The 60948-nt window shown below is 33.8% G+C and overlaps 3 protein-coding genes across 10 annotated transcripts; 1 reads left to right on the top strand and 2 right to left on the bottom strand.

The window, feature by feature from the left end:
* Nucleotides 1-1588: 1588 nt before the first annotated feature.
* LOC120071212 (alpha/beta-Hydrolases superfamily protein) lies at nt 1589-4779 on the top strand. The gene is made up of 2 exons (XM_039023339.2): nt 1589-2117; nt 4143-4779. Exons 1-2 carry the CDS (start codon nt 1717-1719, stop codon nt 4570-4572), a joined length of 831 nt encoding a protein of 276 aa, XP_038879267.1. The 5' UTR covers nt 1589-1716; the 3' UTR covers nt 4573-4779.
* On the bottom strand, nt 3935-15824 carry LOC120071211 (nudix hydrolase 20, chloroplastic-like). 7 transcript variants are annotated; one of them, XR_016527745.1, is made up of 11 exons: nt 15403-15818; nt 15156-15220; nt 14797-14977; nt 14536-14616; nt 13318-13443; nt 12278-12665; nt 6221-6300; nt 5999-6114; nt 5677-5797; nt 4916-5024; nt 3935-4404 (listed from the first exon to the last, which is right to left on the bottom strand). XR_016527745.1 is itself a non-coding variant. In XM_039023337.2 (10 exons), the coding sequence occupies exons 1-9, from the start codon at nt 15682-15684 to the stop codon at nt 4955-4957; spliced, it is 1122 nt and encodes a 373-aa protein (XP_038879265.1). In that variant the 5' UTR covers nt 15685-15804; the 3' UTR covers nt 3935-4404; nt 4916-4954. The 7 variants fall into 7 exon arrangements, 4 of the variants coding, with proteins under 4 accessions (XP_038879265.1, XP_038879266.1, XP_038879264.1 ...); XM_039023337.2 differs by lacking the exon at nt 12278-12665 and having other exon boundaries at nt 15403-15804; XM_039023338.2 differs by lacking the exons at nt 12278-12665; nt 13318-13443 and having other exon boundaries at nt 15403-15804.
* Nucleotides 15825-17313: 1489 nt separating this feature from the next.
* LOC120070809 (nudix hydrolase 20, chloroplastic-like) lies at nt 17314-22323 on the bottom strand. Of its 2 annotated transcripts, none has more exons than XM_039022692.2 (9): nt 21972-22323; nt 21741-21805; nt 21212-21392; nt 20926-21006; nt 20501-20626; nt 19581-19660; nt 19356-19471; nt 19078-19198; nt 17314-17594 (listed from the first exon to the last, which is right to left on the bottom strand). In XM_039022692.2, exons 1-9 carry the CDS (start codon nt 22269-22271, stop codon nt 17525-17527), a joined length of 1140 nt encoding a protein of 379 aa, XP_038878620.1. In that variant the 5' UTR covers nt 22272-22323; the 3' UTR covers nt 17314-17524. The 2 variants fall into 2 exon arrangements, with proteins under 2 accessions (XP_038878620.1, XP_090166967.1); XM_090310841.1 differs by having other exon boundaries at nt 21968-22316.
* Between the last annotated feature and the right edge of the window lie 38625 nt (nt 22324-60948).

Below are 60948 nucleotides of genomic sequence, written 5' to 3'. Positions count from 1 at the left end.
AATAAAAAATCAAGTTTCCCTTTTCTGTTAGATAATTAATAAATCGTTACAATTTGAGTTTTAAACTTGTTCATATCTTTGAATTTTTAAAAGTGTCTAATAGATTCTAGAACTTTTTTTAATATTTTATCTATCAAGTTTATGGATTTTTAATTTTGTGTCATTTTGTAAAAAATAATACATATTAGATATAATAATTTGATTTTTGGGTCTAATGAAACTTTAAAACTTTTAATTTTTGTGTCTAAAAAAATCGAAAATTTAGAGACTTATTTAATATTTTAAATGTTAGGCATAAATAGACATACTCGTAATCGGAGTTTAAGGACTACATTTATAAGTAAATCTAATTAGATAAAGTGACTTCTCAAACTAAAATTGTAGTTAAATTTCAATCGTCGACATTTTCATTATTTCCTATAAAAGTTTATGAACATACAAAATAAGCGATAAAATATCATTAATGTAATATAAATTATAAGTATTTTTATTGGTTCAAAATACGGAATGTTTATTTACTAATTTAACATTTTTTTTAAAAAAAAAATTATTAACTTTAACTTTTTAAAAAATAATATCGACTCATATTACCATGACTTAAAACTTCCTCCATGGGCTGTGGTCAAACATATGTTAAATGACTCAGCGGCCAAAGCAATTTTCTTTTTTTCTGAAATTACTTTTATTATTTTTGTGGTTCTAAGCATTTGTCTACGGTCTGCCAGATGATAAAATGAGAAATTTCTCGATGTATTAATCAAAAGATTTGAATCACAAACTCTTAATTACTAACATAATATTATATATTAATTGAGTTATACTCATTTTGACATTTTAATATAGAAATATGGTTTTCATACGACTAATATCACTTAAACATTTTAGTTATGCAATTTATTAGTAGAAATCGAACTACTCACTTTTAAAATAGTAATTAGTATCTTATTGCATTCGAGATCGCTTATTAATCTAATTGTTTCACTGACTCTTTCCTATTAACTTTCACAAATAAGGATTATTAAATGACTGTGGACTAAAGAAGCACATGGACCATATATACTAAAGATGATAAACTAAGTATTAATTAAGAACAATGATTAGGTGTAACCTAGGTTGTTATATCCTCATATAGTATCCTCACCTATTACCTAACAAAAGAAAAATCATTTTTTTTTTTTATGTTGTGATAAGTTTTAATTTAGTAACAAGTGGAGTGCATAAAAATAAGTATAATTCAAAAAAAAAATTATATATAAAAATTTTGGGGCTTTTCAAAAATAGAAAAATATGGAAAATTATATAAGAAATAGCAAAATTTAATCTTATTTTATAGAAGTTGATAGAAGTCTATCATTGATATTATGCGATAGACGCTAATAGAAGTCTATCGATATCTATGAGTGTAGTGTCTATCCGTGATAGAAATTGATAGAAATTTATTATTGATACTATGTGATAGATGTTAATAGAAGTGTCTATCAATATTTTTTTTTATTATTTCCGTAAATAATTTGACAATTTTTATATAGGTGAAAATTTCTTAAAAAAGTATAGCATAAAAAAGAAGAAATATTTAAAGGGGTATAGTTGAAGTTGTTAAGTTTCCAACAACCGCCCTTTCCTATAAAAGAAAGACACAAACACACAACCCATTTTGTTAGTTGTTGTTGGGTTTTAGAGATCAATAATAAAAGGAATAGTAGTAGTAGTGAAAAAATGGTTGTTGTTATGGCCGGGGAAAATGGAAATGGGTCGTTGTCAAGGGCTATGAACGCCAAGATTATGGGTTCGGGAAATGAAGCCATGGTTCTGGCTCATGGGTTCGGAGCCAACCAGTCATTATGGGACAAAATAGTTCCCAAGCTGAGCCAGGTGTATCGAGTTGTTGTGTTTGATTGGACCTTTTCTGGTTCCATTAAGGATCCAAATTTGTTTGATCCTAAAAAATACTCTTCTTATTCTGCTTTTGCTGAAGATTTGATAGCTTTGCTTGATGAACTTGGCCTCACTTCCACTATCTTCCTTGGCCACTCCATGTCTGGCCTTATTGGCTGCCTTGCTTACACTAAAAGACCTGACCTTTTTCGATCTCTCATTCTTCTTTCTTCTTCTCCCAGGTACTTTCTTTTTTCAGTTCAATTTTGGATTCGTTATTTCCTATAATTTTCGTACTTGCATGTTCGTGGCCCATATATGCACATGGATATGAAGATTTGAACTATGTATTTTGTGATCAATGACGTTTTCATATGTCAGTTAAGTTATGCTTGTTTTGACTATTCACACGATGAATTTTATTGTATCAAAGAATTAGTGAATTTATTTGTTTTTTTTCTAACCTTAATTAATTTCAAATTTAGATCTTACCAGTCAATGCTTTTAATTTCAAGCCAAATTCTGGAATTTAACTGCCTAAACTTTTTTTCTCTCTTTTTTTTTTTTCCTTTGCTTTTTTACGTCAACTATGTGTTGAGTTGAAGATTCAAATTCAAGGCCTTTTTGAAGAAAATTTGTAACTAGTTGAGTCTTTAATGAAATTTCAACAATAGCTCTTAGTCTTACTTTGATCCTTTTGTTTTGTTTTTAGAGAAAAAGAAAATCCCTGAAAAAAACAAAAAAAGAAAGTTACACAGGAAAATGAATTTTTTTTAGACCAAAAAGGAAATTATTGTTGGATAACCTAGCTATGTAACAGTTTATTGATGAGATTATTTGGTTGCTTATTTATTTATTTTTGTACGATAAATGTGGGGTGACTCTAATTAAAAAAACTCTTTGATTATTCATACATTTACATGTCAATTGAGCTGCACTCGTTTTGAGTATTTGATTGTTTATTATTTTAGTATTGTTTTGATTATTTTATTTATACCCCCATTAAACATGGCTTCTCATAGCTATGGAAAATATATTCTTATATTAAAGTCCTTGTGGAGTGGTTTTTCCTCTGGGGATAAATATTTGTCATCGCATCTCTTATTATATCATATTATATATTCAAAAGGAGGTTAAGATTTGCATTCGTTTTAATAATTATATATCAATTAGCCTTTTTATTTTATTGTCTCTCTCATTTTCTCTTTCTTCCGTAATAATGGAGGGATGAAAAGACTTGTCATCAATTTTCTTTTCGGTTTATTATAGTATGAGAGAGGAAATTTTTAATGCATATTTTATATGTGCGTTCATTTTGGCTTCATCATTTTAAATTCTTTATTTTATTATAATATAAAGGTGATAGATTTGAATTTTTAATATGGCAGAGTTCTTTTCATTTATTAATAAATTTTGTAATAATTTGTATAGTTGTTTATTATATAGAACTTTTGCCAAACAAATTCGAACATAAAAATAGATAAAATACATAAATGCCTTATTTAAATTTATTTAAGATCGAAAGTTCACCTTTGGCTTCAAGGAAAACTTTTTTTAACTAAATAACAATTAAAAATTGTGTTTGATCATTGTCACTTTTATAATTTTATGGAAATATCAAATTGAATGGTTTTTTTTTTTTTTTTTTTTTTTTTTTTTTTTTTTTTTAATATGACAGGTTCAATAACAATTATTTCTTTTAGTTTTTGAAAATTAAGCTTATTAACACTATTTTCACCTAGAAATTTCAATATTATGTTATTAAACTTTTCCAATATTTCTTAAAAAAAAGTAGGTTTTAAAAGCTAAAAAAAAACTGACATTAGGGTTAATTTCAAATTCTCTGGCTATTATTTTTTGTACATTTAAAAATATAAGATATAAAAATAATATAAAATTTTTATTTTATTATTTTTGTGATCCCCTTATAATTCGAGTGCGAATCAATTTGGTATTTATTACTTATACTAATTAGTTCATCTAATGAAAAATGCGTTAAAAGATTTCACGAAAGTTTGAATTGTTGTTAAAAGTAATATCATAACTCATCAACATAAGCTTTTAATATGGTATTAGAGTGTTTGGAATCATATAATATCCCTTCCACCCTAATTAATATTAATTTTCATTGAATCTTCAACAAATTTTCAAATCACAAGTGAACCGAGTACAAAATATTCGTTAATGGGTGATTTGACACAGAAAAAGGAAGCACTGGAAATTTGGAATATACTATTTCTAACAACATATTAACCATTGTGTTGAAGGTATATGAATACAGAAGACTATGAAGGTGGTTTCAACAAATCGGACATCGATCAAATCATAGCAAATATTGAATCCAACTATGAAAATTGGGCCACAAATTTCGCTTCTCTGGTTGTCGACAAAGCTGATCCTCAATCACTGAGCAGGTTTCAGAAATGCTTGAAAGAGATGAGGCCTGAGGTTGCAGTGCCCTTGGCCAGGACTGTGTTCGGCGTAGATGAAAGAGATATTCTTGAAAAGGTCGACATTCCATGCATCATCCTGCAAACAAAAAACGACATTGTTGTCCCTGCCTCGGTTCCCATCTATATGCAGAAGAAAATCAAAGGAAGTTGCACAGTGCGAGTTATTAACACTAATGGACACTTCCCTCACTTAACTGCACACATCGAGTTGCTTCAAGTTCTTGGTGAAGTCTTGGGCTTTTGACACTCAATAGATCTTTAGTGAAATCTTGGGTTAGAAAAGAAAGTGAATAATGTTGATGAAATTAAGTGAATAATGTCAGTGTGAAGTGTAGTGTGCTTATATTACTGGGGGAGTTGATGAAATTAAGATTGTTTTGCATGTAATGGGCTTTTACGTGTAATTTTGTTGAGGTGTTTTCATTCAATAGATGTACCAAAACTTAGTCTACTTATTTTATTCTCTACAGCCAAGTAAGAAAAGGCAGTTTGTTTGACTTCACAAATATATCTAATGAACAAGAAAGTTCTGCGAAAACAATAAACAACTTATAAGCCATCCAAATTCATTGTTTTATAAGATTAACCTGATTCCTCTCATCAATGCATAGGGCAAATTGTTTTATTCAGAAGCATGTCCCACTTCTCAAACTCTGCAGTAGCTCCAAGTACCCCGAACTTTCAGGCTTAATGTACCTGCAAGTTTTTAAATGAATTAATACAAATAACTGTAGACTTCTTAAGGATACCCTGAAGGAGTGGTAATTAGCCTATACTGGAATTGGTTACACATGGGTAAAAAGATTTAGGACTAAACTGATCAGAATCTGGAGGAAAAAATGGACTCCAATCCACCTGTCTTGACAGTGTTTTTATAATCGGTTTTTTTTTTTGAAAAAAAAAAAATTATTTGGTATCTTATCTAAATTCAATTTCTTTTCTTCAAATTTACTGAATCAATGAATTCAGTAATTAATTTCTATTTGGTGCTTGTTTATGAAAACTATCTTGGAATTGTGTTTAAATTCTATGACATAGAAAGTGAATATTTTAAAAACATTTATTTTTTCTTTTTTATTATTTCCAGAATCAGAATCTGCTCATCTAAAAACAAAGTGAACAACCACGTATTAAAAAATTATGAAGGCATGGAATACAACTATTTTCCATCGTGTCTCCTTGTTAGACCACCAATCAAATACATCCTATGTGGTCTAGAAAAAATTGTACTCATGAGAATTTGGTTGAACCAACGAATATTTACGACCAAAACCTACATTAGAGCTTTAATTAAATCAAATAATGGTCGAGGAACAAAGGTATATTCAGAGAAGATAGTAAAATGTACCCATGTCGAAATAGGAAATCCATAATGACAAGAGAACAATTAGGTTTGAATAACTGTGTCCTCCGTATCACATTTGCAACATTTGCCACAGGCAACAACATGAATCCTTCAACCTCCCCATCTATGAAAAGTACAGTCAGCAAGTTAGTGAAATAAGATTTCATACTATAGAAAAATTTGTAATGAAAAAATAAACAAACAATATGCATGCAGAATATATACACAGGGTCCGACCAAAAAGTGAGTAGTTAGGAGCCAGTCAAATACCTTGTAAGCTTCATATTGAATTGTAATGTAAACGAACATTTATCAGACTACTAACCTTGATTCTCCGGTATAAAGTCCTCAGGAAGCTTTAAATCGTAACAGAATTGAACATCTCTCTTGTAACCATAACCTTTGATGTCCGTGTATGAAATGGCACCAACTGGTATGGCCCTAAAACAAAAGCATCATGTGAAGCCACTAGGTTCACCACAACCATGTAATACATGGAGGTTATATTCGTGTGAAATTATAATTAAATTTCTTGTTAGAAAATTACTCTTTTGATATTGATCTCGGGATGCCTGCTTCCTCCTCACATTCTTTCATCAGGTTCTCCCCACAAGGGATGCCCTGAGGCTGTCACAATCAAAATGTCAGGGTCTAGCTATGAAGATAATAAGAATGGTATTCAGCATTCAAAAGCACATTTCAAACTTTACATCTCCCTTGTCTCTTTTTCCTCTGATTAGTATCCAGGTTTGCATATACAACTACGTTTCAAATCCATAGGCATAAACTTTCTAACTGCTCCGATGAAAATCATCATATTTCACACCCAGTCTCAACTCCATATAACACACTGCTGTTTAACCAATTAATTTATTAATGAGTTGTAAATTGACCACAAAAAAAAAATGGTAGTATAAAAAACTTTCCTGCTCTTTTTTATTAACTTTTACACTTTATTATCCAAATGGATGGTCATACAAAGTAAAGATCGACAATTGTTGTATGCATGAACTAACTTTATCAAACTAGACATGCAGACTAAAAGACAAACAGATTCTGATACCTTATAGCAGGAGTCTGGATGCAATATTACTTACCACTAAGGTCAAAAATATAATTCAGCCTCTAAAGTTTACATGTCTCTAGGCATCAGAATGTTCTGATGGACCCCAAGTTAAGAATGTTTATACTCAAAGAAATAAGAGAAATAAGGGGGGAAGGCAGAAGGGGTAAAGTGATGTAAATAATAGAGAATAAAAGGTTGTTACATATGAGTGGAAATTGAGTGATTGTGTGGGGCTCTTTGAGATTATTCTGTTAGTTGAGTTTTTTCCTTTTAAGAGAGGTTGGGAGGTATAGCTTGTTTTTTTCTCTTTTGTTTTGTAGCTCGTTGAGCATAGAGAGGAAGGGAAGATCTCAAGCTTCCTTGGCTTTGGCCAATATAGTGAACATATAAACTTGAGTACTATCATGTTCAATTAAGCCCTTATTCAATAAAGTCAATGGAATTAAATAAAACAAGGGTAAATATATATTCTTGAAAAGTTAGGGGAAAAAGAAAAAACATTAGAGTTACGTGGAAAACCCTAGATCAGGGAGAAAAAACCACGATAAGAGTTTTTATTTTTAATTCAGATACACAATACACAATACAGGAACAAGTATAAATAACTAAACAATGAGAAACCCTAGACTGATAAAAGACAAAAACGCCCTTAGGGCTAAAATATAATTTCAACACTCCCCCTCAAGTTGGGGCGTAGATGTCAATGAGACCCAACTTACCAACACAGGTGTCAAAAGTCTGTCTGGGTAACCCTTTGGTGAGAACATCCGCAACTTGTTGGCTGGACGAAACATAAGGAATGCAAATGCTACCGTTATCTAGTTTTTCTTTGATGAAGTGTCGGTCAATCTCAACGTGTTTGGTTCTGTCATGTTGAACCGGATTGTGTGCAATATTAATGGCAGCCTTGTTATCGCAGTAAAGTCTCATCGGGTCATGACTTTCTTGATGTAGATCTACCAAAACCTTCTTCAACCAAATCTCTTCGCATATACCCAAGCTTATAGCCCTATATTCGGCTTCGGCACTGCTTCTAGCCATGACGTCTTGCTTCTTACTTCTCCAGGTAACTAAGTTTCCCCACACAAAGGTACAATATCCTGAGGTAGATTTCCTATATGTAACAGAACCGGTCCAGTCAGAATCTGTGTAGGCCTTGATACACCTTTTATCATGCTTTCTGAAAACCAAACCCTTTCCAGGAGAAGACTTCAAATACCTCAGGATCCGTGTGACTGCCTCCATGTGTCTTTCACATGGAGCCTGCATGAACTGATTGACCAAGCTAACTGCATATGATATATCAGGTCTAGTATGTTACAGATATATCAGTTTTCCCACAAGCCGTTGATATCTTTCTTTGTTTATAGGAACATCATCTGCTGACTCTATCAGATTGAGGTTGGCTTCTACAGGTGTATCTGTAGGTTTACACCCTGTCATTCCAGTTTCTTTTAACAAATCGAGTGTGTATTTCCACTGAGACACTGAGATCCCTTCTACTGATCTTGCTACCTCCATTCCTAGAAAATATCGCAAGGTACCGAGATTTTTTATCTCAAACTCATCTACCATTTGTCGTTTCAACCTGTCAATTTCTGCTGAATCATCTCCTGATCGTATAATATCATCAACATAGACAATCAATACTGTTATTTTTCTTGGTGCTGACTTCTTAGTGAACAAGGTGTGATCTAAATGCCCTTGAACAAACCCCTGAGATTTAACAATGGTGGTGAATCGATCGAACCAAGCTCTAGGGAACTGCTTCAATCCATACAAGGATTTTTTTTAATTTGCACACCTGATTACCAAACTGGGCTTCAAAACCTGGAGGTGGGTTCATATAAACCTCTTCTTCCAGTTCATCATTCAGGAACGCATTTTTCACATCCAACTGATGGACAGGCCAGTCTTGATTAACAGCCACATAAAGGAGGACACGAATAGTGTTAAGTTTTGTCACAGGTGAGAAGGTTTCTGAGAAATCCACTCCATACGTCTGAGTGAATCCTTTTGCAACCAATATGGCCTTATATCTGTCGAGAGTTCCATCTGACTTGTATTTGACAGTAAACACCCACTTGCACCCTACGGTTTTGTGCCCTCTCGAAAGACTAACCAGATTCCATGTTCTGTTAGTGTCAAGGGCCCGCATCTCCTCCATAATTGCACCTCGCCATTCAGGAATTTCCAGAGCCTTGTGCACATTGCCCGGAATTATCACATTATCCAGACTGGTGGTGAAAGCTCTAAATCTCGTAGACAGTTTACTATAAGACAAGAAGCTTGTCATAGAGTGTTTGGTGCACGACCTAGTACGTTTTCGCAGAGCTATCGGCAAATCCAAGGTAGCATCAACCTCAATCTCATTGGTCTTGTCAACCTGTTGATCTGTACCCAACTGTTGTTCATTTTCAATCCCCTAAGCACCACTGGGCGCTTCATTATTGCCATCATCCCTGACCTCACTATCATCATCTCTTACTTCACTTGAGTCCCCTATATCACCATCAACATACTCATTGTCATTATGACTAGGGGTACCTTGAACCTGAGCCCGTTCCCCTTCTGACTCTTGAACACCTTCCGGCGGAGCAACAGGGGAAACAATTTCGGGAACCATTTCCTTTCGGAGATGCTTCCTATAGTAGGTTATCCAAGGCACTTGTTTTGTAGGAAGGATAGGTTCATTTGTTTCTGTTTTAGGGATAGGTTCAGGAAACAAGTCTAAGGGAACAAAGTAGGTGGAAGTGTTAGCCTCTTCACTCGAAGTCTCCCTCTGAAGAGGACTAACGGGAAAGAATGGCTTGTCCTCCAGAAATGTGACATCCATGGTGACAAAATACTTTCGAGAGGAAGGCTGAAAGCACTTGTAGCCCCATTGATGGAGCGGATAACCAACAAAGACGCATTTTTGGGCCCTAGGAGCAAATTTACTTTAATGAGGACCATGATTATGGACGAACACGGTGCACCCAAAAACTCTAAGAGGAACCTCAGGGAAAAGGCGAGTGGACGAGATGGATTCTTTAAAATGTTCTAAGGGGGTTTGGAATTTGAACACATAGGAGGGCATCCGATTTATGAGATGAGCTGCAATAAGAACAGCATCCCCCCATAGATACGAAGGTAAGGATGCAGGTATCATGAGGGATCGGGCTACTTCAATGAGGTGGCGATTTTTCCGTTCGACCACCCCATTCTGCTGAGGTGTATAGGCACAGGAATTTTGGTGGACAATTCCTTTCGCGTTTAAGAACTCACAAAGGGTCATTAACAAATTCACGCCCATTGTCACTTCGAAGAATGGCGATTTTGGTATTGAACTGGGTTTCGACGGAGGTGTAAAACTGTTGAAAGACCGTCGTCACTTCAGACTTGTCTGTAAGAAGAAACACCCATGTAAAACGAGTGTGATCATCGATGAAGGTAACGAACCACCGTTTACCTGATACCGTTGTGACATTTGAAGGGCCCCAAACATCACTATGTATTAGGTGGAAGGGCCGGGAAGGTTTGTAGGGTTGTGAGGTAAAAGACGCCCTAGGCTGCTTAGCACGGATACAAACATCACACGACAAAGATGACACATTCATATTACGAAATAAATGGGGAAATAGATATTTCATATAATGAAAATTTGGATGTCCAAGACGAAAATGCCATAATAAGAAATCAGTTTCAGAAATAGTAAGAGAAGACAGTAAACAAGTGCTAGATAAACTCCTAAATGAAGCATCGTCGGAAAGAAAATAGAGCCCCCTATTGTGCCGGGCAGTGTCAATCATCTTCCCCGAGCTCAGGTCCTAAAACAAAACATTATCTGGTGAGAACACAACTTTGCAGTTCAAATCTCTGGTTAACTTACTGATTGATAGCAAATTATATGATATTTTTGGCACATGTAAGACATTATGCAAAATCAGTCCTTGAAGTGGAGATAAATGGTCCTTTCCTGCAACGGGGGCAAATGACCCATCTGCAATTCTTATTCTCTCATTTCCAGCACTTGGATAATAGGAGAGGAATTGGTCAGATGATCCAGTTAGATGGTCCGTTGCTCCGGAATCAAGGATCCAGGATTCATCTCCCTCAGCAAAGAAACTAAAGGAATGGGGAGTACCTGACTATGCAATATTGCCGATTCCAACTGTACCTGGATCCACCTGGCTCGTCCCTGGAGGGGCACCATCAACAGCTTCACTAACGAAGGCGCGACTGGACTTAGATTTGTTGTTCAAAGGACGCCACTTGCTATTTGGAGGTCGGCCATGTAATTTCCAACATTGATCTTTCGTATGCCATGGTTTCTTGCAATGCTCACAAATTGGAGGGTTCTTTCCATTCTGTTTGTCATTTTCTGAACCCGATGACTTGACTCCAAACGCAGTAGAGTCCAGGGTATTAGGCGTTGTACCATTCATAGCGCTGGTTCGATCTTCCAATCTGACCTCTGAGCAAACTTCCATCAGGGACGGCATTGGTCTTTGTCCCAAAATTCGGCTCCGAACACCATCAAACTTCGAGTTTAAGCCAACCAGAAAATCATAAACACAGTCAGCCTCCTTAATCTTCGAATACTGAACCCCATCAACTGGGCAATTCCAAACTATTTCCCGACATAGATCCATCTCCTGCCACAACAGTGATAATTTATTGAAATAGGATGTTACGTCGAGTGTCCCTTGCTTGCACTCATGCACCTGTTTTCTCAAGGCATAAAGACGTGAAGCATTCTGCCTCTTCGAGTAAAGTTTCTGGACAACTTCCCAGATATCCCGAGCAGAAGCTGAGTAAAGAAGAGGCTTACCGATCTGAGGCTCCACACTATTTATTAAAATTGAGCAAAGGAAAGAATCCTCCCCCTTCCATATCCGTTCCTGAGGATTCCCGGGGTTTGGTCTGGGTATTTCTCCTGTTAAATACCCGAACTTGTGCCGCCCCTCGAGAACCATCCTCATAGATTGTGACCAAGAAAAATAATTTTGTCCATTAAGTTTTTCGCTAATGGAAATTCCTGCAGAATTGCCTACAGACCTAGACATAATGTTTGTGAAAGGTAAAGTAGGGTAAGTAGTTACCGGAATTTCTGAACATAACGGAACCCCCGGGTATGTATCTGGTAGAAAATCTATTGAAGGATTGACCGAAGATCTAACAGCTGCTCCAAGTGCAGAAATTTGGTGTTGAAGGTTTGCCAGTTGCTGTTGAACACTAACAGTCCCACCATGAATCTTGTAGGTTATTTTTGCCCATAAACCCCTGAAGATATCGTTTCTATCAGTGTGGGAAAACCAACGGGAGGAGCTGGCTGACCAGAGGAAAAATAGTGGGAGACAAGAAGTTGCTGTAAAGGGTTCGGCTGGATCGGGTTTGGTTGGACTGGGTGGTTCAAATGATGTTGTGGGTTCTGGTAGACTGATATATCGGGCATATTCAGAGGGCATGGAAAACTCGATGATGAAGGAAGACTCGAAGATGGAAGATTTGATGGGTAGATAGAACTAGGTAACGCCAGAAGGGAGAAAGACTAACCTGAAACACTTCCGCCAGTGGGATCTGGAGCGGAATCAGCAGCTGTAAAACCCCGCGGCTGGAAAACATAGGAAGTCGACGGTGGACACTCGTATCTGGGCTGGGCTAATGGCGGATGGTCGAGTCTCGACGGCAGTGGCGGCAGTGTGGTTGAAGTCGTCGTTGGCAGTGGTGGGGGTCCTCCGACGGCAACGACGACAATAACGGCTGGATCAATTAGGGCTGGTTGAATCTGAATCGGTCCAAGTAATGATCGTAGGTATTGATCGACGGTAGCCCTAATTTCAGCACTGTTAGAGTTTTCTCTTGGAGTTCCATCCCTTACTAGAGTCGATGACTGAATCTCTTCTATTCCAGCGACGTTTTCATCACCATGCTCTGATACCATCTTGAAAAGTTAGGGGAAAAAGAAAAAACACTAGAGTTACATGGAAAACCCTAGACCAGGGAGAAAAAACCACGATAAGAGTTTTTATTTTTAATTCAGATACACAGTACACAATACAGGAACAGGTATAAATAACCAAACAATGAGAAACCCTAGACTGATAAAAGACAAAAACGGCCTTAGGGCTAAAATATAATTTCAACATATAATATATATATATATATATTATCTTACTATATAAGGAGTTCGGATTTTTTTGACTAAATAGGATGAGATGGATGTAAAACATTCAAAAGACTTTGGCTCATAGAAAATAATATTTTTAAATTTCATGTCACCATTCTTTTTCAATTTCAACGAATAACATGAATTTCATTGAAGTATTTTGATATTTCAAGGCTAAAATTAACCCTTGCAACTTTGAAAACACTATGAACCAAATTGAAAAAGGGTTTGAAGGCTAGATATACTAACCTACTGGAAAGTATCTATAAGACTAAAAACATCTAGCAGAAGAAATGAAAAAGGTTAAGGGAACTAACACACATACCATCCAATCATGAAGAAAAGCAGAATAGTCGTTACTTTTCACATTTTAACGGGACAGAAGCACATGAAAAGAGACTTGCAACAGCTATTACTTATTACATACCAGCCCTCCAGCTACTAAATGATCCAACATTCCAGGAAAAGTTGGCTTCGTTTGACTTCTTTTTGCAACCCACAAAAACTTTTTCCCTTCCTTCTCAACATAACCATTCATATGAACTCCATAAACCTGTGCTAAGAAAAGCGCCAAGAGAAGGCAGGTAAAAGTTAGAGAAACCAAGCCTTGGAATAATATAACTTTCCGTTATCTTCAACCAAGCAGCCAGTTTCCATCTCCGACATGCACATTCAACAATAAATTTCACTTCAATGTCTAGGCTCTTCTTTTGTAAGTATATCAGAAGTGTATGAACAACTCGAGAGAGCAGCTATAGTAATGTATGCTTTACCCTACTCAAAAAGAATTTTCCATTTACACCATTGCATTGAGAGAGATTCTATATAACCCTTCAAAAATTTTCACTTATCCTGCAAAAGTAATATTAAGAAAAATGCCCTCTTAAGCTACTTTGAGGCATGCCCCAATCATTTTCTAGTGAACCATAACATTGAGGAGATAAGGCTAAGAGATTTTTCTTTTAGGTACGGTTGGTAAAATGAACTTTGGCATGAGCTAAGAAGCATAAGAAAACTCTGATCCTTTTGGAAACTTAGATTTCCATAGTAGTTTATTGTTGGCAAACACTGCAGGACAGGTATCCACCATGGTGGTAAGATGATCCATCATAGAATCTCAAGAAAGGTTCTTGATTTATCCAGGTACCAATGGCAAACCCTGCAATACTCTCACCATCCAACGAGTCAATTCATCAATTTAAGTAAACAAATCCATTCCCCGATACTCCCAGTACTAAAATTCCCTCTTATACCACTTCCCATACATCTTTTATACATTTGTGTGTGTGCGCACGTGCGTCACATTTCTATGATTAAATCTCTGATCGAGACAGAAAATTAGCATGTGTGAAAGAAAAGCAGTTGCCAAGTAAAATTCTTTTAGCACCAGAAAGTTTGCAAAATCATCCGCTACTTCAAATCTTAGTATTCAGAATGAGTCCATGACTATAAATATAACTGGTTCCAATTTTTTTGGGACCTCACAACGAAACTTGTGCAAACAGATTCAACAAATCAAATGGCCTGCTATTCTCAAGGGCCTAACAAAAAGCAGGATCAAAATATAGCTACTGAAGTGCGTTTCACAAAATTAGAACAAAGTTTTGAAAATTTCCACAAAGCAGTAAAAAGGGAACATTCGTACCTTTATTCCAAAATAAGGGGCTGCGGCACGTTCGAGTGAGAAAAAGTTCGGGGCACCAAAGGACGAAGTAACAGGGTATAGCTGATAGAATTCATGGTTATCCACAGTTAGCCACAAGAAGTACTGTCTTCTTCTAAATTTACCATTCTAAAAAGGACCAATTTATTTCAACCGTTAAACAGAAGAAGGCAATTCTTTTTTCTTTTTTTAATTTCCAATGCAACAGTTGCAAGCGGATATTGAAAAGTAGTGTAATTGTACCTCGTTCCGTGTACCTGGAATGACTTTTTCACCTAAGCATTTAACTACATCTCCAACTGCAAGCGTCCTATCCTTGGGTGTCTTCAACGATTCATGCAAGGTCAAGTAAGCGCCAAATTTAACAGAATCGTCTCGGGGGAAGGTAAACACATTCGGATATTGTTTCAGGTGTTTAGCGAAACTGCATAAGTTACATTTAAACAAACCACAAACCGGTTGAACCTATCGATTGTATATAGCAACTGTACACAAGCTAAATTTGATAAAATGAGTGCAAACAAATGGCATTGGCCACACAGATGGATCATATTTTAAAGGTAAGAAGTGTTATGCAGAAAGATATAACGCAGAAGCCTCACCCGTGGTGGACGTAGCCAACAATTTGGTCATCGATGACAAAGGGAAGAATTTCAGATTGCGTATCCTGTAAGAAAATTTTAGTCGATTCCAAACCGACATGGAACAACATTTCGTTAGTCTATAGCTTTTACTCCGCTGAATTTAAAATGTAAAAGGAAGTAACGCGTACAATTGCTACCGGAATGAATGATTTTACGTCTTTCGTTTGTACAGCGAAACAAAAAAGAAAAGGAGAAAGAGACCTACTGATCCGCGATTGCAGAGCTTGACCTTCTCGAAATAGCCCGTCAGATCTGAAGGATCGTCCTGAAAGCTTTCTGGTAAAGAAACATGGACAACGTCGTCCCAAGTGAAACTGCCGGCGGCGACCGATACGGAACGAGAGGCGACGGATATCGAGTGGAGTAGTGTTGGCCGAAATGTAGACGTCATTGGATACGTCGTCCGGGAAATTGTTGAAGCATTGCAAAAGGAAGAGACAGTGGAGAAGTTACGAAAGCTGTGTGTAGCCATAGATTTGTACGCCATGGAGTTGGATTTGAACAAACGTCGCCGGAATTACCAGAGCAGATAGCCAAAAATTGAACGCTAGTGTTATCTTGACAGTAGGACTTCTCAGGGCATAGTATATTTGGTTACCTTATAAATTAAGTTATACAATAAATTTAAGGATATCTTTGGCTTCATTTTGAAAAAAAAAAATTCATGAAATAAGTTTAAGTTTAGGAGACACGCTTCCAATCAAGTTTTAGAAAATTGATTGGGTAGTTTGTTTAATTTTTAAAATTACTGAAATATGTTCCATACTTCTCTACCTCACTTTCACTATTTGTTGTTGGTAGCATCGTCCTTCTATTCTTTAATATTTGATTAAAATATGTTCCATAGTCCTTCTACTATCACCTCCAACCATCTTTGATCACTGTTATTGGCCGACCTCCGATGACCACTATTCGCTTTTGTAGTCGTCATTTATAGTAGTTTGACATTAATAAAAAGAATCTAATAATAAATCAAACAAATTTATATATTAAAATCACTTTTGAGAAACCATTGTCAAATACAAGTGTTTTCTTTATTAAAAAAAAAAAAAAAAAACCGTTTTTATCCAAAATTGTTTAAATGAAAATGAACCTTTAAAAAACACTTTTTTCCAAGTTAAAGCCAACTAAGCCCCAAGTCATAAATTATAGTGAGTGTGAGTATACTCAACAAGCAAAGATATATATATATATATATATATTCTTGATAAAAAAAAAAAAAAAATCAATCCTTCACCTTCAATTATTTTTCTTCTTTCTATATCACTGATCAAATTTGGTTCGTTCCTAGTTTTAAAAGAAAAAGTTTGATTTATTGACCAAAGTATTCTTAAAATTTTAAAATACAAATTATCGTGAATAACTCATCCACATAAATTTTTAATATAGTATCAAAGCATAAGATCATGTATTTTAGCTCATGTAATATCATTTCTTCTTTTTAAAGGAATGTGAATAATGTAAAAGTAGATGCAAAATTGACAATTGATATATGAAATCTTAGGTTAGAAAAGAAAGTTGAATAATGTAAAAGTCAGTGTGTGTTTATAGTTGATTTGTTTCAATTTGTAACGGGATTTCAGGTGTAATTTTGTTAAGGACTTAAAAGGTGGGTTTTCATTCAATAGATGTACCAAAAACTTAGGTCTTCTTATTTTATTCTCCATAGCCAAAGTAACGCAGTTTGTTTGCCTTTATAAATACATCTAATAAGCAAGAAAGCTGTTGAAAAATAATAAACAATTAAACCATCAAATACATCCACTATTATATCAGATAGCCAACGATCATACTTGTAGTGCTACCAAAGAAAAGGTGACAAGGTAAGACGTCATTCTATTTATCAAGTTATTTTCATTTAGAAGATCTATCAAACTTGGCCCTCAGGTGCCTCCATGCTTGTTTCAAGTTCAATCAGATGAGATATACTAAAAAGATGATGCTATTTTATTCTTTATCCCACTAATCCGAACATAGTTTATAGATAAAACTATCAAATACTTCTTTAATGTCGATTGTTCAATCTCTACCTTGTAATTGTTGAATAACAAAAATAACTTTTTTTAAAAAAAATGAAAACCTTATTCTATGCCCAAATACATTGATAGAGCCTGAATGAGCAAATTCCGACAAACTAATAAACAATATAAACCATCCTCGATTTTTCAATAAGACTGACCACAGGTTTTTTTTAGTACAACAATTGAAGTAGGGAGATTCGAACCATGAAACTCGTGGTTTCTAATACACTCGAATGTCAATTGAACTATACTCGTCTTGGAGAATGACCATAGTTTTCACATTTATAATAAGGCGGATGATTTTATTTAGAAGCAGGTTCCACTCTTCAAACTTTGCAAGAGCTCCAAGTACCCTAAACTTTCGGGTATGATGTACCTATAATTTTTCAAAGGAAAAATACATTAATTGTAAGCAACTATACACTCCCTTAAGAATGCCCTCAGCAATAGGAGTGTTCAAATGACCCGACAATCTGAACAACACAGACTATCAATCCAAATTAGAAGAGTTGGTTGGGTTAGTTTTAATTTTTTGTTGAGTTAGATTGAATTTTTTATGTTTTTTTTCGAGTTGGGTTGGGTTCTGGTTTACTTTTAAAAATTCGGGTTGACCCAACCCAACCCGAATTTCTAATATATATATATATATATATATATAATTTATATATATTTTTATGATTTTTGTATGAAGTTTGTAATAAATATCTTGGATTTTGATATTTAACCTTTCAGTTTTATGAAATTTTAATTATCAGTATGTGTTGTACACAAATTTAAATATTGTAAGTTAATAAAAAAATGTAATAAAAAAGAAAAGAAAAAGAATAAATAACCCGACAACCCAACCTAATCCAAATTTTAAGGATTAGGTTGGAGACCTTATTAGGGTCATTCGGCTTGTCAATCCGACCAACCCGAATTTTAGGTTGGTCCATAAAATCTCTCCAATCCAACCCAACTCATGTACACTCCATTGGAAATTATTGTTGATTTAAGAAATTTTGTACCTATTACAAATCGTTTAAATCCATGATTTTTTATGGAAAATTTTCAGAAATGGCTCTTAAAATATTTCAAACTTTCAAAACTAGCATCTATTTAGAAAATTTGTTGAAATAATTTTTCTCACTTCATCTTGACCAAGATTGACCACCGAGATTTGCATAAAAAAATTATTTTTTCATCTCATGGATTTTAGACTCGACAAAGTCTCAAATTAACACCAGGATTCTATTAATTTTTCCAAATATATTATATAATCTTTCCAAATCTTATACCAAATCTTATATCTTTTCAAAATTTCTCCAAATTCAATTATCTTTACCAAACATAATATCAAATTTTGAGTAATTTTTCAAAATTAATTTTCTATTTCCACAATTATCTGGATTTCCAAATTTTCAAATGAATTTACAAATTATGCAAATGAATTTTCATCTCAAGCAATTGCACTGTCGTTTTTAAATTTTGGAAAAGATCAAATTTTGCACAAAAATTGTAAAATTTCAAGAAATATATAAAATCCCGGAGTTAATCCTGCACAAAATTTTATTAAGAAAGCCCAAATATATAGAATCTCGAGGTTGTTCGAGATTTAACTGGAAAAGCCCAAAACATTTGGTACGATGAAAAAGTTAATTTTTTTCGTCTAAATCCTGATGGTCAATCTCAGATGAGATAGATCGAGAAAAACTATTTCAACAAATTTAAAACGGTGTTATTTATGAAAGATAGAAAGTTTAGGAGGCTAATTCCGACCCTTTCTCAATTTTTACCACTAAGATCAACAAAACTCGTAATTTAAGCAGGTAATGGTCGAGAAACAAATTTAAAGCCATGGACAAAATAGTATATAATACCCATGTCGAAATAGGAAATCAATGATGACAAGAGCACAATTATGCTTGAATAACTGTGTCCTCCGAATCACATTTGCAACATTTGTCACAGGCAACAACCTGAATCCTTCAACCTCCCCATCTGCCATAAGTTTAGTCAGCAAAATTTAGTGGTTTCGAATTTCTAACTAAGATTTGTATTTAGAGGTATTTGGAGCGGTCTAGATTAAATTCAATGTAAGAGACCTCATCTAAATTTTGAATGATCATGTAAATGAAAATTGATCATGTTAACTAACCTTGATTCTTCGGTATAAAATTTTCAGGAAGCTTTAGATCGTAACAAAATAGAACATCTCTCTTGTAACTATAATCCTTGATGTCTGAATATGAAACGGCACCAACTGGCATGGCCCTGAAAAAAAAAAGCTTTATAAAGTCACCAGGTTTACGTCTACCATAGCCATGTAATACAAGGTTAGACTAATAATGTGACATTATAATTATTTTTGTTATGAATTTACTTATTTGATATTGATCTTGGTATGCCTGCTTCCTCCTCACATTCCTTCATCAGATTCTCTCCGCAGGGGATGCCCTGAGGCTGTCACTAACATATCGTCAGGGGCTGGTTATAAAGGTACGATAATAATCATGATGTTCAGCATTCAAGTGCACATTTCTAACTTCTAATCTCCCCTGTTTTTTCCCCATTTCATCAGTATCCAACTTTTCTTATGCATTTCTCAAACCCTGTTTGGGCAGATTCTCTACTGCTCGTAGGAAATTATAAAAATTCACCCGTCTCAGCCAGAAATATAAATGTGTCAGTATCAGAACCTAGCTAATTTTGTAATTAACTATCCAACCTTATCATTCAAACAGAAAGTCAAATACAACTAAAAATCATCAGTGTAGCCTGCCTTAACTACATTTAACAAAACAGAGCAAATACGAGTCGACTGAAACTTAAACAGGCTCAATTTCACATAAAGGAATGCAATTCTAGAAAGCGTCTTTCATATAATTACATGCATAAGAAACAAAAGGGAATAAGAAAACAGAAATTTTATCCTCAGTCAATCGGAAAACTTTGCAAGCCTGTGTTTGAAAAATGGAAGGAGAAAGCAATTGTCAAATTATTAATATAATTAAATTTACCATAACTTATTAATAAATTCTTTTGTTGATAGATGATTCAACATAGTATCGAAATCGAAGATCTTGTGTTCAAACTTCAAACCTATGTAATGTCATTTTCTCGTCAATTACTATTGATTTTCACTTTTTAGATCTTTTACAAATATTCAAGTCCACAAGTTTGAGAAAATGTTAAAGTATTTATATAATTAAAACCATGGGAGGAAACCGCTTTTTTTTTTTTTAACATGAGATGTGACATGCAAGAAAACTAAACAACAGTTAAATATTGTCAATTACACACCAGCCCTCCAGCTACTAATTCATCCAGCATTCCAGGAAATGTTTGCTTCATTTGACTTCTTTTTGCTATCCACAAAAATTTCTTCCCATCCTTTTCAACATAACCATTCATCTGAACTCCATAAACCTGTGCTAAGAGAAGCACCAAGAGAAGGCAGGTAGAAGTTAGTTAGAGAAATCAATTAGTGGAATAGTTACTTCCAGCAATGTAGGCAGAATTGAATAGTACTGCAAAAATTACTTGAGATTTTGTATTTATATTGAAAAGGACGATCATATATTAGTAGGTTTCAACTTTATCTAGACCTAACAACCAAACTTGTATAAACATATGACATATTGCCTAATTCTTTGAGAGTTTATTACGGAAAAATAGAACAAGAAAATAGAAGTTCCCATAGTGCTGTAGAAGGGGAAAATTCACACCTTTATTCCAAAATAAGGAGCTGCTGCACGTTCAAGCGAGAAAAAAACCGGCCCACCAAAGGATGAAGTCACAGGGTACAGCTGACAGAGTTCATGGTTGTATGCTGTTAGCCACAACAAGCATTATCTTGTTCTAAAGTACCTATTCTAGAACGGAACAGCTTATTTGCGCATTAAACTGAGGAAGGCGATTATATTTTATATACAATGTCACAGTTACGATCCAAACAGCCAGGCACTGAGAAATATTTTAATCCTTGCTTTACATTGGAATTACAAGCAGTACCTCATTCCTTGTACCAGGAATAACTTCTTCACCCAAGCATTTGACTACATCTCCAACTGCATGCGTCCTATCTTCCGGTGTCTTTAGCGATTCATGCAATGTTAAACAAGCGCCAAATTCAACAGAATCATCTCGGGGGAATGTAAACACATTGGCATACTTCTTCAGGTGTCTACCGAAACTGCATAAGTTACATATCCATTGAATTTATCCATAACACACTATTAAATTAACGATTAACCCAAAAACTTAAGCCAGACGAAGACAAATTGAATATTATATAGATCCCAGTCTCGAGTAAATATTACAAGAGTTTGAACATTTGACCTCCTGTACCACGTGCTGTTATACAGTATTAAATCACCAATGGACCCAAAAGTTTAAGTTAATGGGTGAAAGTAAATTTAATATTATATAATCTAATACACACAACCTACTTTGATCAAACAGTACGAACAAGTAGCATGGACTACAAGAAGAGATGATATCTTCGATGTGCGTAGGAAAAAGAAAACAGTAGGAACCTCACCCGTGGTGCACATAACCAAGAATTAGGTCATCGATGACAAACGGAAGAAATTCGGATTGCATATCCTGTTAGAAAATTTAATCAATTCAAAACAGATATGGAACTGCATTTCAATCAATCTATAGCTTTTCCTGCGCTGAATTTGAAATAAAACGAATTAAAGCAAACAATTACTGCCGAAATACATACTTAGAACATTCAAACATAAGGAAAAAGGAGAAAGAGACCTACTGATCCGCGATTGCAGAGCTTGACCTTCTCGAAATAGCCTGTAAGATCTGAGGGATCATCCTGAAAGCTTTCTGGCAAGGAAATGTGGACAGCGTCTTCCCAAGTGAAACTGCTGCTGGTGACCGATACAGAACGAAAGGCGAAGGTCATCGAACGAAATGTAGGTGGCGTTAGGAACCTCGTGGGGGAAAACATGGAAGCATTGCAGATTGAAGAGAAAGCGTGAGAGATACAAAATGTGTGTGAAGCGAGAGATTTGCAGGCCATGTGTGGAATTGGAGGAGAGGTAGCCATAAGCATTAACTACCAGAACAGATAGCAAAAAATCGATGAATAGGCGTCGTGGAACTCATCTTTTTAAAATCAAGGCTTAAATACTACTTTTTTTTTTTTTTTTTTTTTTTTTTTACTTTGGTTCTTTATCCTCTTATTTCTCTTTTAAAGTACTTTAATTTGTTTTGGTCTTATATTTTTAAAATATGGTTTAAATTTTTTTTAGTCCATAAACTTTTAAATTTTGATTTATTTTTCTCCTAAATTTTTACAAATATCTACTTTAGTCCTTGAATTTTTAAAAAGTATTTATTTTGGTCCCTATGGTTAGAATTATGTTAACATGTTAAAGATAAAATAAAATCTATTTAAGGATAAAATTGCATCTAACATAGATTGAATAAGATGAGGTGAAGTAAAATATCAATAACCAACGTGTCAAAATAGTGAACAACGAAAATCTTAGACACAAAAGGACTTTTGAGATCACCTACAGAAAATCGATTTATCACCTCATTCAAAATTGAAACCCTCAATTTTTTTAGCATGACTAACTTATTTGACAGTTTAGTCATCTAAAAATACAAGTCATTTCACTGTTATGTTTAAGAGTAAATAAAATCTTAATAGCAAGAACTAAATTAAGCACTTTTTAAAAGTGCAAGGACTAAAATAGACGTTTTTTAAAGTTTGTAAACCAAAATAAAATAAGATTCAAAGTTCAAGAACCAAAATAAGATTTAAACCTTCAAAATATTCATTTTGGTCCTATTTTCAAAAGGATTTATTTTGGTCCTTATACTTTTTAAGGATGATTCATTTTGGTTTTTAAACTTATAAAAAGGGATCAATTTAGTCTTTCAAAAATGAAACTAAAAATGTAAATAAAGTGACGAAAATTGTCAAAAGTATGTGCAGAGGCCAAAATCAACCAAAATTAAAAGTACATGATCAAATTAACCAAGGTTCAAAGTACAAGGATTAAATGAATTAAAGTAAAATAATAATATAAAGATTGAAATGAACATTTTAAAATATAGGGACCAAAATGAACTAAAGCTAAAAGTAGAAAGATCAAAGTTTTGATTAAACCTAAAACCAAATTGGAATACAATCTCAAAAGGGGCAATTGCAGAAATTTAAAAAATGTTTTTAAAAATTAGGCCGGTGTCCCATGTTCATGGATTTTTAAAAAATGTCAAAAATCGATAAGCTCAGCCCAATTTCACTAATGGATTGAAAAGAAAAGATCGAAAATACCCTTACGCATTTGAATAAGTTTGCACTCACTTTTTCATCTTCACGTAACTTTGGGGTTTGTTGTAGCCTACAACGTCGATTCCTTCTTCTCCCATACCAACTCCAACGGAATCTCCACCTACTCCTGAAAGTTTTTCTCCTACTCCGACCAGTCCTATTGTCTTCCGTTGAGGTTTTGGTACTGGTGCCTAGCAAGAAGGAGTCCAAGAAGCACAAAGCACCAGCTCCTTCTCTAAGGTTTCTTGGTCCACTTGCGCCTCCTTCCGAAGCCTAACAGCTACGAAGCACAGATACTTCATGTGAGGCAAAGAATCAGTATCAAACACGTATCGAATACCGATACTTTCAGATACTTCCCAGATACGTATCTAACATGCGATTTGACGTATCTATACTTTCAGATACTTTCCAGCTACGTAACTGACACGTGATTTGATGTATCTATTTCTATGCGTATTTTTTTCTTAAGAAAAAAGACAAGTAACTCATCTATCTTTCCCAATCTAAAATTAGGCAACTTATTTAAAAAGCTCACTACTCGAGTCCAAAACTAAAAGAAAAAAAATGACAGACCAAACCCCAGATTAAAATCATCTAATCTCCATTTTCACATTTGAATCCCCACAAAGTCTACCAAAATATAAACTATTTGGATATCTTCAACAATAAGTTCTTCGTTTATCTTCATACTCCTCTTTCTAATCTTCTTCTTCTTCTTTTTTGCAATATGAGTCACTTTTCTTTTTCATTTTATTAACTACTATACTTCAACATCTTAGATGTTGCTTTTTTTGTATTGTATTTCAGTGTTTGTATTCTATTTTGTGCTATTGTTATTAATTTGTATGCTAAATTTATCTATATCCTAGAATTTTTAAAGAAAAAAATGTATCTTCAACGTATCCGTACCCTCATTTTTTAGAAATATATATATAAAAAATGATGCATCCTTAGACGTATCCGTATCTTAGTTTTTGATTTGGATGACGAGAGAGATGAGAGGTAGAGATGTTCCACTGAGTGTAACGTCCGGATCCTTACACATTATGATCCGACCACTACGACATGCATACTTAGACTTTTCTATCATGAGATGAGTTTTGGTGAAAATTTTAAAGAACATACATATCTAAATTTTATTAATTAGATAGAAAAACTATATAAAAAGTTTATTTATCAAAACACCAGGATCAGTAAAACATTATCGTGATGGTACAAAATGCATGTTGCCTATAATAGTGAGTTTGATGGTTGGCCATTTGAGCGACGTTCAATTCTGCCATCTATGTTGTGTCCTTACCTACAAAGTCTGTAAAAATATGGGATGAGTATATAATATACCCAGTAAGTAGTTCTCACGTAGGGTAGTAACCAAATGCACAATCACAAGCAACATGTCATGAAAACATATGGTTGGGAGCGAAAACGTATAATAACATGTAGTGGTCGGTTATGCTTCCAACATAAATCTCTCCGCCCTGATAGAAAGATGAGGACCTAAGTGAAAACTAACTCATCTGATGATTAGCTGGTCATGCAGTCAGTAGGGCCAGAGTCGAATCCAACATCAACAATTAGCATAAACGTAATGTTGGACTAGAGGGGTGCAACCATACATACCCTGCTAGTCCCTAGCATAAACATAACATAAGATTAGGCCTGGAGGGGTGCAACCATACATGCCCTGCCAGCCCTGGAAGCATAATTTTCTCCGCCCTGATAGGAAGATGAGGACTTAAGCGGAAACTAACCCATCTGATGATTAGCGGGTCATGCAGTCAGTAGGGCCAGAGTCGCATCCAGCATCAACCATTAACATAAACGTAAGATTAGACTAGAAGCATAACTTACACCTAATCAAAACTTGATTTTAATGTAATCGTGAACAAACATAATGCATGGGGTCCCTTGTAGAGAAACGTGTTCTAAACATGTAATGCAATATAACAATTAACAAAATCATGCAACATAATAAAGGTACACTACCATAGAACATTTAAAGAGAGGGTGAGATAAACTACTTACTGTGATCTAGTTATTTCTTATTATTCTGTATGATTTGATCAGTAGAGCTTTCTCTTTTTAAACTAGAAGGAAATTTGGGCAGAAATTTGGGCAGCACCTTACCCGAGCTTTTCTCTTTTAACCTCACAAAACTTCCTCACTCACACTTACTCTTTCACACGATTCTTTGTTACTGAGATTTTTTTGAGAATGGGTTAAATCTTCAGGCAAAAGGTCTTATTTATAGTAGTTTTGAGCTCTTCTCAGTGTGAAAAATCATCGTACAGGTGACTTCTTTAAAATTACTTAGGGTTTAAGGATTCCTCTCAATAAGACACCTAATCTTGGCTAACGTTTGCCCTTACGTCATCATTCTTTGTTTGTATTCAATTTTAGGGTTTTTCTATGTATAATCTATAAGATCGTGGCCAAATTCAATGCATAATCCACGCTTCTGTCCAAATCTCGCTCTCTTTGTTCTCAGAATCTTGCTCTCTCCAGCTTTCTTGCTGGTTTGGCTCTCGCGACTCTCGCTCTCGCTCTCGTTGTCGCTGTCGCTGGTCGCGCTCTCGCTCTCGCTGGTCTTGCTCCTACTCTCTCTCTCGCTCTCGCTCCCGCTCCCACTCTCGCTTTTGCTCCCGCTCTCTCCCACTGTCTCTCCAATCTCACTAGTTTTCACGCGTGGTTGCCTTCACTGCTTGTGGATTCCACTTCCTCTTTTTAACTCTTTCAAATTTTAAGAGTATATGGGCAATTAATTCACCTCCAATTCTTCCAATGAGCAGTGCCCAAACAAAAAATTATCTACTGCCCGTTGTCTCCTGAATTAGTTAGCGTCCAACTTCTAATTAATCCTCCTTGATTCTGCTCCCTTATTCATTATTTTTGGATAAGAAATAAATTTCCTATTTTTTCCCTTCTAAATTTTCACCCGATTTTCCTATTAAATTTATATATTTTTCATTCTTAATTATATTTTTTATTTGTTTTCCTGCTTTCTATATTAGGGTTAGGGTATTACATTTACCACCTCTCTAAACAAAATTTCGTCCTGCTTAATATTTGACATTTAATTTTCTGTATGCGTACAAATCTAGGTCATTACACTGGGCGTGTCAATTTGTCCACACTAGATTTTCTGAGAGATTTATTTCGTGAAGTTGAACTTATGTTTATGTTGATTTTATGTGATATGGTTCAATCTCTAGTACTTGATCTTCTTATTCTCTCTTGATTGAATGCGTACACTTGACTTGAGGAAGTAGAGCGCATGGTGTTCTTAAAGTTAGAAGTCCTAGAAGAATCTTTGTACCTTCAGAGCTTGACGAGTGGTTCAGTCTTCAGGAATCAAGGAGTCTTCTGATTGTAGAGAATTCCCTCTAGGCTTTTTGGAGTGTAGAATTGTTGACCCTCACAAAAGAAAGAACTCCTCTATTTATAGAGTTTTCAGGGTGGGTTTCATGGGTCTGGGCTTGGTTGGTCCATAGACCTGGCTCTTGGTCCAGCTAATTGAATTTGAGTCTTATTTGACATTTTGGTCAAATTAATCCTATTTTTGGGCTCAATTGGAGTTTAGCCTAAATAGTAATAACAAATTGGACCAAATTAATTTTGTTCAAAGTTCATGAAGGAAACATGTGGCATCATCAAAATTCGCCGATGTCTTCAACTTCAATTTGGGACACATGTCAACTTATAATTAATCTCAAATTCAATTATTTAGAATTTCGTCATTAATTTAGTAAATAGCATGACAATTTGCGATTGGTCCAAAATTTCTTATTCAACCGTATCAACTCTCAATAATTGAAAAAAATGTTTATATGTTTTTTTTCTTGCACCCGTTTGTTATCTTAGAGGAGAAAAGTTTTTTTTTCTTTTAAAAAACAAAAACAAAAACCCTATAATGAAGCTTGGTAATATTTAGCTAGCTATAGGATTATTGTGTTATTTATATGTTCATCCTTTCCTGTTTCCTTTTTTCTTCTTCTTCTTCTTTCTTTTTTTTTTTTTTTTTTTTGTTAGTTTTTATTACATCCATGATAATGATTAATCCCTCACATTTTTTAAGTTTTTAAAAATATATAATGAATATATATATAATTTTAGAAACACATTAACGAAAGATAGTATTATTCAATTTTTCTTAAAATATCTTATTTGGAATAAATGAATTAATTTATTTTATTATGCACTATAATTTTATAAGTCACTAATGCAAAGATTTTTTTCATAAAATAATTTTATTTAAAAATTAGAAGCTACATCGACTAATACTTTCTTCAATTAAATAAAATTTATAAAATTGTGATAAGTTAGAATATGAAAAGCTTAGAATATAAAATATTTAGTTAATTTATTTTTAAAATTTTATTCATAAAAATGCATACAACCTTACATTTAATTCTAATTAAATATATTTAAATTCTAAATGAAAAAAACCACGTGCAAAACACATGTGTAGAAACCTATTACTAATAAAAGTCATTTGAATTATTCTAAATTTTGATAATAATATCTTCCTAAAAAAAGCTCTTACGACAACATTTTCGCACATGAAGTGTTCCTTTTTTATTTTAATAATCAAACTTGCATTTTTGGGAATGCTCATAAATTGATCGACCTAAGTCGTTTCAGTTGGTTTTGCAGTCTTTAGATTTTTTTTTTATATATATATATATATATTTGCTGGGAGTGAAATAAAACGTATATTAAGTACTTGTTTGAAAAAAATAATTCGTGCAATATTTTTTACCACACATTTTTATCACATGGGTAATTAAAACAAACACAATTCTCTTAAGAAAAATTAAAAGAGAGAGAGAGAAGAAAAAGAAATAAACTCAAATCGAAGACCACCACCAGTAGCCACCTTGTATTACCTACATGAAAACGGTGTTACAAATTTTACGGCACAGTTAAAAATAACAAACTTATCCCCCAGTCCATTTTAATCTACTGCCGGCTCAACTCAAGACCAATCATTCAAAAAAAAAAAGAAAAAAAAAAAAAAAGAGAAGTTTGTACGGATGATTTCTTTTTAGATATCTAAATGAAATTTGGCCCAAAAATGACATTTCACGTATGAAATTACCGTTTTGCCTTCAAATCGCACGCGAGACTTTGATGCTCAAACAAATTCTCTTTTCTTCCTCTTGTTTTTCACTCTTTCCTATTGTTCAAACATAATTGCAACTTTTTTCTTTGACTTTTTGTTTTGTTTAGATTCTTATTCTTGTTTCTCGTTTCTATCTGTCGCTTCTCGCGCTCTAGCTTTTTTTTTTTCCTCCGATTTTTTGCTAAAAAAAAATTGTAGAAAGAAGAAGGAGAAAAGTGAAGAAGAAGACGACAACAACGACAATGAAGAACGCAGAAAAAAATGGTAGAAGAAGACGACGATGATCATGCAATAAAAAAATAATAAAGGAAAGAAGAAGAGGATAACGACGCAAAAAACAAAAAAAAAACGAAACAAGAAAAAAAAAAGTAGAAAAAAGGAAAAAAAGGAAACAAAAGCGGCAAAAAGAAGAAGGAAGAAAAAAAGAAGAAAGAAGAAAGAAAGATTGAGATGGAAATTTCAGAGGATGATAACATTAGCTGGAGTCCAAAAACCATTTGTTTTAAAAGTTAAGGCTACTTTTCATTTAACCCCTATAAAAGGGCTCCTCCATAAGTCTCTTTCGATCATGTACAAGAGAGAGAGTAGAGAAAGCTTTTCTCTAGAGTAGCCAGTGGCCGTCCGATGAGTTGGATCAGTACCGTTCATCACTAATCCGAAACGGTGTCGTCGTGCCAGCACAGGAGCATGAATATACATCGTCTAAGGATATAGCCTCGAGTCTTAAGACGCTTAAGCACCAGCAGACAACGTTTCCTCCGCCGGTTCCTCCGCCGTGGTTTCTCCGCCGTCGTCAAAGGGAGGCCGACGGTGACGACCATGACCCGTAGGAGAAATGAAGTGGAAGAGTGTGTACGTGTGGGCTAATTAAATAGAGGCTTCATAGGGAAATTAATTGAAATAATATATATTAATTGTCATATGGATCCCCACATTTTTAGTTGGATGTCATTTCAATAATTATACGCTTTTTACTTGGCTATTATTCTGTCCACTGCAGGAAAAATGTGTTGAATTATTTTTGGGTGAATGAGGGGCAGGCAAGGCAACATAGTACTGGACATTTCAGAATTATTTTTAACCCCATAATGTAATGTTTGTTACAATAATTTGTTTGAGAACATAATAATAAGAATGATTAAAAAAGATTCGAAGGCGGGGGGCAAAAATGGTAGGCAGGGGCAGACATTTGAGACAGTGATGTTGAGAGAATAAGGGGAATTGTGGGGACGGAATTAAGGCCCAAATTATCGAGATCCTGAATTCATCTGACGCGGCTCTTGTTTGTGCCTTATCAGAAATAACATAATATGGCCTGTTTTGTAGGTTTATTTGGATGGACCCGATACGCTGATACCAAATCTCCCAATTCTTGCCTCTCCTCTCTGTTTTTCGAATCTTATCTGATTATTTTTTTTAAAAAAAAAAATTCTTTTTTTTTATGTGCTTTGTGAAAAATTGGAGAGCATTTTGGTCTCTTTGCCACATTGTATTTCGGTTGGGTTTGAGTTTGAGGGGTCTACTAACCAAGATTTTTTCAAATTATAACTTTTGTTTGAGAATTTTCACAGGGTTTATTTGGTAGAAAATTTGAAAATAAAAACTTGAAAACAAGAGATACAATGAAAATAATGTTTATTTGATGTTTTTAGATACGTGCTTGGTAGCTAATTCAAAAATTGAATTCTAATTTAAACTATTGTTTAAAATGTGTTTGATAGTATATTATCAACTGTTAGGTTTGGTTAGTTGACAATATTTGTTTAAGTTGTGACGTACCGCTATTGCAACACATGTTAGACAAAATATCTTAACACTTATGGTTTCGGACAGTTTGTTGTTTTCTCAAGATGAGGTTACTACAAGTCTTTTTGTTTCCTTATCGCGAAGATTTTGACATTCCTTTTTCGAAATTATATTCTCCTTTTCTGTGGGAGTTAGATTGTATTAGAGTTTCCTTATCTATTCCGCTGCGTATTTAAGGCCTACAATATTGATTGCTAGGGTTGTCGATTTCACGAAAGAGATAGATGATTGTTGGCTCCATGTGTGAATTCTTGAGAGGCTGTTTCTTCAGTATCCTTCGAGGAGAAGACTGTTTGTCTATTGCCTGAATGTTCTCATATAGAGAATATAGTTCAAGCCAATAGTGAAGCCAAAATTGGTTCCCAAACCTTGGGGGACCTAAGTTCATATAGTGAAGTGATCTTCACTTGAAAGCAAGAAAGATAAGCAACAAGGGTCTCTCACTTAGGGGGAGCCTAAGTGTCCGTCCAGGTGTCCTATACGATGTCAGTTCTTAGGAGGAGCCTAAGTAATATAGAGAGTGTGTCTCGCACTTAAGGGGAGCCTAAGTATTAGTTCGAGAGTATTAGAGCTATATGTGTCACTAATATTGCCAATCAATAGATAAATACAATATTGTAATTTTTTTACCTTACATTAGTGGAATTATCTTTATTGGGTGAATTGTCTCCAAGACATAGGTGGTATTCACCGAATTGGATTGACAATTATTGTGTTCAAACTATTCGCTTTATCCTCTTTTACTATGATGTGTTAATAAGTGTTATACCATCTTGCTTAACATCTTTCATCTAGCATAGCATTACCTTGGTGTATTTTTCATTAATCATAAAGCTACTTATAGTTCTAAATATTAGGTCAACTATAAGGGGTGGTTGCATATATAAATGACAAGTTGGCTCACAATAATAGCAATTATAGCACAATATAAAATATTTTACAAATATGGCAAAAAATTAACCCAACCCATGCAAAAGACCAAGAAGCCCCAAATAACCAAACCCAATTATATAGCCCATAGATTGTGCATCCAGATTCAGCAGATTTCTTCATTGTTGAAGCTATCAATAATAACTTCTATCATCATTAATAGATCAGACTTTAATCACATAACATAAGTCTATAAGTGATATATTGCTATTAGTAATCATCACTAATAGACTTCAAACATGGTAGAATTTTCCATTTTAATGATAGCAAATCTAATAGAGTCTATCATCTTTTATTATCGTGTTCTTGTCAACTGCTCCAACAGTGTCGAGCCTCGCAAAAGAAGTCTCCAACCAATCCCATGCACCTTGGGTAGTTGTAGACCAACTTCTCCTTGATTGATGATCCGCCATACAAGACTGACCGATTATCTCTACCATGTGTTTCAAGTTGATCGACAACTGCCCAAGACTCAGTAAAATGGGTTGGAGACTTCTTCTGTGCGGGTCGATGTTGTTTGCGACAACGGCATGTCAACATTGTACCGTCCGGTATGGATTGGGAAGGGATGCTTGTTGTGGTTGCCATAGAATCCTCATAGGAGGGCGGAGTTGAACTAGACAGATGACCTTACAATTTGTATATCAACTCAACATGGGAAGAGTGAGGTTTTTGCATGTAATTAAGAAAATTGTTTTGTTCCAGCTTAATCGTGAGTTCATTGGGAGGCTGCCAAAGATGGAGTTTGCAAAAGATATGGTAGGAATAATGAGTGGAGACTCAGCAACTCCCTTAACAATTTGGTTCTACATTCTTAAAATTGCTTTTGAAGTGGTATTCATTCAATTATGTGGGACAAAATCACTTTTCCAATGTTTTCCTTTTATTAAACACCTGTGCTTTTTAACTTTTATGTTATTTTCATATATGATAACAACGGTATTACTCTATTTGAATGTCATGTTCAAAATCACAGTTTTAATCATCCAGTGTATAAAACTAACAAATTGCTATTGTTTGTCTTCTTCTTCGATTCCTGTATCTAACAAATTTCCATTAATGGTAGACGAATCTTAAACGGACAGTAAAGAATTAGATATCAGTGGTTCAATAGAGATGAATACATACAAGTATGGATTTCGTGGTTTTGCAATTCATGAGGAAATGATTTTTTTTTTTTTTTTTATGAAGTTCACGATGAGTACATATAAGTATCGAAATCAATCTTCGGTATTATATACTTGTATATCTGATGTGAGTTACATTAATGTATTCTTATCTGATTTCTATTTGATCGTCATGAGATTACTATATAATGGATATCTGATTTCTATCTGGTTGTCATTTGAATAAGTTATATCTTATTTTAGTTTTTATATTTTTTTACAATATATTTCTATAATTATGGTTAAACTTCTAATAGTCGTTTTCCATATTGATCAATGGAATTGATTATCTCGGTTTAAGTTCAATTTTAAAGTTAATATCTTCTAATATAATGTTTCTCTTCGAATTCAGGTTTATTTTACAATAAAGTTACCGTAATTATGCATGAACAACCATGGCTATAACAATATATATTCAACTCAACAACATATAACAATAATAGATATGTAATACACAATTTTGGTAAAAACTTTTTATTCTTGAAGAATTTACAATATATTTTATTATCAATCAAAAACATATGTGCTGAAAGTCTAAAATAAAAGTTTAACATTGTATGACAACCTCGTTCAACGTGTTATCAACAAAAAGATATAAATCTAACATCAAAATCTACAAATTTTTCAAAGGAAAAATATCTCATTTTGGTTGTGAAATGTTCAGGTCAAAACCAGGTGCTTTAATAATGGTGTATGTATTTCGCATCTTTTTTTAAAATTTGTGTTTTTTTTCCATTTTCAAATCAGCAGCTGTGGGTGTGGGTTGAAATTTTCTTTTTGGTCATTCAATTTCCACTTTAGGCTTATCTTGTGAAGATTTTCTCATTTTCATTTTATTATTAACAACCTAAATGATAGAGAATGAATTAGAAACAAGTATAACATAGTAATTAGAAAGTAATTGTATATTGTTCAGATAGTAATCAAATAGCAATTTTATAATAATCATAAGATAATCAGATAATGATATCACAAACTATGAACTATGAGACGAATAATATAAGATAATCATATGACAATCAATCGGTAATTAGATAGTAATCAAATGACAATTAGATAGTAATCAAATGACAATTAGATGACAATATCATAAACTACAAACTATATGACAGAATATAATGTACTCATACAACAATCAGAAACTAATAACTAATTGACAAAAAGTAAGAGGTAATCAGATGGCAATCAAAATGACAATCAAATAACAATATTACAAACTACGAACTATGTGACCAAAAACATAAGGTAATCATATGACAATCAAAAGGTAATCAGAAAGTAATCAAATGACAATTAGATGGTACTCAAATGAAATTATTATAGACCACGAACTATGTTACAAATAATATAAGATAATATATGACAATCAATCATAAACTAATAACTAAATGACAAAAAGTAGAAGATAATTAGATGGTATTTAAATCGGAAATCAAATAGCAATATCACAAACTATGAACTATGTGACAAATAATAATATAAGATAATCATATGCAATCAGAAGATGACAATTAGATGATAATTAGATGACAATATCATAAAGGAAAATGGTATGTAAATATGACATCTATCAGATTGATATCTAATTTATGTCTGATTGTCATGTGATTGTTATCCGATTGCCATTAGATTGCCAAGAGATTTTCATTGGATTTTAAGTATTTTTTATTTGATTGTCTTGTGATTGCTATATGATTACCATGGTTGGTAAAATTTGTAGCTTTATACCCTTTAATTTCATGGTTGATATATGATCTTCCCTCATAAACTACTTAGTATCAATGTGATAGATTGCTAAGTAATATCCAATAAGTGATTACTAATGATATACCTAATAAGTTATACACACAATCTTGATATATTGCTAAGTGATACCCAATGAGTTGTACCTTATTATAATAATCAAATAGAATGACTTTTAAATATGTAATAACTTATTTTGACTATATTAGGACTTTTTAGGGCTTTAATGACGTACTTTATACCTAATTTTCACGTAAATTAACCACTATTTAAAGGCAAAAAGTATGCAAAATAATATCTATTATATTGATATCTGATTTTTGTCTGATTACCATGTGATTGATATCCGATTGATATTTGATTACTATCTGATTTCTATCTAATTGCCATGTGATTTTCATTGGATGTTAAGTATTTTGTGATTTCTTTTTTATTGTCTTGTGATTGCTATCTGATTGTCATAGTTGATAAATTTTGTAGCTTTGTACCTTTTAATTTCATAGTTAGTATGATGATCTCCCTTCATAAACTACTTGATAACAATGTGATAAATTGCTAAGTGATATTTAATCAGTGATTGCTAATAATATATCCAATATGTTATGCACACAACTTCAATAGATTGCTAGGTGATACCCAATATGGTATCTTATTATAATAAGGTATATCAATGTGATAGATTGCTAGGTGATATCTATTATATAAGATATATTAATATTATAAATAGGACATGTGATATAACAATGAAAATATACGACACAATTTTGGTAATGTTAAGAAAACATTTCACTACAGTTATGAAATGTTCAAGTCAGAACTATGTGCTTCAATAACATTATATATCTTCCGTGGCTTGGAGATTTTTGTTTGTTTGTCATTTCCAAACCAAGAGCCTTAGATGTGGGTTTCAATTTTATGTTTAGTTGTTCCTTCTCCATTTCAAGCTTATCTTGTAAAGATTTCCTTGTTGCATTCTATTTTCAACAATCTACAAAAATAGACAATTAATTAGAAATAAGTATAAAATAGTAATCATGAATAACAATCATATAGAAATCAAGAGTCGATCAACTGGCAATGCAACTGTGTGTGTGTCAAAAAATAGAAGATAATTGGCAACCTAAAAAACTATTGACTAGGTGACAAAAATAAGTGGCAGTTAAAAGATAGTAAAAAACTAATGACAATATCAGAATCCACTAACTACGTGTCAAGGATTAGAAGGTAATCAGATGACTATCAGAAGGCAACAAAAAACAATCGACTCATCTATAATTATCTCAACGAAAAACCTCAAGCATTAGATCTATACTTGTTGGTGGCACGTGGCATTAACCTCATTCACTTTGCTATCAAACAAGTGAAAATCTATGGCAAAACCCTAAAAGTGATAATCATGAATCAATTCTATCAAAACTAGGGTGAGATCTTGGCTATAGATATGTATAATAACGGTTTAATGATGGCATGTTGCAGATCTTGAGCAAAATGACAATGCAAGGAAGTGTAAAGATGGCAATGCCAGAGATTTAGGTGGAAATGAAATTACCTTTTCCTCTAATGTAGGGTTGGGCGAAGGACCTTCCTTGCTTTCTGTAGGGTTATGAAGCACAGACACAGAGACAGCTATACGATACAGATACGATAGGATACAGCGATTCGTCAATTTCTAAACAAATCAACAAATGGCACCAAAGAAAGCTACATCCAAAGTTACTATCGCAAGTGACGCTTACACATGACCTGTCACCCACTGTCATTCAAAGGATATCATGCAGGAACAAGAATAAAATTCTATCCTCACAAAGAAAATCTGGGAGCAATTGACAGAATCTCCTGAAGGTGAGATCTTCATCAGAGAAAATTCCTTGTTCGACAACTATGCTCCTACTTCTAATCAATTAGAGAAAGAATCACACTTTGATGTAGTGTTTGTCACGATGGGTGACATAACGAACGGTTGTGTCAGCCATGACAGAGATGGAGAGAAAGATAAATTTTCTAATGAAAGCTGTAAGAGAGAGATCATGAAATTGTTGCCTTGAGAGAACATATGCAGGCTCGTAAATTTGTTTAGTTGAGTCAAATTCCTATTGTCAAAGCCAATGATAAAATGAAGACCGTGTTGTAGGAAAACCAACTGCAACAATCAACTTGTGTTGCCTTCTTATCAGTTCAACAACTACAAGATATGATTCTAAACTTCATATGTGCTCAGTACAGAGGATCGTCGCAATCTACTTTTATGTACTCTTAAGCCGTATAATAAGAGAATCGAAAACTTGAGAATGCCAGCTGGGTACTAACCTCCAAAATTCCAACAGTTTGATGGAAGGACAATAAAAAGCAACATGTTGCTCACTTAATTGAAACCTACAAAAATGCAAGAATCAGAGGAGACTAACTAGTCAAGTAGTTCGTTCGTACCTTGAAAGGAACTGCATTTGATTGGTATACTGATCTAAAGTCAGAAGTGATTGATAGTTGGAAACAGTTGGAAAAAGAGTTCCTTAACCGCTTTTATAGCACTAGGCGTATCATCAACATGATGGAGCTGACAAGCACCAAGTAGCGGAAGGGAGAGTTGTTCATTGACTACATCAACCGAGGAGAGCTCTAAGTTTGGATTGCAAAGATAGACTCACTAAATTATTCTTAGTGGAGATGTGCACCCAAGACATGCACTAGGAGCTTCTCTACATCCTACAAGGAATAAAACCTTGTACATTTGAGGAGTTGGAAACACACGGTCATGGTATGGAGCCGAGCATCACCAATATAGAACTAAAGATTTCCTAGTCCCTAAAGGGAGAAAGGATAAAAAAGAAAACAAAGGCATAAAAAGATTGTGAATTGTGCCATAACAAAATCAATGGTTGTCAATACGACCTTACTAAATTTTTCCTCCAAAGGAAGAGAAACAAGATTTGAAAGAAAACATGATGGCGATGAGAAACGTCGCCCAACTCTTAAAGAAAGACAGAAGAAGGTTTATCCATTCTCTGACTTTGATGTTGTCGACATGCTAGAACAGTTGTTAGAGAAGCAACTTATTCAGCTGCTGAAATGAAAATGACTGGAACAAGCAGGAAGAGTAGACGATCCTAATTACTGCAAGTATCATTTGGTCATTAATCACCCAGTTGAAAAGTGCTCCATGCTGAAGGAGCCGATTCTAAAGTTAGCTCGTGAAAAGAAGATTGAGCTGGGTATTGATGAAATAGCTCAGACAAATCATACTACAATGGCAATGACTTCAAATGTTTCACCATCAATACCATTTTATGATCAAAGGGAAAGCTTGATCCAGTTTAGGGCCTTCAAGCCAATAGCTGTTCGGTTCCAGCAGAAGATCATGATGAAAGACTCCCAAGAGAAGAAATATCCAATCGAAGAGGAGGTTGAAGGGTGTGTAGGGGATGATGCCCTAAACTCTCCTTGGCTCTTGTAGTTTGTAAATACTGTATTGAACAAACATTTATGGTGTAATAATATATGATATTTTCTTCACTGTTATCTATGAAACATGAGATGTTTTAATTGCTTTACCACAAACCAATAAACTAAGATCCCTGGTTTTCGTTGTAACTTAAGCATGTATGTGGAGACATACAGGTGGATCATGCCTTAAATGATAACCAAAATGGTCTGTAATATATGGATATATGAGGGAAACCTTACACTGGTGACATTACGGATGCAGCTCGCTTTGTAGAGAGTTACAAGTGTTGTGACTTACTACAGATGATCTGATCTTAATCATTCATGTGGAGACATGCGAGCAAGGGTGTCCTACACAAAGGAGTTTGTATAAGACCAGACCACGAAGTGTTATAGTCTCATTATATAACGTCGTTCACTTCACTTCACTAGAATGACCATAGGTAACATGATCTCAATCCTAAGTGAGTTGGGGACTTCTGCCTTTGAGGGTGGTCCTTTGATTTGTATGGGTACGAGTGGCCAAATTACAGACTCAAACCTACGACTTTGGGGATTCGTCTGATTTGGGAGCTGGGAACTCAGCTACACAAGATGGAATTCACTCCTTCCCCGAAGCAGAGGTAAGTAAATAGATTTCTCCCTTAAGGGATGATTCTGGGGCTTGAACGATGTGGTGCCACACACCTTCTCATGGCCCGGGATGTGTCCCTTCATAATAGAACTATGAGATATTGTTCATTAGAGGGATCAGTGGTACTTAAGAAGTTAAATGTAACTATAGGGGAAAAACGGTAAATGGGCCTAATTTTACTTACGAGTATCTGTAAAGGGTTATCATACTGTTGACTGGTTATATCCGATGGACACAGAAATATATCTATGGTGAGATGAGTGCAGCTGTCGGTCTTAAGTGGAGTGCCCGAAAGTTAATGGATGGTGGATCTCGTGGCTAAAGAGTTTAGTAAGCTATTCACATACTATTGAAGCTTCAAGCTACAGGTCCATAAGGTTTCCTTGGTAGCTCAATGGATTCAAGTTGAGAATTAGTTTTTGGGTCAATTTGAAGTGTTCAAATTGACAAGAGGGAGTTTGATTATATATGATATGATTAAACTGATTAATTATATATGATATAGTTGACATGATGTATGAGATACATTAATTGGAGAAAAAGGATATAAATATGATTTATATCTAGTGGAGGAGAAAAGGACTATAGTTTATATGTTACATATGATGTGATATTAAAACTATAGGTTATAAATATAATATGATAAGTTAGTTATTATATTTATTTATAATTAAACAATTATGAGAAAATTGTTAGTAGTTTTCTCCATAACCGAGCGTGAAAGTGGGAGGTTGCATTCAGTTTTCATAACTGAAAAGATAAAATGAAAATAGTTTTCATTTTGAAGGAATCAGAGTATCGCTTGATAAAATTGTACACTATCTATCGTTTAACTAACGAGAGCATACACGACAACTCAAGTTTTCCTAAACAATCGTGTACACACGCAGTCGACCTAAACGATCGTATAACTTTTACTAAACGATCGCACGCGAGAGCGAGATTCTCTAAACGATCTTCTAAACAATCAGACCCAATTACCTAAATGATCATGCACCTTTTCTAAACGATCAGGCACCCATCTATACGATAGACATAACACCTCTCCCACTTACTTGGTCGTTGAATACAATATTGTTTCCTCCTTCCCTCTACCAAATCTAACAGAGCCTACACCTTCTGGATTCTCACTCCAAGAATACCAAGGTCATTGAGTGGTGGTGTCCAAGTTGTTGCTTGTTCGTGTAGAAGACCGTCTGTTGGCTGAGCGACAGCGAGATTTGGTAGACAATTGGTTTGGAGTTGCAGTGACAACGAGAGGGGCTGAACTTGACGAGAGCGAAAGATAAAGAGAAGAAAAGTTCTTCAAAGATGAGTATCTTGTTCTTTTGTTTTTAATTTGTTGAAAGCATGTCGTATTTTATTTTGTGATGCATAACTTGTATTTATGTTCATGAATGCTTGTCTGTCACAATGAATTTGGAACGATCTTTCTTCCGTTCATAGGTACTCTTTGATAAGAGTTCCTTCAGTGTGGATAGTTATGACTCGTCGAAAAAGAAGACAACCAAATTTCACCTAAAAAGAGTCGCGCTCCTATCGAAGTTATAGAAGAAGGAATAAGACTTAGGAAAAGAAAGGGAAAAAGATGGCATGGAAGCTTAAGCCTATTAAGAAAAAAGATGAGGACTTTCCTCAACTTCAACGACTGGTAACTTTGGCAGAATTTCTCCCAAGAAGCTTACTCGATAATTATCCCGAGAAAGTATTAGAAGTTATTGCATGTTACCTTGTCAGCATAGCGGAAGTCGACAACAACCATATAACTGTTGAAGTGTTGGGGTTAACGCCATAAAGTCTCGTGTCTGTAGTTTGTAAACAGTTTGTACGAACGCTTGTATTGTTAATCTATGATATTTACTTCACATCTTGTATTTTGCTCAGTTGCTTATTTTATTTGCTTTACTACAAACCAAAAAAACATAAATTCTTGGTTATCTGTATGTGACTCAAACATATATATGGTAACATACAAGTGGATCATGTCATGAGTGATAACCAAAATGGTCTGTAGTATATGGATATAGGAGGGAAACCTTATCCTGGTAACGCTACAGATGCGACCCGCTTTGTGGAATGGTCACAAGTGTTGTGACTTATCACAGATGATCTGATTCCGATCATTCGTGTTAGGGACATGTGAGCGGGGGCATCTTATACAAAGAGTTTGTATAAGACCTGACCACGAAGTGTTAACGTCTCGTTATATAACACCGTTCATGACAGAGACTTCACTTCACTAGGATGACCATAGGTAACATGACCTTAATCTTGAGTGAGTTGGGAACTCCTGCCATTGAGAGCGGTCCTTTGATTTGTATGGGTATGAGTGGCGAGGTCGCCGATTCAAATCTACCATTTTGGGGATTTGTCTGATTTGGGAGCTAGAAACTCAACTACACAAGATGAAATTCATTCCTCCCTCAAAGCAAGGGTAAGTAGATAGATAGCTCCCTTAAAGGCTGATTCCGGGGCTTGAACGATGTGGCACCACACACCTTCTCTTGGTCCGAGAGGTGTTCACACATAGTTGGACTATGTTGTATTGTTCATTAGAGGAATCAGTGGTACTTAAGGAGTGATATGTAACTACGGGGAAATACGGTAATTTGGCCCAGTTGTACTTAGGAGCATTTGTGAAGGGTCATCGTACTCATGATTGGTTATATCCGATGGACACAGAAATATATCTGTGGTAAAAAGAGTTCAACTGTTGGTCTTTAGTGGAATGCCCGACAGTTAACGAATGGTGGATCTTGTGGTTAAAGAGTTTAGTCAGCTATTCACGGACTATTGAAGCTTCGAGCTACAAGTCCATTAGGTCCCCTGGGTAGCTTGGATAAATTCGAGAACCAGTGTTTGGGTAATTTGAAATGTTCAAATTGACAAGAGAAAGTTCGATTATATATGATATAATTGGACTGGTTAATTATATATGATATAATTGGCTAAATGTATGAGATACATTATTTTGGAGGAAATGAGATATAAATATGATTTATATCAATTAGAGGAGAAAATACTATAGTAGATATGTGATATCAAACTATAGGATAAAAGTATAATATGATTATATTTATTATTAATTAATTGGTTAATTATATGATAGTTACGCCAATTTATCATGTTCGGACGTGGGTTAGTGAGAATGCGTCGGTTATTGTAACTGATGAAATAAAATGAAATTGTTTCATTTTGAATCGAATGTTTAATCGTCGTCCAGAAAAGATAGAAGCGCGCGTTGGTAGAATCATAAACGATCGCTTAAGTAAATCGAGAGCCTATACGATAGTCACTCTCGCCTAAAAGATTGTCCACCTCGCGCCTAAACGATTGCACACTAGTTTTTATACGATCGGATAGCTTCCCTAAACGATCGTATAGTGTGCCGAGTTTGCTAAACGATCGTATACCATTTCCTAAATGATCGTTCAGTAAAATCTACATGATCGTGTAGTATCTCCTAAATGATAATCACCTTCTATCAGGATGTTTAATTATGTAAGTCTTGTAATTGACCTAATAAAACAATAGTTCTAAAAGATAAAATAGTAGATAGTACATATTTAATTATGTAATTATCTTGTAATTGACCTAATAAAACAATAGTCTAAAAGAAGAAAAAAATAGTAGATAATATATATGAGGCATATTAATGATATTATTAGATTTAAATTGAATCTAACATTTGAATGCTTGTATATGTCTCTATTCTTCTCTTTGAATTATCATGAAAATGAACCAAAAGATATAATTTTTTAAAGACATAATGATACAACAATAGTTTAAAAAGAAAAGAGAAAATATGCAGTTAGAATAGAGAAGGAAAAAAATAATGAATTATTTGATTTCTAATGTAGAACTACCTATGTTTATAATAAAGTAAGCAAATGAAAAGCTTCACTCATTTAAAGGTAAAGACACCAAAAGTTTGTAAAATATTTTATTGTAGTTTTATTATGTCATTTAATTGAGTTAACTAGTTATTGTGGGAACACGGGTGAATGGATTTTAATAAAGATAGTGTGAGAGAGAGTGAAGTGTGAATTTTAATTGAGAGAGGAGAGAGTGTGTGTTTTTCGTAAAGGTTGATATATAGGTATTATAAAAATACCCAAAGTAAAATTGTCTAAAAAAAATTCTTCCACATTCATATGTGTGAAACAAACATGTTCAACTGACATATAATACGTTTATGTTTTATCGATCTAGAGATTTATGGTTTAAATTTTTCACTGTTTATAGTACTTAAATAGTGGCTAAAGTGAATTTAGTTCAATAATAATTGACACTCATTCATTCTCTTTTAAGATTTGGAGAAAAAAAAAAGAAAAGAAAAAGAAAAACTAGGATTATGTTTATATGAATAAAAGGGAGATTAAAGGCCTGTTGGAATTGCTTTTGAGATCCTAAAAAGTTATTTTAACATAATCTTAATTGCCTACGTTGTGTGGTAAAACAACTTATTTATTAATCTACCCAGAATCACTTTATTCTAACGTGCAAAAGTTATTTGATGAAGTTTTTAGATTTTAGCTTTCCTAAAAATTCGGTATCTTCTCTTACCTATCTCAAATTTTCATTTCATTAATTTATTTTCTCACATTTATTCCAAATATTAATTGGTGCAAATTCTCTTAGCAATTGTTTTTTTTTATAATTATTTCATAAAATTCTAACTAAACAAAAATAGTTGCAATTTAATTCATATATATTTTCAAATAATTATATAACTAAATTACACTAATTTGATAAAACATGGAATGTAGGGATGAAAGCCCTAATCGCAGTGGAAAATATAAAACCTAACTCATTATTAATTTGAGTTTTTTGAAATATCTATACATTGAGCAATTCCAGAAAATTACAAAAACCAATAAAAAAAAATTGCCTACTGTAAAAGTAACCTAGGTTAAGCATGCAATCAAAGAATATAGAGGATGGAAAGTCGTTGATGACTCAAATGGAATGGCCAAATCAACACCACCACGAAGGTTACCTCCCTATCCTCTGAGAAACTTGAGATGAGGTTTGTGGGAACCAAATATCAAAATTAGGAAAACATGGAGAATTTTTTTTTAAAGAGGCAAAAAAAAAAAAAAATACATCACTCTTTTGTATACTCAGATAAAAAATCACACTACAACCAATACTTCTGCAAACATCTTGTAGGAGTTTTATCAAAGGAGAGAGATAGTGAAACGTGGGATTCATCCCACATTCTTGTTAACTCCTTGAGTGGGAGTTAACTGTTAATTAATAAAAACAAATCAATTAATTAATTAACTAAATTTAATAATTAACATTAATAATTAATTAACTCTTATTTAATTAATGATTTCACTGAAATCATATTTAAATGAAACATCTCTTACATAACCTGTAGTTTTAATTTGCTTAATTTAATTAAATCAAGTTTAATTTAATTTAATTTAATTTAAATTAATTAATTCTCCAATTAATTAATCACCCAATATCAAATATTTAATTTAGCCCACACTTGAATCATACTCAATTGTATTTCTCTCATAACCTATAGTTTTAATGTGTATTAAATACATATTAATTTTTAACATATAGTTTTAATATGAATCCAATTCACATTAAATTAATATTTAAGCTTCTTCAAATATTTTATTCTCCCATAAATTAATTTTGAATCATATCCAAAATTAAATTTATATTATAAAGTTTAAATAAAATATAAAGTTTATATTAAAATGTATCACTATACATTATATTATTTCCCTAAGTGAATTTGAACATTCAAACTCAATTCTCTTTACGAGCTAAGAAGGGAACCTCATAAACCTACAGATCAGAAGCTCCAACAATATGTGATTAATTGGCTAAACTCATTAACCAAATTAATCAATATTCATTAACTGTGTGGGTACACTCCATTAAAGACCCACATTTGCACTATTCTCACTGCAAATATATTTATGTGTCCATGGATATAGACCAATGATAGCAAGTTAGTCCTTCACGAGTATTCATAACACCAGTTGGGTAAAATTACACCTCTGGAATAACTATGTATCCTTAAGTATCAGTGCTCCTCTAATGAACAACCAATTTATGGTCCAATCATTAAACAGGCTCCTCTCGGGCTAGTGAGAGGGTAGGGCCCTTTGTTCAAGTCCCAAAGACACCACTTAAGGGAACACTCATCTACTTACCCTAAAGTCGGGAATGGGTGAAATTCATCTTGTATTATTATGCTCCTAGTTTCCCACATGATCTTGTCTCTAAAATGGTAGGCTTATTGAGTCAAAAAACTGGCCGCTCTCACCCATACAGATCAAAGGACAATCCATCGTAAACAGGAGTTCATAATACTCTTAGGATTAAGACTAAGTTGCATAGGGCATCCTTGATGGGATTCGAATCCTAAGCGGAAGCGTGTAAGCGTCTGTACTACATAACCCCAAAAAAGTCAGGTAAGGAAGAATAACTCATCATAGACCAAACCATGTCCAGGTTTGTTTCTTCTTTCTGATACACCATTCTGTTGAGGTGTAACAGGCACTGAGAGTTTGGATATAATTCCATGTTCTATCAAATAGTCTTGGAATTTTAGATTCATATACTCTTTGCCTTGATCAGATCAAAATGTTTTAATTATTTTATTTAATACATTTTCAAATTCAGCCTTGTACTCCTTGAACCTTTCAAGGGCTTTAGACTCATATTGCATTAAATAAATATACCTATATCTAGAATAATCATCAGTAAAAGTGATGAAATATTCAAACTCTCCTCTTGTCTTAACATTCATCGAACCACATAGGTCTTAATATACAAGTTCTAAGGGTTCTTTGGCTCTTTGACCTTTTCTAGTAAAAGATCTTTTAGTTATTTTGCCTTCAAAGCATGACTCATATACAGGTAAAGAATTTTCTTTTAACTCGCTTAGAAGTCAATTCTTGACCAATCTCAATTCTACTGAGATTTATGTGTCCTAATATTAGGTGCCAAAGATTGGCATTTTCTTTAGGAGAAATTTTCTGTCTTTTATTATGATTTATTGTAGTTTTAAATAGTTCAATATTTATGAGAGCTTTTGCTGCTAACAGTCTTAGTACATAAAGATTGTCTTCCAGCTTAGCAAAATAAAGTTCTAAACCATTCTTAGAAATGAATGCTTTATTCAAAGAAAAATGTAGATAATACAGTTGTTCAATTAAACACTTTATAGAAATTAAGTTCCTCTTTAAATCAGGAACTACATATACATTTTACTGTAAAGTAAGTCAGAGTCCTCCCACTGCCCTTGCAGAGACAATGTGTCCACTTTCAACACACATCGTCATCTTACCTGGTGCCAGCTACCACCAGGAATCAATTCCTTAAAATGAAGAACAAACATGGTAAGTGGCATTTGCATCTAATATCCAGGCCGAATAATCATTCTCCGCTAAACAAGTCTCCAAAATGAGTAAATTGCATTTACCTTGCCTTTTCTTCTTCTTTTCTGCCAAGTACTAACAATTCATCTTCAAATGTCCCTCTTGGTTGTAATGGAAACAAATTTATTTTGCAGCTTTGGCCTTTTTGCCCTTTTAGGCAACAGCTGGTGGGTTAGTTTTCCTCTTTCTATGTTTATTCTTCTTCCACTTTTTGTTGCCGAAAGAAGAAGGCACAGGCTTAGTTCTAGAGGTCGAACCTTTAAAGAATTTTTTAGAGTATGAGGCAACATTTGCCTCACTCTTTTGTTCCTTGACTTTCATCAAGGATTGGAAAGTCTGCATCTCGTTGAGTAAGGTGGTTAGGTTGTAGTCAATCCTGTTCCTAACAGCATTATTATGAAATTGTCGGAAACTTTCAGCTAAAGTTTCTAGGATGAAGCTAACCTGACTGGCCTCACCAATGACAGACCTTTTTATCTCAGCCATATTAAAGAAGACCATTATGTTCAGAACGTGTTCTCGAACAAAGGCCCCCTCTTACATACGAGCATTGAAGATGAATTTAAGACTGTCATGCCTGAGCTGAGCAGATGGTTGTCCAAACATTCCCTGCAAGGACTCCATGATCTCACGGGTAGTGAGCATGGGTTCATGCTTCTTGGTTAAGACTAGCTTGTCAAGATATACACTTGGGCCTTTTCATTTGTCCATATCCAGTACTCGTATGCCTCTCGAACATTTCGAGCGGCATTTTGAGCTGGGACTAGAGAACATTCCTTTACCAGGAAAATTCTCAAATCATCAATGATCAGAAAACTATATTGATAGTGTTTTTCTAGATGATGTAATTATCGTCAGTTAATTTGTCGGTGGTGAGAATATTTAATGTTGCAGAAGTCATTTTGGAAAAATTGTTAAAACATACAATTTATTTATATTAGTATTCATGCATTACCTAGTTTGAAAAACCAATCAAATTTAATGCACCCTATGTGACATCTACTTTGCAATGATGTTTCAGTGAGGCAAGGTAAAAACTATCGTAGGGTGATCGGGTACCCCTTCACTTAAATGAGACTGTATCAACCAATATATAGAACAACTCCTTGTTCCTGTAAATGTCTGTTACAATTGTTCAGCCTAGAAATTGTTAACTAGCTTAACATTTTCTTGTAAGTGTAACCCCTCATTTTAGATTCTAGTGTTACACCTCAATGAGCCAATTGTAGGAAAAAACCGATTGGGACAAAAACTAAAGCAATCCTATCCATTTTTGGAGTTTGAGTAAATAGTCAAGCAAATGCCATCTATAGGGGACACAAGCAAAGGTGCCTCAAGGCTGAGCATGAAAATTTACTACAAACTAATGAGAGAGACCGTGGGATGTGTTGACACATGTCCCGCTCCAACTTACTATAAACAGTCTCTCTATTCACCTTGGTATTGACCAATACAAACATCACCCTTAGGACGGACACAAGCAAAGGTTCCTTGAGGCCGAGTGTAGATCTCACAGTGTGAACTATGAGAGAGAAACATGAAAAGAAAAAATGAAGTATTATATACCCCATTTTCCTCCACTGAGAGTTTTATCTAGGGTTAATTTAACCTAGAAAAATACGACTAATTATTTTTACTAAGTGATTGTTTAAATTTGACTAAGAGTAACACTTACTTTGGATAGTTAAACAATTTTGATTAATGTTCATTAAACATTTTAACAAACTTTAATCAACAATTGCATGCTTGTAGCAAATCTATCTAATTCACCTTCTAGGTTAATTCGCGATAGGGGTGTTCAGTTTTCATCAGCTTAAATACCCCAACCTAGACAGAACTAGCATTAGACAAATGCCTCTTATAGATACATTTGTTACAATTTTAATCTTTTATTAAAATCAATTTAATCTTATTAAACTGATTAAAAAGATTAAACTAATTTCTAATCATATTAGAAATATTGTGAACTTATGTCTATGTGAATCATATTTTAAACTATTTAAAAAAAAAAAAATTAACCTAAGTTTGCATGCAATTCTGAATTATTGATTTTAATTTCTAATTTCATTTAATTATAATATAAAATAAATGAAACAGAATAAAACCATACATAGCATTTAATGAAATACTTAGTAAAATTATAACATTTATAAAATTATCTAAAGTAGTGTCATGCTTCATGCAATCTCAATTTCATTACTTAACATACATAAAAATTATATACTAAAGTAATGAAATAAAAATAATAACATTTATTCATACATTCAACTATGCATTATAACTCTTATAATATAAATGATGCACGACAATGTTATTATGCATACAAACATATATTATAACACTTATATTATATAATACATGAGCATGTTATAAATAAATCATGCAACTATATCATAACATTTATAATATTCATGATGTATGATTAATGCATAACCTATATTGAGATTTTACTATATGACAAACATTATGATATATATTAATAAAAATAAACCATACATCAAATGCGTAATTTAAAAAACAATTTATGGATCAGGAATGGACTCCTAAACATTTAATTAAATTAATATAACATTTATATTACTTTAATTAATTAAAAATTAACTGTTACAACAAGAGGGCTGCAAGAACTTGATAAAAAAACTTGAACCGAGCCGCGAATCGCTCGAACCAACCAAACTGGTCGTGAACAAAACCATGTTATTTTTTTTCATCTCGGAGAATTGCAATGATATGACCTAGTATTACAATGCTACGGGAGTTTAGCATGGCAACTTTAGGGCACAACATTGCGATGCTTTATACAGTTGCGAATTGCTTCGATTTTATTCCGATTTGGGCTCCGTTTTCTCTATAACGTCACTTATAAAGAATTATAGACTCAATTGCAATAGTTATGCTCAAAACATCAGGCCCTTACAAACCAACTTGTAAAGAAAAAGTAATAAAATATAAACCTAATTCCAAAAACATTCATAATTGCAAACCATCATCATTCATCAGCATGAACAATAACAACAGTATGGTAATGCAAAATCCCACCATAATCTGAGTTTAATTTTGGAAAAATAAAAATTGGAATCTAAAAACCTCCACTCTGATACCAATTGAAGGACTATGAAGTTCGATGTAGAAGCGAGATCAGTCCCAATTTTCAAATGTTATAGAGAATTAAAAATAAAGAAACAAAAATTATGCATTTTATAGAAAATTACAACATGATTTTAGAGATTAAAAGAATTTAGGGTTTGAAATTACTTGCCCTTGAAGAACCATCTTCACAAATTCCTTCTCGATTCGATTACGAACACTTGGATTCTCCTCGAACCAAAAACAACAATCCAATTTGGCCACCACCACAAGTGAGCAAGTATTTTCCTTAGGGGTTGAGGATAATAAAGGGAGTTGTGGGATTTCCTATTGATTTTGGAATGAAGGAGAGAATAATTTTGCTGAAAAAAAAAATAGACAAATTTATAGGGCACATCTATATTCTTTCACACGCAGATGTTTTGTGTTGATCTCTAAGGAAGAACAAGATCATCCTCTAAAACCACCTCACGTACAATATTGAAAGAAAATAAGGAGGGATTTGGAAATAACTCCTTCCATTTAAAATTCAAATAATTTTAAAATAAAAAATAAATTAAAATTTTATTTAATTTATTTAATATATTATTATGCATTAACTACCTTAATATATAACATATATATTATACTATATTATATCTAATATAACGTATAACCTATTGTTTGAATTCTCTCAATATATAAATCAAATTTATATTAAATATATGAATCCGATTCATATCATTAATATATGAATCATATTCAAATATTTATATCCTCTCAAATTAAATTTTATATTATAATGTATCAAATACATTATATTAATTATATCATATATAATTTATTCCCTCAATTAATTTGAACAATTCAAATTAATCCAAAATTAATTATCAATAATCCATGTTGAGCTATAGAAGAGACCTTATGGACCTGTAGGTTGAAGCTCCAATGATACTTGTATAATTAATTAAACTTCTTTAATTAAATTATCCAACATCGATTAACTATCGTTCACCCCACTAAAGACCGATAATTGTATTCTTCGCACTATAGATATATTTATGTGTCCATTAGATATAACTAGTCAACGGTGTGATGACCCTTCACAAATTGAGATCGCAATCTGGTCACTCTTACCCATACAAATCAAAGGACTCCTTCATATGCAGGACTTAGGAGTTCACAACTCACTCAGGATTCAGGTCATGCCACTTATGGTTATCTTGGTGAAATGTAAGTCTCTATATTAACAACATTAAATAATGATATTATTCAATTTTTGGTTTGATCTTATACAAACCCCTTTGTTTAAAGGGGAGATTTGGATTTATGTCACATTAATTTAATTTTAAGTTAATGTCAAGAATTTTATTTTATTTTATTTAAAAAGTTTGGGAGGTTGATTTGATTTTGGTTTTGAAATTTAAAGAGAAAAAGGGAAGAATATATATATATATATTTATTTATTTATTTGGGACCTTTAATATTAATATTGTTGTTTTCAAAATTTATTAGAGAAATATTGTTGTTTTGGGAGTTCGAAACTAGAAGTTGAGGGTTGAGGATTCGACTAATGTAGAGGTCGAACGTTGAGAACTTAACAAAGAAAGAAAAACTTGGAAACAATACGTAAATTAGGGTTGTCGAAGGTTGAAGTTTCGACATACATAAGTCGAAACTTCAACCCTCGACAAGGAAAAGGAAATCTCGCTAGTTTTGACATACATAAGTCGAAACTTCAACCCTCGACAAGGAAGATAAGTGGGTGAAGCAGATTGTAAGAGAGAACGAGATTGAAAGCGAGATTGAAAGCGAGATTGTAGGATGGGACAATCTCCAACGTCTATGGAATATATGCGTCTCACTCTCTCCTACAATCTCGCTCTCTCTCACAATCTCACTCTCTCTTACAATTTCGCTCTCAATCTCGCTCTCTCTTACAATTTAAAATTCTGTTATTGTTGTTATTTTTTCATTAATGATTTCTAGCTTTTTTTCTCATTGGTCATGTATATATATATATATTTCTATGGAAAGTAAATAAATTTATTGTATATTCAATTTTTTTATTATAAAGTTGTACATTATTCTTTTAATTAAGTTGTACATTATTTTTCTAATTAACTTATACATTATTCTTTTAATTAAGTTGTACATTATTATTTTAATTAAGTTGTACATTATTCTTTTAATTAAGTTGTACATTATTCTTCTAATTGAGAAAGTATATTCAATTTTTTTATTATAAAGTTGTACATTATTCTTTTAATTAAGCTGTACATTATTTTTCTAATTAACTTATACATTATTCTTTTAATTAAGTTGTACATTATTATTTTAATTAAGTTGTACATTATTCTTCTAATTGAGTTGTACATTATTCTTTTAATTAAGTTGTACATTATTCTTCTAATTGAGAAACAATTATTTTTTAATTGAGAAATAAATATTTTTTTTTCAAATCATTGCTTTAAACCCAGAACCTGTTGATCCCGATGTTTTGTATGACCAGTTCATTCATCGATCATCTATTGTATGGCGAGATCGTACTAGCCAATATTTAGGAAAATCAAGCTTTTAGCCAAGCTTTGCAAGAAAAAAGGCCAGACTTGGTTTTGATTTTCTTCAATTACATGCTCTCCTGGAAGGAACTCCTCTCGTGTCGGTGCAAGGCCAGAAATTTGAACACATTGATTCCACTCGTTCCCATCCTTCGCTTCAGGGCCTGAAATTCCAGGCCTTTCATATACTCATGGTATGACTCGGTTCCCTGGACCGTAGCAACCAATACTTCCCACCGGGTTTTTGCAGGAATCGAGAGGCAGTTCTCCAGCGTACTGTCCCGCTCCACCCTCGAATGCTACCGCTACTGCGCACATCTAGATTCTATGAGGTTGCCAGATTAGGATTTATTCAGTTGAACTGGCATCTGATCACAGCCTTGGTCGAGAGATGGAGGCCCAAGACGCATACATTCTATATGTCTGTTGGAGAGTGCACTATCACTCTACAAGACATAGAAGTGTTGTTAGGGTTACCTGTTGACGATGAGCCAGTCACCGGAGTGATGTATGATGACTGGTTAAAAGTTTGTCAATTGTACCTCGGTGTGACCACACCTGCCAACAAGATTAAAGGATCAAGGTTAAGTTTAATATGATTATGAACACAATTTCGTGAGCTCACAGATGATACAGACGTGGAAACCGTCATAAGATATGCGCGAGCATATATACTACAAATGATGGGTGGAAGTTCGTTTTCAGATAAATCAAGTCATTTTGTTCACTTGATATTCCTGCCACTGTTAGCTAACCTCCATGATGCAGGGCGGTATTCGTGGGGTAGAGCATACTTGGCATGGTTGTATAGACAACTATGCAAAGCAACAAGACCTGAGGTTCGAGAGGTAGCTAGGCCTCTCATACTTTTGTAACTATGGGCTTGGGAGCGATTTCCAACAATGACTCCACAGCTATAACATGTTAATGACGCTCAGTTAGTTGGACGAGCCTACAGTTCTCGATATGTTGTTTTAATTCAATTTAATTTTTATATCACTGATCTAGTTAATTTAAATTTTAAATTATCAATTTAAAAATTTAGGTGGAGAGACAAATTTTGTGTGACTAGGACAACCACACATGTAGCTAGCCAGTATAGATACATGTTTGATCTGCTTCAATCTAAATAGGTACATTACATTAAATCTAATTGATTATTTTTCACACATTTTTATTATATTTGTCTTTAATATTCTCTAATATAATATTTTGTGTTTCAAGTTATTTGGGAGTCGTACAAAATTATTATGCATGCTTTGCCTAATTTTTGTACGAATGGTCAAAATATATGGCGGACGATGAGTCCTCTCATATGTTTTCACATTGGTGAGTGGCATCTTTCTGACAGGGTGATGAGACAATTCGGTTTTCAACAGAATGTCCCATTGCCTTGTAATACTGAACCCGTACTTCATGATATTGACCTAAGGACTAGAGATTGGTCCGAAAAAATTGCACATTTGTAGTGCGATGGCACTATCGTGCAAGGTTTATTGCAGTGGGGGTTTTTCTTGAACAATTTGACACAGATGTCACTCCATAATATATTCATTAGTATAATAATATCACAAGGTGCTACGTCACTCGTCCGGGAGTAGGTGTGGGTCATCTGGTAAATGAATATTATCTAATTATTTTTAATTTAAATTTATTTTAAATATTGTCTAATTATTTTATAATTCACAGAGATCGAACAACCGTAGACTCCGTGAGGTTGCGAATGTTCCGAACCAGGTTCTTGCTATATGTAGTGACAACCAAAGCTATATGGAGGACATTCATTATATGTACGATATACCTATTGTTCCTCCACCAGCTCCTAGACATAGAGGACCTGTTCGGGAAGAGGATGAGTTTGATGAGGTTACACATACTGTGGAAGAGTTGCCCCTATGATGCAGACGTAGAGTCAAACTGATTATGTTAGTCCGATGATGATGATGCCAACATTTGGTTTAGGACATTATGACTTAGAGGCTGGTGCTTCGTCTTCATACGTGCATGGACATGGTCGGGGTTGTGGAGAGCATAATGAATATTTATATTATGAAGCGCCTGCAGAGGTACCAGAGCAACATCAAGAAGAACCCGAGCAACCTTAAGTTCGAAGTCGACGACGACAACCGGCTCAAAATCGATGACGTCCGCCTTGTGGGACACATTGATTTTTGTAATTATTTTTATATAAATGAGATATTTAATTTACATTTTTTTTAAATTTTTATGAGATATTATTTTTTTAATTTATTATTTTTATATATTACAAATAGTAATTATTTTGATATAGAAGTTTTTAAATGTCACTGACATAAATAATAACATCAGATAGTCTAAATCTAAAAAGTTAGGTTAAAAAAAACTTCAATATTCAAATTTACATATTTTAGATAATAATTTGGGGACATAATAAATCAAATCAACACTCAAAACCTTCACATGCAAGTCTATAAATAAGACCATATTATTGATATAAAGAACATAAATTTTAATCACAGTAGTGAGGTCAATAGTTTAAAAGATTTTACAATAATGATCTTGGATTCCTTTCGTATATTTGGTACCAAGATTTTGATGGAGTTTTTTTTTTAAAAAAATTATAAATAATAAAAAAATATTTTTAGAAATTGTTTTTATAAAATAGAAAATTATAAAAAAAAAAGAAAGGAAGAAAGAAAGAAGAAGGTGGAATGTGTAATAATTAAAAAAAAAAAAAGAAAATCTGTATGGATATCTCGCTCAAAATCTCGCTCTTGCTCTCAAGATCTCGCTCTCGCTCTCAAAATCTCACTCTCGCTTTCAAAATTTCGCTATCTCAAACTCTCAATCTCTTTCAAAATCCCGCTCTCTCTCAAAATCTCACTCTCCCAAATCTCGCTCTCTCATAATCTGCTCTCTCTCTTACTCTTCCCTCTTTCGTTCTCTCCCAATACAAAATTATTTTTAACACATCAAACATCAAATAATTATAAGTGTTATGAGAAAGGTCTCCGGAAGGTCTTCGGAATGAAGAAGGTATTTCGTTTTCTCCACATCAAATAATTATGAGGAAGGTCTCCAGAATGATAATTAAATAGACTTAATGATAATGTTAGGGAAAGGTCAAGGGTTCAAAGTTCGACGTGCAAAGCGAAATGGGAAGGTCAAGGGTTCAAAATTCGACCTACTTAGGTCGAATTTTCAACCCTCAACTTATTTTAAAAAAACAACAACAATATTTTTACAAATAGTTTGAAAACAACAATATTTTCCTAAATAGTTTCTACAAGGACAATATCCTTTTAATTTTCCCATTTATTTATGTATTGAAGGAAGGATAAAATAAAAGGAAATAAAATAAAATAAAGTTTTATTTTATTTATTTCATTAAAATAACAAAGCTTCCTTATTTACTTATTTATTTTAAATTTTAAAAAAACTCTTTCTCCCTCTGACACGCAAACAAGACTGGTTTTTTATTCCTCGCTGAATACCCTTCCTAGCCCTAGCGCCATCGACCACGAAAGTGATGCACGTCCAAAGAGGCTAGTACATGAAAGAGATGTACTAGGGCTGGTGTGTATGAAAGTGATACACACCTAGTGGGTTATGTGTATACGAAAGAGGTGTATACATAACCAGACGTACGAAAGAGGTACATACTCAGTGGGTTAAGTGTATACGAAAGAGATACACATTCAGTGAGTTATGTGTATACGAAAGAGGTGTATACATAACCAGATGTACAAAAGAGGTACATACTCAGTGGGTTAGGTGTATACAAAAGAGGTGTATACTTAACCAAGTGTACGAAAGAGGTACACATTCAGTGAGTTATGTGTATACGAAAAAGATATATACTTAACCAGGTGTACGAAAGAGGTACACATTCAGCGAGTTATGTGTATACGAAAGAGGTACACATTCAGTGAGTTATGTGTATACGAAAGAGGTGTATATATAACCAGATGTACGAAAGAGGTACACATTTAGTGAGTTAGGTGTATACGAAAGAGATGTATACTTAACCAGGTGTACGAAAGAGGTACACATTCAGTAAGTTACATATATACGAAAGAGGTGTATACATAACCAGATGTACGAAAGATGTACATACTCAATGAGTTAGGTGTATATGAAAGAGGTGTATACTTAACCAGGTATACAAAAGAGGTACACATTCAGTGAGTTATGTGTATACGAAAGAGGTGTATACGTAACCATGCGTACGTAAGAGATTGTGTTTCCTTCGGGATTTACCAGAGGTTGTGGGTCCTACGAGGCGTACGTAAGAGATTGTGTTTCCTTCGGGATTTACCAGAGGTTGTGGGTCCTACGAGACTTACTAGAGGTAGTGGGCATACTTAGCTACAGTAGGATAGCAGTCAGTTTTTCATGTATGTATGAGTCCCAAGAGGACCAGGACAGTTTATAAGTTCCACTAGAGGTTGACATTTAGAGAACATAGATGTCTAACCTGACCCCAGTAGTGGGGTTACTTATTGAATATTTTTATACTCACCATTTCTCATGTTTATGTTTCAGGTAAGAGTAGGGACGCACTGGTGAGTGACAAGCGGAAATTCGTGATCGAGCCACTGGGACCAGTTTTATGCTTCCACTCATGAGATTTAGATTTCTTTTCATGTTTTTCTTAACTTTCAATTTTGATGTTTAAAACTTACTATTAAGAATTGTTTTCAGACTTATTTATTATCATTTATGATTTATGGGTACCCTACTGTTGTTTTTAATGTTTGAATTTAATGAAAGTCTTTTGAACTCACCTTATTAATTAGCATTTATTTCACCATAACAGAGTGTCGTTTTAAGTTCCATGCATGTATGAATTTAGTAACAACCTAACTTAAGTCCTAGGGGGTCAGGTCGTTACATTTAGGGCATCAACCCTAACAACAATAACATTCGTTGAATTAACATCTTTAACTCTTTATTGATGATGGTCAATTAATAACACTTACTATCTACGAGTTTTAGGGCATAAAACCCAATATTCCTTTTGAAATAGAAACCTAACTAGTCAAGGGTGTTACATCTAGTGGTCATTATTTTGCAATTCGGTCTTATGCGAGCTCGTTATTTATTTGCAACGATACTATAATGAGTTAGAATATGTGCTACCAAGGGGCAATCAGATACTCCTTCATTAAAGCAAACAATTTTGACCAAACCCAGAATAACTCTTATTCCTATAGTTGTTTAGTTACCGTTTTCGATCTGAAATTACTAACACTTTATTAATTTTGTAAGTGTAATCCTTCGAATTTAGACATTAGAGGTCGACCCCAACTATGCTACCGAAATGGAGTGTCAAGATTGGGAATGAACCTAAGAAATCCTATCCATTTCTGGAGTTTGAGTTGTTTCGAATCCTATGTTACAACCCTCCGAAGGGATAGCCGTCATTAAATGACTAGCAAGGACCGCCTAAAACAAACCAGCAAACGCAACATAGGAATCTCACGGTCCAAACTAAGGGAAAAGAGCACAGGACATGTTGACTGTTCGTTGCTATCGTGATTCGCTCTAGGAGTGTATTGTATAAAATAACTTATTCTAAGTATAAGTAATGTGTTGATGCTTTGATGCGTTTAAGTATTTGTAATGCGTTAGTGCGTTAGAGAGATGCAACAAAACGCACAACACGCCTTCTAATGACGTTCAAGTTTTCCTAAACCAGACCCAAGTATAAATCTAATTTAGGTTCCTGGCAAGTCCAGGGTCGAACTTAGAGATTCAGTTAAACAAACGCAGACCTTGCGTTGTATCTATTTTAAGTGTTTTCCTAAATATATGAAGAGAAATGTGTTATTTACACTAAAGTGTTGTGCCTGTGCAAGAAGATACAAAAGAGTTGAGTAGTGAGTGATGGATCATGCGAGAATGGAGTTTAATGTAAGTGGTATGCATCGGTCTAAGATAGGTATACACAAAGCAGAATGTGATGTGAATGAGATGAGATGATTTACTTATCTTTTGTTTATGCGTTAGACTTTATTCAACATTTCTCAATGCAAATAACATACAAAACCTATCTCTAGGATGCATGCGTCTAACACAGAATGCAATAAACACAGTAAGTCTATCTCTAGCTGTATTAGGCGTTCTACTTGATGCAGCTTACTTATTCTCTCGAATAATCTAAGTTAAAGATGCTTTTCCCAAGTGAACAAGTCGGCTTAAGCGTTTGAAATGAAGTTTTGCATAACGTATAAATGCATTCAACATAAACAAGAAATAAACAATGGCAAAATGTGATAGATCAAATATATGAATTTTATAAAGAAGCAAATTGTCTTTATAAAAGCACTATTCAATCAAATGCAATGAAAGTGATAAATGAGATGAAAGAAACTGAGTCAAGCCACAGAGTACAATCTCTTGTATCTCTTTGGCTCAATTCTGTTGTGTACAATCATTTGTATAGGAGTTGGACGAAGTGTCTTTCTCCAGCTTGGCTTCCTCCACTCCCTGACCGACTGTGGTGATTCTCAACTCTTCTGATCGTCTTGGCACCACAACACAATTTAAACTACGACTACACTAATTACAGAGAGTAAGAATCTTGATAATTTTTTAACTGAATAATTTTCTAATTGCGAACTTTGGATAGACTTTATCTATTTATAGACGTTGGTCATGTCCACTTGGTGAATGGGCAGCATTAAAGTCCATACCCTGGTCAGCATTAAAGTCCATGCCCTGGTCAGCTGCCTGACTCTCGGGAGTTTTCCAGACGTCGCCTGCTGCTTTGAAGCTTTTTAGACGCCGCCTACTGCAGGTGCCCATACTTGTAAGTGGTGATGTGACACAATCAGCCTGGATCAATGAATCTTCTCTGCGTTGAACTCCCTCTGACACATGGCCCATGCATTAGAGCTTTCCTTGCGGCACTTCTTGACTATGCATTAGCTTCTTGTAAAAATCCTGCAATACAATGCATTAGCGCCACAGTATTTAGTAATAAAACTTCTTTTGCATGAGTTTTCTATTGTTTGAGTAATTCCATGCATTTCTAATAAAAATGAGGAGAATTTATCATTAAAAACCTTAGTTGTTCCAACTTAAGAGCAAAAATAACTTGTATTTCTACAAGTTATCATTGACACATATGCTTCACCCACTTACTATGAACTACTTCCCCCATTCACCTTGTTCTTGACCTATACAAACACTTTCTGAATGGAGCAGTCGAGGAATAATCGACAAAGCGTTGTATGGATCTCACGGTATGAATTTTACGGGGACATGAAAGTTGAAATCAAATGTATCATATACTTGATTTTTATATTTGAACGACTTCCCCTTATTTACCAGAATCCAAATTTATGCAAACACTTTCCGAATAGAGCAGTCGAGGTATAATCGACACAAAGCACCGCTTAAATCTTGATTGTAAACTCTTAGAGATGTGAAAGCTAAAAATAACTTATCATATATGTTATTGATCTCCCATTGAAGTATTCTAATAACTTTATCATATAAGTTATTAAACTCCCACTGAAGTATTCTATTAATTTGGATAATATTATACTTAAGTTCTTTTTGGCTAATTAAAATAACCCTAAGTCTAAGTGGTTTATCCAATTATAATGCTTATAATTGCATTTTAACATACAATGTCTAGGTGGTAAACCGTTTTATTACCTCACACTGCTCACGTACGCTTATAAAACTAGTTAACAGCACTCAATTATTCAGCCATAATCCCTAGGTAGGAGGTATTCCGTAGACCGTCAACTTAAGTACCCCCAGCCTTAGATAGAATTATATACCGGTTGAGTTTGTAACCACGTTTTATAAGATGTGGACCTATTTCAACTTATTTAAAATGGGTGATTAATTTATGTGAGCATGCAACTTATTTTTTGTTATAGATTTTAATGTCTAATTGAATTTTATAACAACTTATAAAACATAGACATGTTTATACATCCACAACATGATAAAAGGCATTCAATTTAATATAACAATTATATTAAAAATAGAAACCCTAAACATGCATTCTATACATTACAACAATTTATAACATATACTTAATGCATATAACATGCTTCCTATGGTGGGATTTTAAATCTAATTAGCATACTATATGCACATACATATTTAAATTTAAATACAACATACATCACATGCATAATCATTTAAATAAACATTGATATGGTTCAACTTTGGCATCCTAAGTAGGCATAATAAGTAAATTATTACAAAATTGGATAAAAAAATAGCTTCAAATTAGTGTAGACCAGCTCGAACCGACCCAAACTAGACCTAAACTGCTCGAATCGGAATTCCAAAGCATCAAAATGGGTTGAACCGGTCCAAAAGTGGTTGAATCGGACCAGAATAGAGGTGAACCGGTCGAATTGAAAACCTCCCGCGCGAACCCACTTGAAGGCGCGCGCGATTCTGGGTTAGGATGAGCAACGTCGTGATGCTGCATCCCAGCATTCCAACGTTGTTCATCCTTTTGAAGAACAGCGTTGCAACGCTCTCCCGTGACGTCGCGATGTTGCAAGGCAGAGGCAACTTCTCTAGAAAACTACTACTGACCATGCTCGAATTTCTCTTTAATTACAGCCTAATTTGAACTCTAATGACTCCAAATAAATTACAAACTCTAGAGCACACATATAAGCTCATCAATCAAGAGCCAATTACAAATTTAACTTGGAAATCAAAGAGGAATCTAATGCCAAAGCTGAAAAAGCTATCCATATCAGTCGAAACATACATTTTTAAGAAATTCACCCACCAAAACTTAAATTAATGTTAATTGAGTGCTTAAATCATGCTCTGATACCAATTGATAGAATATATAAGCATGCATGAAACAAACAGAATCAATAAGCACTCTAATTACATTTAATTTGAATTCTAAAGCATGCAAAATACAATTTCAGAAATGGATTTCAAGATAAATACCTTTTGATGAATTCTTCAAATTCCAAGCTGATCTTCACTCCAATTCAGCTCCAAATCAACCGTGAACCACCAAGATATATTCTCTACTATTCTCAACTTTGAATTTGAGTGGTGAAACTTGGGTTTTAAGAGAATTTGATAAGCGATTTTGTGGGTTTGAAGAGGAAGAAGAAGATAAACTAGAAACCAATTTTTCCAACAATCAATTCTCTGTCACCCAGCCTCAACTCAACAAATTTGAGGTCTTTTGTACTTTAGCAACATGCAAGGATTAACATTAAACTCATGGCCAGCAGCTACTTCTTCCAATTTAGTGGAATTGGGATAAAACATAAGGATTACACCTCATACTAGAGAAAAGTGGGATAAACCCACTTTCTCCAATTTTCATTTTTTCAAAATAATTTCCATAATTAATTCTAAAATTAATTAAATGTAATTTGATTCATACATAATTAATCAAATGTTATATTTCAATCTTCAATTTCTCAAATTGAAAATTAAAAATGGAAATTAATTTCATTTATAATTAATTAAATATATTTAATTAATTAATCAATTTAATATCAAATATCAAATTAATTATACACTAAATTTAAACATGAATCTTATTCATGTAATTGATATTTAAATCAACA

Source organism: Benincasa hispida, chromosome 2 (assembly GCF_027475165.1).
Source record: "Benincasa hispida cultivar pf3 chromosome 2, pf3_genome.v1.1, whole genome shotgun sequence".
NCBI lineage: Eukaryota > Viridiplantae > Streptophyta > Magnoliopsida > Cucurbitales > Cucurbitaceae > Benincasa > Benincasa hispida.
Note: the sequence above shows the minus strand (reverse complement) of the source record. Positions and strands in the feature narration are given on the sequence as shown.

Bases quoted from the DNA above. Each gene is read 5' to 3' on its own strand.
- LOC120071212 (XM_039023339.2), top strand. From the start codon at position 1,717: ATGGTTGTTGTTATGGCCGGGGAAAATGGAAATGGGTCGTTGTCAAGG. The intron at 2,118-4,142 runs GTACTTTCTTTT...ATTGTGTTGAAG, and splicing joins CTTCTTTCTTCTTCTCCCAG to GTATATGAATACAGAAGACT.
- LOC120071211 (XM_039023336.2), bottom strand. From the start codon at position 15,684: ATGGCGTACAAATCTATGGCTACACACAGCTTTCGTAACTTCTCCACT. The intron at 14,978-15,155 runs GTGAGGCTTCTG...TAACTTATGCAG, and splicing joins GTTGGCTACGTCCACCACGG to TTTCGCTAAACACCTGAAAC. The intron at 14,617-14,796 runs GTACAATTACAC...GAATTCTATCAG, and splicing joins TTCCAGGTACACGGAACGAG to CTATACCCTGTTACTTCGTC.
- LOC120070809 (XM_039022692.2), bottom strand. From the start codon at position 22,271: ATGCTTATGGCTACCTCTCCTCCAATTCCACACATGGCCTGCAAATCT. The intron at 21,393-21,740 runs GTGAGGTTCCTA...TAACTTATGCAG, and splicing joins CTTGGTTATGTGCACCACGG to TTTCGGTAGACACCTGAAGA. The intron at 20,627-20,925 runs GTGTGAATTTTC...CTCTTAGCACAG, and splicing joins CTCCTTATTTTGGAATAAAG to GTTTATGGAGTTCAGATGAA.